Raw genomic sequence first — 64,931 nt, 5'->3', positions numbered from 1 at the left:
TATTTTATTGCAGCTAATAAAATATAATAAAAGATTCTTCAGATTTCATGAGAGAGTCAAAGAGAAAATGTCAGCATATACTGTCAAGTCCAATTTTAGTGTCTATGGATACAATAAAAGTTGTATTTTGTATTAGATGTATTAGACTGAAAAGTCTTCATATTTTCTGAGGAATGTATTCCTTTATTAAAGCCACTTTTTTGGGGTGTGTACTAAAAATAGTACCACAGATTCTAAACTTGTGGCACAGCTTTACTTATTATTTCCATGTTTTTATTTATTAGAGATCATTAATAAACATAGCATTTTTCAAGTCTTTGTTTAGTTTCAATATACATTGTGTTAAGAGCTGTGATCACCACCTCATTAAGCTTCTGTCAGAATTCTGGTTGGATATTTGAAAATTCTTCCTGGCAGAATTGGTACAGTTCAATTACATTTGTTGGTTTCTTAGCACAGACCTGACTTTTAAGCATACTGCACATATTTTTGATAGACTTGAATACCTAATTAAATCTCAACAGAAGTTCAGAATAACCAAACCAGTAACAATGTCTATGCTTAAATCACCGTCCATGTCTTTTTGTTAGTTATTGTAACAGATGTGAAGTACACTTTGTTACCCTGAACAAACATTTCATCATAAATAATTTATACATCTAGTTCTTGACCCATGAAAAATATTATTTGCTATATTACTATAACGTGCAAAAAGTGTACAGTGTGTAAATGGAGCATAATTAATTAGACCTGGAATATTTCACTGTATTTTTCCTAATACTCATTTCAATTTATACATCTAGGTTTATTTCCATACTGATTCACAACCTTGATATTTATGTTGGAAGACTAGTTGTGTAGGCAAGGCATTTAGAGGCTAGAACAGCAATTCAGCATTAATCTCATCTTTTCTTTTCTATGCTGTCTTTGTAATTTATGCAAAGTTTATTTATATAGTGTTTTTTTTTTTTACAACAGCTGTTATCACAAAGCAGCTTTACATATGTCTGCATCCAAGCCCCAAAAAAGCAAGCCAAAAGCAACAGTGGTGAGGGAAAACTACCTAAAGCTTGAGAGGAAGAAACCTCAAGAGGAACGAAGACTCAAAAAAGAGAACCCATCCTCCTCTGGTCAACACCACACAGCATAATGACATCAATGACATGAACAAGGAATAATGATCACAGCAATTGGGGGGATTATATTGACATAATGGTCTCTAATTCTGAAGTGTGGTATGGCCATAGTGTGTCAGTGTGCAGGGCCAAGTCTGGTGGAAAGTCAACTCTGAGAAGGGTTTCCTTTGTCAGGCCCACAGTAACAAATGACCTTGCTGGTCCAGGGGCAGGTGGGCAGGGAGGTTCAGCTTTGGTTGGATTCCATCTGAAAGTGTAGGGATGCTCAGTCTTGGTAGGATTCCATTTAAAGGTGCAGGGGAAGCTCAGGAAGAATAGAAAGATAGGTAGGAAAAGGAAGTAGGTATATTAATAGATATGCAAACAGATGGATATGTAGGCACAATACATATCATTGAATGTTGGCTATAGGATTATGTGAATAGTTATGAACCAGCTCTGATTGAAAGTGAATCAGGATCCAATTATGAGGCAGGGAGCATAATCCAAAGATGGGGTGTCAAGGCAGGCACATCTTGGGGAAAGGATAGAGACAGTGGATAAGATGAGAAAATGGAGAGAAGAGAGTAGACAATACAGAGTGAGAGCAGTAAATAGAGTCCGTTTTACTATAGCCGACTAGCAATGAATGTTGTAACATAATATTTAAAAGATATGTACAGGTAAAAATAGCTTTGATGACAGCATTGTATGAGCACTATATGCTATGCAAAAGATACATGCAGGATTATAGGGTTCAAAAAGTTCTCTAAAATACAGAGGTCAACCCTTTTACAGGATTATACGTACAAATGAGTATTTTATTCAATAGGGAATTTAACTGGTAGCCAGTGCAGGGCAGAGAGAATGACTACATTACATATGTGTGCAAATGAGACACGAAATGAGATCCAATGAGAAACCGCAATCAAAGATGACACCTAGGTTTTTTACATTTGTGGATGGAGTACCTAAACCGCAATCCAGATTAAGAGAGTGATTTGAGATTTTATTTTTCTCGGCCACAGGTCCAAGTAACAAGATGTCTTCTTTGAATTAAGTAGACAAAAGTTGTTTGCCATCCAACATTTAACTTCTTTTACACATTCTTCTATTTCGTTAAGATTAGAATGGTCATTTGTTTGGCTGATATATAAAGATGGGTGTCATCAGCATAGGAATAAAAACTAATGCCATGCTCTCAGATTATGGAATCAAGCAGTATCATATAGATGGAAAGGAGCAGAGGGTCAAGCACTGAGCCATGTATGACATCATACTTAACCTTAGTAAGATCATAGGATTCACCATTCAGAGAGACAAATTGAGAGCTGGTGGTCAAATAAGATTTAAAGCAACAGAGAGCATGTCCTTTAATTCTTACTAGATTTTCAAGACTGTCGATCAGCACCTTGTAATCTAAGGTATCAAATGCAGCACTGCGGTCAAGAAGTACAACTCTAGTCAATGCTGTTTCAGTACTGTGGCAGGGTCTAAATCCTGACTGAAAGGTTTCAAATATGCTATTCTTTTGTAAGTAAGAGCATAACTGTACTGAGACCACTTTTTCAAGGATTTTATTTAAAAAAAAATGTTTTCTACACAAGTTTTAATGATCTAGGAATATAGCTAATAGAGAGAGACTAATATAGTGAGGAGTGATTCTGCTATATTGGGAATAATCAGTTTGAGGAGCTGTATTGATACTGATTCAAGTATACATGTCAATGGTTTTGTTGAGATTATCTGAGTAATTAGTTCATTTGTTTGGCTTGAGTTAAATTACTTTAACTGCACTTCAGAACTAGTGGAATGTTCGTCCACATGCATAATTTTGGCACACTATCTAGGGACATGTGACGTATTGATTGTAAACTTTCTATATGTTCAAGATCATCGGGGCTAGATGAGGAGGAGGCTAGATGGTAGTTCTGGGGGGTTATCAGTGAATACACTAATGACTGAAGTTGTGATGTTATGCTTGCTATGATAGCAGGATGGCAGACTCATTCTTAGGGTTAATTCATACATGAATAAATAGTGGTCTGCAATAGAATCTTTCTATGACAATGATAGGTTGTCAACTTCAATATGAAGAGACAGTATAAAATCTAGAGTGTGATTACATCAGTGTGTAGGCCCTATGACATTCTGAGTGAATCCCATAGCATTTAATAATGAGCTGAATGCCATTTTGAGTGGGTCATGTGTTTTTTCAGAATGGATATTGAAGTCTTCAGTAAGAGCCTTGGCTGTAAGAAGTACTACTCTGGAAACAAAATCAACAAATTCATTAAGGAAATCTAAGTAGGGACCAGGGGGTGATAAATTGTAATTTAAAAGAAAGTATTTACTTTTTTGGAGGCAAGTGCATTTACCACCCTTAGATTAGGTTTTCAAAGAAGCATTCTTTATGGCCTTTATTTTGAGTAATGTTTAAGCTGTATATATTGTATAAAACAATTATGTTGCATATATTGTAGCCACCACACCTCCGCCTCAGCCATGCATACATGGGTTATAATAGTAACTATATCCAGGAGGGGCTGCTTCATAAAAGGCTATAAAGTCGTTCAGTTTGGCACAATATATTAAGGCTATTGTCAGTAATAACATCTTTCACAATGAGTGCTTTAGATGCCAGTGATATTCAATGAAACAAATTTGAGGCAAATTATGTGCTGTTAGTATCTAATTGATTCATATTTTCTGTAATTGGGTTATTAGCACAAACTTTTTGTTTTTTAGAATTTGAGTTGGACAGGGGAAAGACACAGTCTCAATATTAAAGTATTTAGTATCCACAGGAGGGAAAGGTGAAAAATTATGTGAAAAATTATATACTGATATATAAAAGTAAATATATTAGTCAGTAGCAAGCCTAAGCAGTGATCTATAAATGTAAACTGTGTTGGTCTCCAATCTGTAAATTGTGCTGCCTGTCTTGGCTAGGATGCGCTTGTGAAAGAGATTTTAATCTCAGTGAGAATGTATCCTAGCTAAAGGTTAATCACTTTTTAAATGTTTTAGCAAATTACTTATAATTTTTTGGCAGCACAGAAAGTTTTTTGTCAATAGTAAAACTACCTGGCGACACAGGGAACTTAGGTTTATTTCCCTGGAACAGAGTTGTTCAAACAGGTTTTCTCAGGCAAGTAATGCACAATGCGCTGGTATCACTGATTGTCACGAATGACCACCCTCCTGGCGTCCGTTTCCGTGGTTTCCCTGTCGCGTTTACTTCCTAGTTGTTCAGCACCTTGGTTTCGTTTTCTCCGCCCCATCGTCTGTTTTTCCACGCCTGTTATTCCTTTCACCTGTGTCTGATTTTGAGTTAAATCGTTCATACATTTAAATCCTGTCTGGTGCTCTGTCTCTGCTGTTCATTGTATGTCTGACCAACATGCATATTCTTGAATGTACGTGTCTATTTTCCTAGCCTGTGTTAATTCTCGCCTTCGTTTACCTAAGTGTTTCGTTCTAGTCGCTGTTTGTGTTTAGTCCTTCGTTTATCCTGGCCCTTGTCTTGTTTATCATGTATTCTACGACTTTCTGTGTTGGTAATATGACCTACCATGACTTTGGATCTGCCCCTAATGACTCTCGCTCTTCTCCACACTTGCGTCCGCCTCTTTACCGCTCATCGTTACACTGATAAAATAATTATTTTTATTATGTTCTACATCTTTTAAAGTTTATTTGAATTAATAATAAAATGAGGAAAACGATTATTGCACCTTTAAACAATATCGCACTAGACGGAGTTATATTAAATTGGATATCAGTCGTATGCACAAGGCCATAGGCCAAGTGCTTAGGATAATCACAGTTGTGCTGTTATTCAATATAACAGTTCTATAACATCTTTTAGACAACTGTTCCACAAGTGCCTTTTAATAGTTAACAGTAATACATGACAACAGATTGTGTTCATTTAATAATTTATATTTATATTGTTCTACCAACTTTTTTTTTCTGCAACTGGACTGTTGCCAACAATAGTCTGTTGACAATTGCTTTGGTGGTATGTGAGATTCCAATGAATTAACATCTTGTTCCATCATTTCCTGCCCTCAATGGATCGTCTACAGTAACCTTTTAGCAAGCTTTTAAACCTGAAAGACAATAAAGTTTTATTATAAATTATAAATCAAAATTCACATAGTATTCTTGGTATACAGCATCTCACATATGGTCACTAACTGCCATGATTTCCCTTGGTTCGAGTTCCGTATCAGACAATTTCTGTATGGCAGTGGCTTTCAGGCTGTGATTGGTGCAAGACATATAATGATTGTTAATGTAATTAAGTTAGTAGAACACGTATGCCCAGTTAAATTACTTAGTCAGAACTAATTGCTGTATAATATTTTAATTATACAGCAATTAGTTCTGACCAAGTAATTTGATGTTGATTGGCATTTTGTAGAAAGCGAGGAAAATTAGTCTCTGGTCACCAATTCAGCAGAAAAGCTGCTGCTTTGCTGCCTAAGGGTGAGATTTAATTACATTGCTTCCTTTGCTGATTTACTCTGCTGGGGCATTATTTGGCAGTGTAACTTTATTTGCAGACACTAAGCCCTTCATCAGGGCACGGCTCATGCTGGAGATGTAGTGCTATAACTAGTCCTATATTTACTTATTTTGTTGAGGCTCTGTGAGATTTGCTGTATTCTGAACAGGTGCTAGGAGTGTGTGTGAATGTTTTTGTATAATGATCTAGGTCTGTACTTTTTCATTGTTCTCTGTGATGTAGTTTTATTTTAGTTGGATAAGTATGATTCCTTTTGTGATAGTTTCATTTTCATTTCATGGCCAATATAGACTACTGTGAAATAAGTAATACTAAGTAATACTGTTGTAGGTGTGAGTGTGTTTGTATAGATTGCACAAAGTAGCTGGTAAGTAATACTCCACTAGTGGTAACAAATAATTCATTAAACTTAATTAGTGGTATTTAATGAATAACTAGTATTTTACTGTGTATGCTATAACAGTAATAATTACCAGTTACAATTTACAATTTGCAGTTTGCAATTTAGTTATTGCAGTCTTTTATGATGTTATTGATATCATATGCAGTGCACAGAGTGGTCCCCACAGTTCATCAATTGCCCTGATTTAGCTTCTTCCTGCAAGAAGAAGCTCCTCTTCAGTCTCTGTGTTGGTCTTCAGGGAGCGAAAGCACTTCCCTGAACTCAACAGAGAGAAGAGCCTATTGTATCCTTCACAATCCCTCTGGCTTTGGTCTGGCACCGCTTGTGATAGATGGTCTGCAGGTCAGGAAGTTCCGTATGAATGATGCGCTCTGCTGAATGCACCACCACCACCCTACTCTCTCCACCGTGGTTCTCTTGATCCTCACAGGTTGGTAGTGCCACTCCTGCTTTTTGCTGCACCATCAAACTTCTTGATGGTGGCTCTTGGACTCGTTTCCTCCACCAGTTTCCCAATAAACCCTACTATTGCCTCTGTAAACTCGCTGACATCAGTGCTGGGCCGCAACATGTCCCAGTCTTCGTCATCCAGAGCGTCCTGCAGAGCGGCCACCGATTGGTCTGTCCAGCACGCGATCTCCCTCTGAACAGGAGCTTCCCGTTTCAGCCTTTGTTTATATTTTGGTATGAGGAAGATGGCGGCGTGGTCTGACTTACCAAACGGTGGATGAGCTACTGCCTTATAGCTGTCCTTGTATGGGGTGTAGCAGTGGTCGAGTGTCTTATTTCTCCTGGTGGGGAAGGTTACGTGCTGGTAAAGGTTGGGCACTGCACGCTTGAGGTCAGCGCTGTTGAAATCCCCAACCACGATAAGTGCAGCGTCCTGGTGTTGTGCCTGAAACTGTGAAAGCCTCATGAAGTTCACACAGTGCAGTGTCCATGTTGGCCTGAGGTGGAATGTACACGGTGTTGACGATGACTGAAGTGAACTCCTGAGGAAGGTAGGAAGGACGAAACTTGAGGCCGAACAGCTCCAGGTTGGGTGAGCAGGAGCGGGCGAGAGTAACAACATTGGCGTTGTTGCACCAGCTGTTGTTTACCATCACACACACTCCACCGCCTCTCAACTTTCCTGAATCTGCCATCCTGTCCAGGCGGTAAACCGAGAATAACTTGGCCAGCTGGATAGCGTGGCTCGGTACCACTGGGTTCAGCCACGACTCGGTGAAGCAGAGGAGGTTGCAGTCCTGAGTGCCCCTCTGGAACTTTATCCTGGCCCGGAGGTCGTCAAGCTTGTTGTCCAGAGATTGGACATTGGCTAGCAGGATGCTGGGTAAGGGAGCTCGGTGTGCTCGAGCCCTCAGCCTGTTCCTGACGCCGGTTTGCTTCTCTCGAGGCCTTTTTCTCGCGTCGTGTCCTTTGTTCTCCCTCAGGATCTCCGTCGGCCATCTTGGGTCCGGGGTTAGAGATGGCTTGAGGTGAGTGCTATGTAGATTAAGAGAAATAAGAGCATCTCCGCTGTATGAGATGTGCGTTGTGGTGTAGAGAGAAGGGCTGTGGAGATATCAGGGATACCGCTAAGAGAGAAAAGAGCGAAGGAGATAGCGAAAGAAGCGAATAAAGTGCCAGGTGTGGACAGAGCAATCGTGACGGCAGCTGACCTCACCGGTGCCATCTTCATCTTTCTGTTGAAAAAGTTGAAGACCAAGCAGTGAAATTTGGAGCACCCCTATCACCCCTATAGTAAAATGAAAATGCAAATACTAGTTTTACTTAATTTCCTCAAAAAGAGCCCAGATGTAGCCTTTGGGATGTTACCACACAGGACAGAAACTTTCATAGGGGTTCATTTTTTTGCCCGTTGCCGAGTATGAGATAGAGCAAAATAAAATATGGCAGTCGCAAAACAAAAGGACACAAAATTCAATAAAACTAATTCACCATCGTATTCACCAGGTAAACGCAAGCGCACTAAGCAGTACAAAGGAAATAATTTTTTTTTTTAAACCTCACATCTCAGGTACTTTAGAGACTTCCACGCATGGTACGACATGCACACAAAAATACATCTGTTTATATAAGAATTATGTATTGAGTTACACTTTGTATAGTTTGACTACTGTAAGAAGACAAAAGAACACGTTTTCAAGGCACACTAAGGTTTGCTAACTAAAACTGAGTTGCTTAAACAAGCTTAGCATATCGCCTTACATCTTGAATCAACCTGTCAAACGTTGAATTATAAATAGCAAATTCACCAGTATAAAGAACTATTTATGGACCTATGTTAATATTACGTCATCTAAGCAAATAAATAAATATTTGCCACAGGATTAGTGCTGCTTAGCCATCTTTCCATCGCATGCTCTGTATTACCCGGACAACTGAAAACACACTGAATGAACGCGAGACTGGCTTCTTAAAGAGACAGTAACCCAAAATAAAATTTAACAGCCACCAAACACAAACTAAATCGACACAGTGTACACACATTTTTCCACCTGGCTATACAGATATTAATAGAACTGTAGCCTTTATCCCAAGATAGGCTTAGTGCCAGATTAAGAGCTACATAGGTTATAGTGACCCCACTGCCAACAAGTTAAATAAATTAATAATAATAATTTACATTTATGGCATTTGGCAGACACTCTTACCCAGCGCGACTTACAAAAGTGTTTTGCCATTTACTCAATAATAATAATAATAATAATAATAATAATAATAATAATAATAATAATAATAATAAATGCCTTGAAGTGCTGTAAAATGGAGGTGATAACCCCACTAACATGGTAGGTGTGTCTAATAAAGTGACCATTAAATGTACAATACTGTAAATAATATAATTTAAGTTTTACTGTAAATAATCAATTTAAGCTTACTTACTATCATTTAGTCATCTTTGCAATGATGAGTTGCAATCTTCATTCTTTTGCATTTACTGATTTTCATTTTTCTTTTCAAAAGTTGTTCTGTTTGCATCCATTTTATACGTTTTAGCATTGTCTTCTTTGTCTCCTTAACATAAACCTTCTGAATCAATTTATTTTATAAACTCGTCATAGCTGTTCACATAATAGCCGCTATACATCCCAAACACAATTCGAATGACCGAATAGAGAAATTAGATTTTTGGCAGGGACTGGTATAAAAATATTGCAGGTGTGAGCAAAAGGCAGCTTCCTCCAATCAGAAACGGTATTTGCTATGATTGACGAGACACACTTCAAGCAGAGGCATGAACGTAAGCACACAAAGTGGAAAAAAGAACACAGTTTCTAAAAGAAAACGAAAAGACTTAAACCACACAAAGGTAAGTCGCTTTGATGACTGAAAACAGCAGTTTATTTTCTGCTAACCCTAACGCAAATGAACAATTGTGCAGCATAAAGATGTATCTAGTCATATCATAGTCATACAGAGATAATCTAACCTAGCTAGGTTAACTAACGCTACCTGGATAATGTTAATTCATTGTTTGGTTGGTTCAGATAGGCAGAATTTTACGTAGCTCGCTGATTAGTTATTTGTGGTCTTTGGCATTTGGGAAGTAGTTGTAACAGAATCATTTGGACCTGGCTGTTGAGTGTTTTATTTTACCGAGGTTTTTCAAAGGCTTACACAAGCTGTACGTAGGAAAACGCTTGTCTTAATTGGCAAGCTAAACCAGTGGTCACCAACCTTTTTACCGCTAAACACAAGATCGTATTTTTAAATATGAAGAAATTAGACAAGTGAGATCGAATTGATAGACTGGTTGGCGACCAGTGTGCTAAACCAGATTGCTGTAGCTAGCTAATATAATTTCTTGCCATCAGTGTAACTGAATTTTAATTACTTCCTGTGGATAACACATTTAATGATCTTCTAAAATGGGACATTGAGCTATATATTTGTCAGCATAAAAGGTTAACATAAATATCTAGTTACTGGTTCCATGAAATGTATTTACAGTGACTTTAATTAGGGTTTCAACATTGATCAGTAATTGATCAATAATTACTAATTAATTAAAAACTACAGTTTAATGTCAAAGTGAAACATCTCTATAGTGATTTACAGTGACTTACAACACAACTGAATTTATTTCATAACTGTGAACACCTATAAAGCCAGTTTTTAGTAGCACCCACTTTGTCAGCATTTATAGAATTAAATCTGCACTTTTCTTCACTGTTCTTTGTGAAATTGCTAAACCTTTATTATTTACTAGATTTCAATGTACAACACATGCGAAGGCTGGGTGACTTCTAAAAGGACTTCTAAGCAGGGTAATTAGCTTCTCATTTACAATTAATTTTAGAATGAACTCCTTTAGAATTTATTTATCTTGACTACAAAAACTACTCAGTTATAATAGTTTTATCCAAAGCGACTTACAATCAGCTAAATGCTGTAAATGTCTGTGTACTTTCAGTCTAGTTGATTGAGCCAATAGTGGAATAATAATTACAATTACAGTCTACTTTTACATCACCATATTGTATATTGCTTTTTAAAAACACAGTGAATACCAATATACATTCAAATCCAACAAGTATTCAGATTTCTTTTCAAGTGGACTGGGCTCCTGCAAATGTATAAATAGTCATATAAATTCTTAAAATAGATGAAGATAATTTAAGGTAATAAAGTGTATGAAAATCTCTTAATTTTATTATTTTTCTATATTTTCTATAAGAGGTAAGCATTTAAGCATGCACAAATTAATGCTAAAAATATATCACTGAATTGATTGATAACTAAATTGATTTTCTTCCAATTTAGTATGCCAGAGGTTGTTTTAGCAACACAAGGAGGAGCAAAACATGCGTTTTTGGAATCCTAGAGAGCCTTAATAATTCCAGAAGACACATTCTGCGACTGGGAAAAAAGCAAGTCTTTTCTACCAATCATAAATTAACAGCATACTGAGCGGGACTGGAAAACATACAAATGTGAGGTGTGGTGTCTTCATGCAAATAGAAATCAAAAAGCACAAGAAGGAGTTCTTCTGAAGGACATTAGTATGGTGTAATAGCTGTCAGGTATTTGTGATTTTGTGTTGTTCATTTTGTCCTGTTTGGCACATACTCAAACACTTCTTGCACACCCACTCAACTCTATATCTCACCTATAATCACTCATTTTATGATTTATATCTTTTAACTAGAGGTTTTGATAGGTTTACAGACTTAAATGTCTGGCACATGACTGTCATTCAGTTCATTATTTACCTGTTTAAATGACAGTGCTTTGAATGCTTTTTGAACTGTGTAAGTAAATGTTTTGTTGTAATTAAAGTTTGTTGACAATCTGATACATTACTTATGTCAACTAGACATACTTGGTACGTGGTACTATCATCACCCATACATATATTGTTGGTGTTACTAACATTAAGTAGAATTTGGTTGTTTTTTTACTTTATTTGTGACGTGGGCGGCACAGAAGAAGCGAGAGGCAAACTTGCACTGACGTGCTCTTTTTATCCATGATGATAAATACATGCAACGAAGTTATCTGTAGGAATACGCTGAAAGCCGAGTCTTAATATTCCAAACACTTCCAGTGGTTTCTGGGACTGCTAATGTGCAGCGCTGTTCCTCTAGACCTGTGGAAGTATTAATAAGGAGACATAGTGATGAGAAGCAGGTGTCTCCAATCAGTAAACCGGTGATTGAGATCGGGGTACACGAATGGTATGGCCCTCATCTGATGTGGGTGTTTCCCTCTTGGTGTTGGTCCAGCCAACTGTGACAATTTGGAGTGTCCAAGTTCATATCTACATGTTAACCTGAGAAGTCTCTGAACATGTAACAGGTACATGTCATCTAAAGACAATCAAGAAGTTATATATAAGCTCTTGGCTTTGTTAATAAGGGTTTTATGTATTCATTATCCTTATAAGCATTAATCAATAGATGTTTAGCTACTAAACATTGTTGTGTTAAAAAAAATGAGACAGACATTTAGCAGAACATCACCAATATATCATTAATGTGATGGTGCAACTCTTTTTATTCAGTTTATCTGCTTAATGTTAGTAACACCAGCAATAAATATATGGGTAATGATAGTACCAAGCTAATAATATGTCTGCTTGACGTAAGTAATGTATCAGCAATATATCAACTTAATGTTAGTAACACATTAGCAATATCTACTAAATGTAAGTAAAGTAGCAATAATATTTACTTAAGTAATATATCAACATAAATGAGAAATGAGAGATATTTAATAACACTTCAGCAATATATCAATTCAATGATAACCATCTACTAACTTAATGTTAGTAACACATTAACAATATATCATCTTAAAGTAACACATTAACAGTGTACCTACTTAATCTAATGTATCAGCAAAATATCGGCTTAGTATAAATGTATTAACACTATCTGCTTAATGTAAGTAATATATTGATAATCTTTCTACTTAAAGTAATTTATCTAAATATATGTATGTTAATCATAAATACATTTTGTCCATCCATAAACTATAAATCATGACTATAAATCATGTTTTAGATGATTCAGTACTGCCACTTCACTGATATGTTGTTGATATTCTACTGACAGTCTGTTGAGTTTATTAATCTACAAACGACCACTCAAAGTGTTACTGAAAAATTTCATATATAGCCTTTGGCCATATAGGCCATTAGGTCCTATATTGGTTCCTTGCAATACAAATACAACACTATACTGGCATGCCTAAGTACCTTTGCTTTACACTTCCCTGGATATAGATTCATGCAAATATTCAGGCTGGGCAGACCTTAAGAGAAAGCTTGAATCCCTGGCAACTGCCATTTCTATTGGTCAACTATTGCTACCAGCTTTTGCATCTGTTTTAACCTGCTCTAATGCAAGCAGCTACAATATGTTGCTTCCCAAAACAAAAAATGTATTTAACAACCTCAATAAAGTATTAGCCACTTAGTGTCTTGGTAAGAGATGCATATAGTCAACTTTTAACACAAATCATCTGCATGTTGTCTGCACTTTGCATTACTAGGAAATTTTATGTTACTGTTAGGCACAAGTATTTGTAGGCATGGTATTATCTTTAATTGCTGTGTGTCAGGCTTAGGAGGCAGAGACAGGGTTACCTGCACTTTGAATGCAGGTAATTTAATGAACAAAGGGTAGTCCAAACTACCCAGTGTCGATAAATAAGGAAGGGTGAGTAACAGTGCAATCAATAATCCAGGCAAACAAACCAATGGGAGAAAAAGCAAAAAGACATAATCAGAATCGGCTCAAAAGTGGTTGACAGGCAAAATTACACTATGGAAGGGAAAGTTCCCTCCTTATTAGTGTCTTTTGTCTTCCTATTTTGTTTGGTTGGACATTGAATTTCTCTGCTTAACTCTACTTGGCTTCTTTTCTCCCTGTGTTCTCCTGTTTGTTTAGTTGTGTGCCTTGTTTCCATGTTTTTAGATTTTGTACAGGCTTGGACTAGTACACAATGCTGAGAATGGAATTGCCCTAAATAAAATTTGCTCACTATTGCATTGCATGCTGCCTCAACACCGTACACTCTGACTCTGACAAAGTCATACATGTATGGCACTTTTTATTTCTGGTGACTGAATGTATCTTTAAGTGTGTTGCACTTCTGGTTTTGCGTGTCATGGTATATGCAGTCTACAAGATGTGAGTTTGCAGCTGAAGGCGTGACTGCAAGAGGCAATTTCCCTAAACCTGCCAGTGCTACATGCTAATCACTGGCACAGGTATGGTATATAGAGTATGATGTTCATTAAAAAAAAAAAAAAATAAAAAAAAAAAATAAAAAAAAAAAACTAACCTACATCTTTTAGATTTATTGGCAATGTTCCGGTTTCTCTGACAGAAGAGTCGCCACCACCAGAGGATCAGCTGACGCTGCACTCAGAAACAGCCCACCCATCCTAGACCTACTGTAGTAACCGAGTGTCTGCATCTTCTCTGAAGTGGCTATGCAGACTAAAAATATCATAATTAATCATGGACTGGTACTAGCTGGGCCATGCAATGGAGGATGGGTTCCCTCTTAATCTTGGTCCTCCCAAGGTTTCTTTCGAAGTCCTAGAGTTTTTCTTTGCCACTCTTGTCCTTGGCTTGCTCATTAGGGATCTAGACCCATACATTTGTAAAGCTGCTGTCACGCTCACAGACTGGAGCTTCACCCGTTTCCCTGGCTTCCTGATCACGTCCGTGTTTTCCAGCTTTCGCCTGTTTCCATGGTTTCCCTGTCTTGTGTGTTGTTATGCTTCCAGTCCTTAGTTTCATTTTCTCCACTCCTTATTTGGTTTTCCAGGCCCATCATTGCATTCACCTGCTCCTCGTTTCTAGTCTTGTTAAGTTCATGTATTTAAACCTTGTTCCTGCGTCTCATGTTTCTTGGTCTATGTTTACGTCTACGACATTTTCTGATTCTGCCTCGCTTGCTTCTGATTATGTTGTACTTGTTCTCTCCGTCCCAAGTTTTCACTCACTCTGTTTACCCTCACCTTTTTCCTGTTGTTTAGTTAACTCTCTTGTTTAGTTCCTACACGCTTTCTATCTGTATTCCAGTTTACGTTGCCCTCTCTGTTCATGTTCATCTAGTTTATTCTGTTCTCCTGTCCGCTGTACGTTATCTCGGTGCTTTCGTCTACACTGCTTTCCTGATCCATTATTGCCAGTATTTGTGTAATTCCATTCCTCATCGTTTCACTCTCTTTTTGGTTTCTTTCGCCTTGTTCAGTCGTGTAAGTGTTTTGTTTTCCTTTTAAATCTGTTTCCTGTATTTTAGTCTTTAGTCTCTATGTACACCCCTTCCTTGTTTTTCTACCCTGTTTGTCTTAGTTTCATGCTTCCTTGTTTTCCTGTATGTCTTCCCTTACTATTTAGTTCCCTTCTTTATCTAATACTTAGTCTGATTAGTCTATTATCCTTTTGTTTGTTCCTGGGTTTTGTTCAGTACTGTGTTCTCCTGGTGTTTCCATTATTAAACTCATCATTCATTTATACTGTCCTGTCTATTGTTTTCATTATGGCTTCCCCTGCTTTGAATTCTGCCCGCTCTCACGTCCGAGGCAGTGGTACTTCACACGTGTGTTCGCCCTTGACCTACCCCGCAGTACAGCTTTGTGTTGTAAAAAAGCACTGTATAAATAAATCTGACTTTGACTTTGCCCTAAACTGTGAAAAAATAACAAATGAAGTGACTTAAATGGCTCCAGAGTTATTCTTTTTGGCTGAAATTAATATCTAGTTCTTTATTTGTTTGTAGTACTTTATCACCTGGGGTTAAATCACCAGGGTTTTATCACCAGGGTTTCTCAGTTTAGCCAGTTAAGTTAAGATCAAACTTGAGGTTTTCCAATAGGAATGTCATTCAACTCTTCTACTATTGGAGGGTCTTGACTTTGGGCTTCAGAAATCCTGCTTGTTGAACCGGTAAGCCACACTGGTTCTGGACAAGGGTTTTTTAAAAATGTATTCCATTAAAAGTACACACAATGGTCATTTCATCAAGGTCAAAAGGTGTTTGCCTGGTGCAGAGAAAATAGCAGCGACCTCAATAATATTGACACTTTAAATAAATGTACTAGGACATTGTTCTTTGTCTTGTTTGCTTTTTGTTTCATCTCGTCACCTTAAGTTTCTATTGGATTTCAATTTTTCTTATTAGTATTCCTGCCTTCTATATTAAAATATATTTTCTGTCTGGTAGTGCTCTCAGATCTTTTGCAAGGACTAGGCCATGAAGTGTCACTGTTTCAGTTTGTGTGCATGTTGAGGTCAGAAAACACATTATTATAGCATCATGTTCATTTGGAAGGTGAGGTAATAAAATGATATTGTAAGAAGAAAAATAGGGAGGTTCCAGAATAAACTGGTTTCATGCAGGAAAAGCCTCTGTAGGCTTCAGCATAAATCCTCAGGAGCCCTCTCTGACAGGCCTCTAGGGCCTCAGTAGAAGGGCGAGCCTTGGTTCAAGGACGGGACAGCCGGCCAAGTACTGGAAGAACCAATATGGGCAGCCGATGATATAGAATATGATAGCCTTTAAAAAAAAAATAGAAGTAGTTCAGGATGAACCTAATGGTACCAAGAACTGGTTGGTGTAAGTATTGAATATAAATTTGCATACATTGAATAATGTATGGTTTGGAGAAGAATAGTGGAACCGGGACAAGTTTTTATGAAAAAATAAAAATGCTTATAACAAAAATGTATAAAAGGTGTGCCCACCTGAGACATTCTCCGGACAATGCCTCGTTTGTAACATCGAGCTCAGAATAAAGACGGGACCAGCTCTTCTCTTCAATGAATCACAAAGTCTGGATCTTTATTTCTGTTTAGTATGTATTGAGTAAACAATCTTGAACTAAGCAAGATCTCAGAATGACAAAGGAAACTGGTCAATGTCAATGTCGCTCACTGCAAGTGAACAGGCACTGCCAAGAACCAAATATACCTGGCTGATCTGCTCCTGCTGTTTCTGAACTACTTGCTTAATTGTTGCCAGCGTCATCAACTTGTGCTATGCTGTACCATATTTAACTGGAAAATATTTTATGTTTACTTTGAGATAAATCTAAGAGGTAAGAAATGAAGTTAATTTCTTCAAGAAGTAACTGGAGATTTATAGAAAAGAATGCCTTTGTCCACCCTTTTAGGTAAATTTAGATTGACTCAACTCATTATTAGATACAAAATACCTCATTAAGTGTCAGTGAGATTATTTAATTCACATACCTTGCTTTTTTTCAATTGTTCTTTTAGAGAATATCTCATCATTCAACGCTGGACTTGCACATTATTTTCCAGCCTAGGTGGAAGGAAATGTTGCTCTACAAACAAGTCCAACTAAGCAATTAGTCAATCAGGCACATAAAACTCATTATCAAATAAATTTGACAAAGGTGAAATGCTGGTATGACATGTTTAAATACTGCTTTGCTATCTTCTCTGAGCTAGAAATATCCACAAAAACAGTGGTCATGCCACATCCTGTCTGACACTCCAACCCAAGAGGACAATAAATCAGTCTGGTGGCACCAGGACTGCCTTTCTGTTTGCATGACCCCTTACAGGAAGAAAGAGGAAAGAGGATATTGATGCCTTTGCCTGCTCTCACAGATAACTGCTCCATCCTCACTGTTTTGGACATCCGGGATGCCTTCCCTCTGGGGACACCCTCTAATTTGTCTTGTATGTAAAACTACTAGGGAAAATGCAAAGAAATTTGAGGAGTGAGGCACTTCTTACACATCTACAAGCAATGCACAAACATCAAAAGTAGTAATATGGACACATTAAAGTGTCTGTCTTTTACTGCATTTACAATGGAGACTACTATTGAAAATGCTTGTTTTATAAATTTAACGAAATTCATCATCATAAATCATGTAGGCCTTATTAGTATGATAGTTTAAGTAAAGACTTGAATCTTTGAAATAAATTTCAGATTTTATTAGAATTTGCTGACAGCATGCATTTGAGATGGCATGGACTCCATAAGTTTGTGCCAAATCTGATGATCCATGTTATCCCATCATGATTTCAGAATATTCCAAGGAGCTTTTTGTGATGTTAATAAATGCTTCGTTTTCGATGTCTTGAAGTGCCCTATAAATGCTCAAAGGTGTTTTGATCAGGCTACTGTAGATTAAAGCCTATGAGAGTCAGCACTCCTTTAACTTCTTTGGTTTTCAAGTAGTTGTAACAAAAGTAATATTTGCATAAGGTGTGCATAAGTTTCAGTTCCGTCTGTCAGTGGATAAAGCTTTATATATTAGTCTTCCAATAGTATGGTACATTTTGGATACAAATGATCCAGTTTGGCAGTGTTTTGGATTGCCATGCCTTCTGTTTCTAAGTGCTATGGCTCAAAAACCTCCATCTTAATCAGCATTCAAATTACTACTTTTTTAATGACAGTATGTTTCAGCTGAATACTAATTATGAATACTACCACATATGATGCAAAGAATGCCAGCAGGACAGAGCATTTGACCGTTTTGTATTTTATTTTTACACATTAGTTACATACATAGATTGCCTTATAGTGCATTGTGCACAGAATATGTTACAAAATTTGAGTCCAACATTGTCTTCACTGAAACAAAAATTTTGCTTATCTGCTCTAAGAAAAATGTAGACTAAAATTTAGACTTGATCTTTTTTATACTTTTGTCAGAGTAGATTGTCAAGTTTTGAGTAATCAAGATTAAAATATAAGTAAATCATGAGTGACAGCTTTCTAAAATTCAAAATCCTTAATGTTTTAGGATGTTTTTTTTTTACATAGCTGATATGGTGTTTATTAAGATGACTTGAATTTTAACACCGACATTCATTTCTCACTGGAGGTTATAATTAAATACTGGAGATTTACCACTGATTATAAATGGCAAAGTAGAGCACTGCAATGTGTTTTGGGCCCATGAAGGCCCAATGTTACTGAAGTCCCCAGCAACATCCTGTCATAGAGACTGTCTGGGGAAATGAAGAAGACGGATAGGCTTGGGTTGTTGGCCAGACTCGCTTAGGCATGTACTGAAGAACGGGAAAGATTTCCCACTAGGCCCATTTGAGAAGGAGTAGAGCAGGTGCATGTTGTCTGCATTGTAGAAGGAAATCCGTTGCTCCTCACAGTCAAGGAAGATCCCGATGCTTAGAGGTTGTGAGGTTACAGGCAATGGTCTCCAAGGCTGTGTCCCTGCTGAGTACTCTCTCCCATTACGCAGACGCAGGGTCCAGTAACCATTCTCGGGGCACAGCTTGACTCTGGTGTGTCGGTCAACCACTTCCAGGGCGATGCCCAAGTCCCACTTGGGCTTGGTTCCGACACCCACCTCCCAGTAATGCCTACCCGATTGAAAGCCCTGGGCTGCAAAGACATTAACACACTTTACAAAGCGTTTTGTGCTAAATTTATAGGGCAGTATAGCATCATTCTCAACCACTTGTGTCCTGTCCAGAGACAGCTGGAGGCTCGGGTGAACTGTGTCCTCATCAAAAGTCAGTGGCAATGGACCTGTGGATGGTAACCATAGCCCGAAATGATAGGCCAATAACAAAATATCATTATGATCCTAAAGTTTATACAGAAGGTATGAGAGTCATAATGGGTTTCATTTTGTATAATCAACACTCTGTAGTAGTAATTATAAGCAAAACATTTTAATATTGAAGTAAAGTTTCAAGAGAGGAATTACCTGGTTTTAAAATGTTAAACATTTTTCGCCAAACAGTATATTGAAGAGGAGACATATATTTGCTGGTAAAACCATCAATATCCTGCGGTGTGATGGCTTGCACTGGTGGTCTGAATATTACAGAAAAAAACACAAGTTTAAGGTTTAAGTAGTGATGATAAGCATGTGGACATAATGCAAAAATCATACCGAAAACCTTGTACAAAATAGTATCAAATGCTCAGGGATATGAAAATATTTAAATAGCTTTGTGAACAGTAAAATGTTCACTCTAGTAGACATGATCTCCTCAATTACCACTTACTTGGAATTCAGTTCTGGCAGCTAGGGGAGGAGAAAGAGAAGAGAAAACATCAAGATTAAGGACCATAAAACGACCATAAGGTCCATAAAATGACATTCAAGACCATTCAGCACCATCCAGAGGTGCTACTCCATCTGTTAATAAGAACACTATGCACAATATAGACATCAATACTCCTGCAATTGTATGAAATAGGTTAGGTGCTAAAGGTTTTTGGATATTGCTAACATTCCATTCCAGTTTTTTACCCTAATATTAACCCATAATATTCTGTAAACATAGATTTTTAAAATCTACATTTTAAGGATATTTGCTCTGATGGTGGCAGCTTGAAAGGAGGTTGTATCTAGGTGAGCACCAGTTTGTTGACTTCTGCATTTTACCCTACAACTCTTATGTTTTCAACAGGTGGAAGAGGTACACGAGGCAGAGCCGTCCCATCTCAACTCTACTTTTCACCCCACTAAAATAGCCGCTCACTGATGCAGTTAGGACAAAAATACAAACTTATAGATTTTAAGAATTGCAGATAGGCAGCATAACTGATCTTTATGCCAGTGATATCCTGGTTTTGTTGATCAGGCATGAAGTTTCTACACACACTCTCATCTACATTATTGACAAGTTTCGTGTTTTTCAGGTTACAGAATTAATTTTAACAACTCATGCACTTAAGTATCTGAAAACACAAACTTTCAAACTGTCTCCCTTCTCTCTCAAGTGTTCTCCAGCAGGTTTTGTACATTTTAGACATTTTGTCACCCTGTTTTATCTTATTTAGGTGGATCTATAGACGGAATATCCTCCCTAATTCTTGGTTAGGGCACATTACTCTTTTGAAAAGTAAGTTTCTCTCTAGGTTACTATCTAGTTCAGATGATTCCAGTTATCTTCCCACATAGAATTTTCAAAATCTGAATAGCTGGTTTACTTCTTTCATATGGGCCAAGAAGAAACCATGTTTAAAAACAGCTACATTATACTTCTCATTCTCAGAGGGTGGTCTCAACCTCCATGACATTAGAAAATCTCAACTTAGTGTTCACCTACATATTATAACTGATTGGATGCACAGTAAGCCCATATCTATTTGGTTCCATGTCTCTATTTTTCCTAACATTTTATTAATTAGGAACCGTAAATCTCTTAAACCTGCTTGAAGTAACCCAGTTTGCACTGTCAAATCATGGCAGATTATCAGGATTAGAAATCAGATCTCAATTCACTTCTGTCTTCACAATGATTTTTTACAAGAAATAATAGTTGATTTAGGGTCTGGGTTTTCTAATCTATATAGCTTGCTAGATGAATCCACCTTGATGTTTTTCAGTCAACTAATGAAATAGTACAATATTCAGAAATTGGATTTTTTTCCCTCATTAAAAGATTCTTTTGTGAAGGACAGTATAAACCTTGTAGATCACAATATCTCTTATTCTGAAAGGCATCTTTTTATCTACAGGTGAGCAATTCTGTACGATCCTTCTATGGAGTGCTCAGCTAGTGTGGCTCTATAAGTACCTTTCATCTAAAGGGAATATGTGAAAGTGATCTTAATGTAGAGATAACAACCAGTGGAATGATGTTTGGAAGAATGTAGAAAGCTTGAGTGTAACTGAAGGACAACGGTTCAACTCAAGATGTCACAGAATCCATATACCCCATAGGAGGTAAAAGTTTGTCAATATACAGCATTTCTGACAAATTATAGCGGGTGAAGTTCAGAGGTGGGTAGAATAGCCAAAAACTGTACTCAAATAAAAATACTGTTACTTTAAAATAATAATTACTCAAGTAGAGGTAAAAGTAATAATTTAATTATTACTTAAGTAATAGTAAGAAAGTACATGTTAAAAAACTACTCAAGTAGGGAGTTATTTCATCAGAACTCATTTAATAACTCTGGACAACAAAATATATAGATCTTTTTATCCCACAAACTAAGAAATGTGAGCCTCATAGTTCATTTATTAAATTCAAATCTGTTTTAAAGATGTCTCTGGTTTTTAAATGACTTTTACAATAAGTATATATTACTTATTCATAAATAAAGGTGTTGTTACATTTAAACATCCCTCATCAGTGTCCAGTAATAGTTTGTCAACATATAGGGGCTCCCCTTTTGTTACCAATTTTCCATAGGTCTGCATACATAATGATATGTCAATATAATCGGTTGTAAACTATTTGTTCTGTCATGGCACGGCCCCCCTCTCCTAGACTCCTATCCGTGTGTGTGTGTGTCCATTGTCACCCCCCCCCCCCCCACCCATGTGTTACTTGATTGTATCACACCTGTTCTTAGTTACATTCATTGTTAGCACAAGTATTTAAACCTGTTTTCTGTTGTCAGCGTTTGACCCTGTGTTTATCGCATGCGATGCATTATGTGAGTTTTCTTGATTTGCTGGTACCCATGTCGTTGTGGTATAGTGCGTTTTGTGCGGTTCTTCATGTTTTGGTTTCGGGCTTTTTTGTGTTGTCAATAAACCTTTTTCTTTGTTATGGAGACTTGCCTTAGCATTCCATTCCCTCGTCACATCTCATTATAGAAACACCGACCGGGATGCAAGAAGCCTACTGTTCTGTAAGAGGTCTGCGAGCAGGGGCGGAGTACTCGATGTTGCTCCCTGAGGATACGAGCAAGCATGTGAGCGCAAGAGACGTGCAGCTCACACATATCCCATCATGATGGACGCATGATGGACACTAGTATAGGGGATGCAAGGCTGACCTGCCTCAGTAAGGACTTGGATAAGCTCCTCCAAGAAGAGGAGGCAGGTGAAGCCCCTCATAATGTCCCAGAGATTCTTGCTAGCACCTCCCTCAACAGCCCTAAGAGGGAAAGAATCGACTCCCCCAACCCTTTAAAAAAGAACAAGAACAGAGACGGTACTCCCGCCGATCCGTCCTGCATAGCACAGCTAGTAAGCCGAGAAGATCTGTTGTGTCTCTGCCCAGAAGTGGAGCCTGTACTCCATATCAGCTCACTCAATCCTTGCTTAGAGGAGGAGAAGCACACTGAGGGGTTAACGTAAGATCCAGGGGATTCAGGGTTGGAAACTATGGTTTTCGACCAGACCTCCATGGACCAAGATGATGAGAGCTATACTGAGAGGCAGAAGTTTTACTGCAACTCTCGCTCGGATGTGGGATCCGAGCGCACGATTGCCTCTCATATCAAAGCATGGAAGAGCTTCCCCTGGAGGCTCTCTCAGATGTGGACTCGGAGCATTCCGTGGACTCCTGCATGGAGGTGGAAGCCTCACCTGTGCCTCTGCCTATGAAGGGTGCACACCCCTCCAAAGCCAGTGCACTTCCTCATAAGGTCTCTAGGAAGGTGCAGGTGTCATGCCAAGACAACGAGGGTCTCTACGGCACCCAAGCCCATAAGGGGCGGGTCATCTGGCAAGCCACAGTGGGAAGCACTCCCTGGCACCTTCACCAAGAAGGTAAAGATAAAATTCTTATTCTTGGAATAATATCACTCTACAATGTTAGTCTACAATGAAAAAGATCTTGTCAGTTTTTAGGCATGGACTGCCCATGCCCCTTAATCTGATTATTCAGCATTCTATGTTCTATCTGCACAACTAACTGCCCTCTTTAATCTCGATTTGTACTTATAGTACAATATAAGAGATTTCCTTTTGTATAAGTAAATACATCTGGTTAAAGTTGGCTAATCTCCAACTATTCTGAATAAGTTCTGCGTCTTATGGCCCCTTGTCACACATACACATTGTTTCCCCCTTCCCGCACCACTTCCCTTTTCCTTGCACACACCTCAACCCCACAAACATCTTGGCTCTGCTGCTAATAAACTAGAACTTCTCCGATTACAGCTACATCTGGTCTCTTGATTTGCTGCTGCTCTCTGAGCTTGTAGAGAGAACAGACTGAAAAGAAAGGAGAGCTGTTGCACTTAGACTGCACAATGAATTGTAGAACCATTACTGTCATACTCAAATTTGTTTCATTAGATTATGACATGTTTGTTACTTCGCAAAGACAATGTATTTCAAACATGGGAGCCCTTTATGCCATATATACACTTTTCATACAGACTAAAAATAGCTGCTCTGTGACAACGTATGTTGTAAAAAGTGCTAAATAAGTAAATTTAACTTGACAGATATATTGGATTAGATATAATGTATCTGTTGTCATCCAAATTATTGTGTAGCATAACCCTTGTGTAATATGTGGTATGTAATCATGCTGACTCCTTAAGACACTTGCTTATTTGAATACATGAGTTTGTAATATGGGAATATATGAGGTTTTATTTGTTTTATTTTGGTTAGTTGTGGCTCTTGTGAAATTAATAAACATAAAAAATAAAGGTCTCCACAGAAAAAGGGAAATGGAAGAAAATGGTCACTATGGTTCAGGGTAGTGGGGTAGTCATTTCTGCATTAGCTGCAGATATTGGCTCAGCAGCATCAATTATGGGAATTGGCTAGTCATCTTCTGGCGCATGATGTGGCCCATGGTGCTTGTGACAGTGTACTCACACTCTTCTCGAGCTCCCGCGATTCTATGTGTAGGGCCTCCAGGTGCCGCTTTATGCGCTGCTCAAGCTCCTCCTGGTCTCTGTGCAGTTGCTTTAGCAAGGCCACCTCCTCCATCTGTAAGAAGTGGTGCAGTGCCTGGAAGTCGCTGCGCATTTGGTTCCGGAGTTCAGCTCCCAATTTCTATAAACAAGAAACTAGGTTAAGCAGAGTAACCAAAGCTGATGGGACTTCACTCATTTTAAATGAGGCATACTCTTATCTTGTCCATCTGTTCTTCTTCTCTGTGGATCATAGTGATGATTTCTTCTTTCTGTGAGTACTCAAAGTCCATGCAGTCTTTTGGCTGCTTCTAGAAAAATGACATTTAACCATAGAAATACAGACCTATAATTACTCTAATTACCACTGCAGTTATTCTGTTTGAGATCACCTCAGTTTATCACCCTATTTTTACACAGAAAAGAATACCAAATCATGGAAAAAAATGAACTAAATAGAGACTCAAAAAAATACATATAGGACAATTAAGAGTGTAACAATATATCTAGACATGATGAATGTTATGTCCATTGTGGAAACGGACAATATCAGGTGCGTTACATTTATGCCATCTAAGGTAATAATATTTTTAACACCAAAGGTCATAATGAGTATAACACACACCAGCACATCATACATCACAAACCGAGATGGGAATTGGCAACAACCCTGGTTGTGACTTCAGAATTACTGCTAAATCATGGTAGAACAGCAAAATTGTATCTCTCGTCTATAAATATACTATAAACAGTATAGTTGTTTCTGAACAACTATAAACAGTTTACATCCATTTATAGTTTCTTCCTCTGTAACACCTAAATTTGTATTTCTTACGGCAAAAGGTTATGGCATTCTGAGATTCTGGTGAGGAACATTGTTCCATGCATTTATAGCCTTTACATTGGCTCCATCACTTCTACCTTGTATGTAGAATTTTGTGAATCACATGCATGTGTGGCCAAACATTGTCAAAGAATTCCTTCCTCATTGGCTTCTTACTAAGACATTTACTGTCTAACAGGTTCAGCTGATATTGTGCTAATTTCATATGCAAATGAAGAGAAAATGCAGCATCACACATATGATATTGTATATATCATACATATATGGGACAATATGTTGGTTTTATGAATTTGTTGTAGTGGCTTTGTATGGCATCAGCAGAAGTACTATAAGTCTCAGTATGCAGAAGAATAGATTTAGGTAATCTGCGTTTGTTCTTTTTCAGGGGGTGGGATGGAAGATAAGTACATTAGTCTAAATCATTCTAATCAGCAAAGTTTCTTATTTATTATAACAGTGTAGTAACATTGTGTGAGTCAGACCTGGATAATTTGGTCCTACAAAATTCCCAGTGCTCACCTTGGTCTATATATTGTATGATGAAAGCCCTACTGCAAGCAAGAAGACATTTACTACAAAGTATATTTGTTAGACCACCATAACAGAGTCAAGTGAGGCTTGGGAGCAGATGCGAGTCGTATTTGAGTCCAGGGTATAAACACAGAACAACAATAAAGGGATGACCAAAAAGAACAAGATTGGGGAACTACCGATACACAGCAACTACTAAATACAGGAGTAAGACAAGACAAAAGGAAAAGTTAACATGTCAAAAAGGTAACAACTAGGAGAAGTGCAGTCACATCAAAACATGCATATAATGCTCATAACCCAACAAGAGCAAGACCAGGGGTATATATACAGAAGAAGATGAATAAGAAACACCTGGGGAGCAATGACTGGGATCATAATTGGGAGATTCTATGGACAAGGCTCGGTGCAGCCAAAGTGCATGAAAACAAACACAAACACAAACATGAGACAACACATACAAGATAAGGTCGGAAGACAAGAAAGATCTGTTAGGGGAACAGGAGGAAAGTCAAAAAGAGAATGAGGCACTAGAGAGGACAGAACATCAGGCAACAAGATAAATAACCAGCTCGAGAGGAATCCAGACAGGAGCAGCAAGGGCAGGATGCAGAGCAACTGGGTGGGCAGGGGACTGAGCAGGACGCTGGACTACAGGAGCTGGACAAGGGACTGGTCCTGCATGGATACAGAAATGGGGACAGGGACAGAAACACAGGTATGGAGACAGACATGAAGGTAGACACAGGGACAGAGATGGTGACAGTGAAAGAAACAAACATAGATGGACAAGAACATTGGCGCCCTCATGACACAGAACACTGGAGCAGCATCCTGTTGGAGATACGGTGCAGGAGCACCTCCTCGAGAGCACAGTGTAGCTGTACCATCTTGGTGCCCCCTTGAAAGGAAGTCCTGATAGACTCCACACCTCCTAGGAGCAGGTTGCAGTGGAGCAGGGACTGGGGCAGGTCACAATAGAGGGCACAGGTATGGTCCGTATACAGGTGAAAGTAGTGTAAACATGGTATAAACACAGACAAAACAACAAAGGGAGCAGATGACCAAAACAGAAAAAAACAAGAAGGTGCTATATACAAGACACAAATAAGGTACCTGACAAGGAGAGTGGAGACAGAAAGGGCTCAGAAACCAAAACAAAAGCACATGTTTAACAGAACAAAAAGAAAACAACAAAACCACTTCGCACAAGAAACATGAAGAATCAAAACAAAAAAAAAGACAGCATGTGTCACCATGGGAACTGCAACTACTTGTGGTATTTGCCTTTGTCCTTAAACCTTTATGCTGGCCACTTTATTTTAGCAATCCTGTATTGTTTTGGTAGACTTTTATTAGTAGAAAGTAAATATTTTAATGGTACACTGTCATTATATTCTTGTAAATCAAAATTATACAAATCTGGGGGGAAGAATCTGAAATATGTTTGATCCAAAAAACCTCAAAAGTAAAACAGAATAGATGGGATCAGGTGCCACTGGAGATGGATACTAACAGGATACCAAAAATCTAACAGACTTGCTTAATAGCACTAGAAGATGAGGACTGCGTCACAGGTGTACCGCTTTAAATCACTAAATTTAAATCACTAGCTGTTGGAAAGATGGATATGTGCGTGTATGATGTGTCCCTGTGCATGTTCCAGGTTCACTGCTATTCGAGACTCCATCCTAGTCCTTCCTGGGTTTTCATGCCAGCCAGTCCACCTATTTATTGGCCCCTCCCATGAGAGAGCTGAAGAGAGACGTATAGATTTCAATCTATATTTCAGCTTTAATACTCGTGTATAACCTTGTTTTTTCCTCTGAGACATTGATCTTACTTTCTCTGTCTGATTTTGGCTGCTCTTGGAAATTATTTATATTATATATATATATATATATATATATATATATATATATATATATATATATATATATATATATATATATATATATATATATAAAAACACACATATATACATATATATATACACATATACACACGCACACATACATACATACTAGCACATACATACAGCCTGGCCAAAAAAAAGGTCACACACACACACACACACACACACACACACACACACACACACACACACACACACACATTTCGTTGGACCGCCTTTAGCTTTGATTACGGCACTTATTTGCTGGGGCATCGTTTCCACAGAGTTGCATTAATTTTCCCCCCTCCCCAAGATCTTGTATTGACGATGGGAGATTTGGGCACATTCTTTGGGCACATAACGTTGCTGAACTTAGACCTGACTACAGCAACCCTAGATCATAGCACTGTCCCCACAGGCTTGTACGGTAGGCACTAGGCATGATGGGTGCATCACTTCAGCCGCCTCTCTTCTTACCCTGATGCGCCCATCACTCTGAAACAGGGTAAATCTGGACTCATCAGACCACATGACCTTCTTCCATTGCTCCAGAGTCCAATCTTTATGCTCCCTAGCATATTGAAGCCGTTTTTGCCGGTTAGCCTCACTGAGTGGTTTCCTTAAGGCTGCACAGCTATTTAGTCCCAATCCCTTGAGTTCCCTTCGCATTATGCGTGTGGAAATGCTCTTCCTTTCACTTTTAAACATATCCCTGAGTTCTACTGTTGTTTTTCTATTATTTGATTTCACCACACGTTTAAGTGATCGCCGATCACCACTGTCCTTCCACTTTTTAATGTGTTGGACAGTTCTTAACCTGATTTTAGTAGTTTCAGCAATCTCCTTGGATGTTTTCTCTGCTTGATGCATACCAATAATTTGACCCTTCTGAAACAGATTAATATCTTGTCCACAACCACAGGATGTGTCTTTCGACATGGTTGTTTAACAAATAAGAAGCTACTCACTGCATCAGTTAGGGTTAAATAACTTGTTGCCAGCTGAAACAATCACCCATGTAGTAATTATCAAATGGGAGGTTCTTACCTATTTGCTTAATTAAATCCAGGTGGTGACCTTTTTTTTTGGCCAGGCTGTGTGTGTGTGTGTGTGTGTGTGTGTGTGTGTGTGAGAGAAAGAGGGATTTTTTTTTATTTCACAACATAAATCTGGTATCAGTCTACAACAATATAGTTCCCTGGTTACCAAGACTGGTAAGATATGAAGCAATTGGTCATGGAGAAACAGTACATAGCATGTTATTGCAGCCTATATATATGCTGGGTGCTATAATTGCACAAGTCTGTAAAGCTTAATTTGAATCGACAGAGCATTAGTGTGTAACTGCTGTTTAAGAATATAAGATAAATTAGCATGCACTTTTAATTCCTAAACTTAAGAGACAGTTTGGTTTATTAGTTCTTATTTCTGCCTGTCTTGCAAACACAAAGCTGCATGCTTTTTAAACGTTTAAAAGCTGATGCAGGGCCATATGCAGGCCAATCAGGGTTAAAACTGAAAACATCACCAGTGTTATGTCAAACATGTGACTAATGTTTTTTGTTGATCTGATTCACTTTTGCTAACTTCTGTCAATTTCAGTAAGAAAACACAAGACATGTGATTGTAGATAACTGCACACTGAGCCTCCTGATGGCAGATCTGGTCCCAAATCAGCAGTCAACAGCACACTGTCATGACATGTAGTTAACCACAAGGGCAGTGAGTAAATGCAGAGTAGTTAATTGTACGTTGTAGAGCCTTCAAATATACTATCTGACACAAACTTTGCAGGCAACATCAGACTATCAGGGTCTATCATGTCTGTAAATGTCTGTGCTGATGTGACCTAATAATCCTGGCTTCTGTCCATTTAGGTATGAAAACACAAGGTATGTAATTATGTGCAATTATCATGCCCCGCGTAGCCTCCCAGTGACCCATTTGTCTCAACCCTTTAGTTTTCCTTAGAATGTTATATTGAATTTTGTCAAAATCAGACAAAGTATGATGGAGTTTCAGTGACAGAAATGTCATACTAGAATGCATCAATGTATCAAAAATTCAACATATTTTGATAATTATCTGAATTATTAGAAAACTTGATTTTATGTGATTGAATAAAAATCCTAGGACTACTTAATGAATGCAAAATAACTATACATTTCAGAAAATCACTTCTAATTGGAAAGCAGTTATGACTCCTGCAAAGAATCATTTGGATCCACTTTTATGTTCCTAACTGAAAATAAGTAGGAGATATACTTAATTAGTGCCCCCTAACTACTGAATGTTTTAAAACGTTACAGAATCACAGAGAAGTACCCACATCATTTAAGTTTCATTGTAATTGGTCCACTTTAAGCTTGTCAAATGCCTTCTGAAATCTGTAATTTACCTTGTAAACTATAGCTCAATGATGCAGCATGCAAAGTTTCAGTTTGATCTGATGTTGGGATTCTGAGAAGTCAATAGGGAAACCAAAATTAATAGAGCATGCTATAGTCATTTTGACTACAAGATGAAGGTCCCTTTACATGGGTGAGTCATTTCCCACCTGTTGCACCATGCTGCAAAGTTTGGCCGCATGTTTCCTTTTAGTCAAGAAAAATAATGAGAAGATGAGAAAAACCTGAGCAATTACAACAGGGTTACATTAACATCTCTATGCACCAGAAGATTTTTATAGAGCATTGACAACAGTGATCTGCAAGATTCAGTTCTGTAAAGAATAAACTTTTTCACAAAACAGTAATTTTTCATAGATGTTCTTGAGTACTTCTGTCTGCACATAGTTATTCTTTAACTGTTTTTAAAACAATTTAGTACTTGTGATGTTCCTTACACCTGTTATTGATGATACCATGTTCTGTCTTCTCTCACATCTGTTTTCTACATTCACCTTTCAGTACTTTTGAATTCTAGTGGACGGTGAATTACCAATTATTCACCTGCAAATTTAATGAGGTTTGTCCAAATTATGCTCATTGAATTTGCTGACATGCTTTAGGGATGATGTATCAAAAGCTTTACTTTCAAATCTTGAAGTCTTTAATATGAGTTTTTTTAACATAGATGTGCCAGAGGATTTCATTAACAGAAGATGAGAAAAGTGACAATTCACTTTTTAGCAAGAAGGAAGGAGTCAAATGTTAGCCCTCTGTTCAAGCTCTGAAGTAATCCAAGGGCCTCCAATACTATCAAAAATGTTACGATGATATTTACGACTCAAAGCATTCATGAGTCCTGCAGTATGAGAAGGTTAGTGATGTAATTGAGCAAGTGACACTGGCAGTATCCAATGAGAGAGCACCAAGAATAAAATAAAATGCCAAAGTGATGCAGTGATTATTCCATCTTCAGAGATGGAAGAGGTGCTAGTCAAACACAGGCAAATGCACAAGTGTCTCTGTCTCTCTGTCTACGTTTTGTTTATTTTTAAACATTCAGTCTAGGCATAGCTTTGTTTTTACCATGTGACAATGGTATTCCGTAGATTCACTCAAGATTGTGATTTTGAAGATAGCCTATGCTACGATGTAATTCGCTGTGTGCAATACTCCTTTTTTATCTGATTGCCTAGTGTATTCTCTTTTATGAAGGACAAGACATTAGGACATGAAGGACAATGTTAAATGTGAGATGCTCTCCATTTTTAAAATCAGTTAGTATTTTATGTCGTGTAGTGTATGCCCAGCCTCAGATAGCTTTCTTATATATCGTCAGCAATCCCTCCTCTGGCCACCAGAGGCCCTCCTCCCTGGAGATTCAGCCAAGTCACAATTACAGGACATGATGTAGTTGATAAAATCCATATGGAAATGGTGGCACTGAGTACACATTAACTGTGCTATGGAGCCTTAGTCACTGGGAAGTCCAATATGGACTTTATAAGTTGCATGGGAGTAGTGCAGTGGATAACAATGCTGTTGGTGTAGTCCGTAAAGCCCATAAGGAACTGATGGTACTGAGAATGCATTAAATGGGCTCAGTGGAGCTAGGTGCGGCCTTAGTCACAGTGAGGCTAATGAGGGCTTACATTTAAAAGGTCTGTGGCTAGTTTAAAAGTGAGGGTGGGGTGGTGGCTGACCTCAATTTTGGAGGTTGACTGCCAGACCTCAAAGTTAGAGGTGTTGAGGGCTTAATTCAGCGAACACCAGTGAAGGGAGATGCCTACCTGAGGACCCCTGTGAAGAGCTTGCAATATTATTTTTAGTAAGATGTGAGTGGGCTGGGCCCTATGTGAAACTCTTATGGTTTAGCACAGGACATTTGACATATTATCCTGTGTCTAATTACAAATGCCTTCCTCAAACACTGACAGATTTGTTTTAAGGCAAGTTATTGTTCACTATACTGAGGGAAAAATATTCTAATAATTCTCTCTCATAAAGAGAAGCAGTTACAAAATCCAAAGTAGATCTTAACCTTGTATTTAACTCATCAATCACCTTCTATGAAAACAAGACCTAGTGCCAATGTTTGTACACATGAAATTAAAAGCAGATATGACAATAATCAGATATAGCTTTGGTCAAGTCAAAGCAGTAACATCAAAAGTCACAATTAGATTTAGCATGTGACTGAACTTGCATATGATTGGGTCCTAAAACATTCTGAGTACTATCAGTTGAGTTCAGAATGGACAGTGATGCTACTCTTAAAGGGTCACTTCCATTCTCCATGTGGATATATATATATATTCTAACAAGTGTGAACAAATGTTTTCTGTAATAGTAAAATCAGTATCAGAGTCAAAAGGAAAATATATCTGCTATATATTTATTGCTAGTTAGTCCTGCTACAGAAAGAAGTGTTCTTACCTCTAAATTCCTCAAATACCCAGATGAGGTGGCTCCCACTTTTTCAACCAGTCCAGCTACCAGATAGTTGACCTGAAATTGTTTATTGGGGAACTCCTGACGACACTGAGGGCAAGATACAGGTCCCCGCATGCTTCTCCAGTATGTACTAATACATTGTTTACAAAAGTGGTGCATGCAGCCAAGCATCACTGGGTCTTTGAAAAGGTCGTAGCAAATGGCACAAGTCAAGTCGTCTCTCAGACTCATCTTGTTCGTGTTGTCGGCCGCCATGTCGAAACACTGGATTTTGCCTTTCACTTCCAGTTTGGTCAGGCACTAATCCTATGTCGTAAAAGAAATAATACGTCAGCACAAACAAAACAAGCTATTCGTTTTATAGCCACTCTAGCTAACAATTTTTCTTATATACAGGTTAGTTAACGTTCTAGTTTAGCTAGCTACATATTTTATTAAAACAAACATTAGAAGCAACCAAACTTAAAAATGCATTATTTATTTGTTGGATATTGCAGCCGGTAAAAATCGTTACAGAAACGTTTGAAAAAATAAACAGTAGCTAAATACACAGCTGGACACATAAATGTACCACGATGTTGATAAACACTAAACCATAATCCAATGTACATTTGAAATGTAAATGTTAGCCAGGATAGCTAAGTTAAGCATTGCTAGGACGATAAACTATGCTTTTGACTAACTTGAAAGTAGAAAGAGAATATAAGAAAATGTCGTTACCATAATCTAGCCGTTACCTTAATCTAGTTTTTAGTCCAAAATTCCTTTTTAAACAAGTGCGTCGTCTTCTACTTTGAAATCCGCAGTTGCATGAAACCACCAGTCACACTATTGGCACTTCACAAAAGCTCGGTCGCGCTGTCTACACTGATGACTCAAGTGTGCGCATACATCTTGTATTATGGTAACCCGTTAGTGAAACGATGCAGGGGAAAGTTCATCGCACTTTTCATGCAGACATTGAAAATCTAAAAGAAATGTCCTACAGCTTGATTAAACATATCTTACTGAGGTCTATTGCACCAAAAGAAAATGCGTTAAAACATATGTAGGATAACATTAAATTTGTTGGAAATTCAAACCTTCCCAGTTAAAATGTATTTCTTTTCAGTTAAATCTACTATATTTATAAAGATCACTTTCATAGCTACTCATGATATTTCCTTGTTTTTTATTGTCAGAAGGTGGAGAAATTATATAGCAATATTGCACAAATTTCTAATCCGTTCACTACAGTGTATTTTAGAATTAAAAAAAGAAAAACAACAAATCAAATTATCAATTCACTCCACTATATTCTTGGAGAACACTTTCCAACATATTCACAATATAACACTGATGTGTTTTACTCTAGGAATTTGGAGTATTGTGATGTCCAACTCATTTAAAATGTCTGTTCTGTTCTGTATATATCACATTTTGAATCACTATACAATAAACAAATCAAATTGTTATCAAATTACTCTAAATTCTTTACTTTCTCTTGTACCTATTATATGACTTTCAAGTGTTGTTACTGTAGAAATTTGGATTAATGGGATGGTAAAATCCAGTTATATGCCTAGACGTTTCCATATGTGCAACATTTGAAGTTCTATAAAATAAAAAATTCAGATTGTTATGAAATAACTCCAAAGTATTATTGAAAAACACTTCCTCATATACTCATGTTACAACTTTCAGCCATTTTACTCTAGGAATTTGGAGTAATGTAAGGCCAAACTCCTGTTAAATGTCTAGCTGGTTCTGTACATGCCACTTTTAAGCTCTATAAAATAAACGTAAATGTTAGCATTTAGCAGATACTCTTATCCAGAGCGACTTACACAAGTGCTTGGTCATTTACTCATAGATTGTATCCTAGCCAGTACAGTAGGTTAGAGTTCAAGATACCACTGAACTAGAATACTGTTGCAATACAGGGATCAATGCTGATACCTAAACACGTGAAACAATTATAAGCAGTAGATAGCACGACCCAGTACAGTCCCCTGGCGGGGCTGTGGTTTCCAATAGAATACGCTGTGCACAAATTGGCTGCCGCTTCTCATTGGTGTGTGTAAGTGATTGTAAAAAAAAAGATATCTGTCTGTGAAGCATCCTTGAGTTCGAGAAAGGCATTATGTAAATAATAATAATAATAATAATAATAATAATAATAATAATAATAAACTCTATATCAGACGATAAGTGCAATAACAATATAAAATTATATGTGCTGGAATTTCAGTTACCCAGCAGGTGCAGGATCAATGATCAATCTAAATATTCCACAAATATATAAGACTTCAGTCTGCATTTGAAGACTACAAGGGACTCTGCTGTCTGGATAGCCAGTGGAAGTTTGTTCCACCATCTGAGAGCCAGGACAGAGAATAGCCTCAATGCTTATCTTCCATGAGACTTGAAGCTGTACTTGAGGTTCAAAGTACTGATTGCGCTTTGACCACTGACATCATGTATAGAGGGGCTGGTCCATATTTTGCTTTGTAGGTGAGATTCAAGGTTTTAAATCTAATTCAGGCAGCTACTGGAAGCAAATGAAGGGAACACAGCAGTAGAGTGATGTGTGAACTTTGGAAGATTAGTCATGCTGCTGCATTCTGAAGAGGTTGTAGAGGTCTGATGGCTTTTAGAGGAAGACCAGCAACTAGCAAGGTGCAATAGTCAAGCTTCGAGATTACTAGAGCCTGCACAAGTGCCTGGGCAGCTTCCTGTGAGAGAGAGCGGGCCAAATCCTTTGTATCTTACAAAGAAGAAATCTGCAAGACCAGGTCAGATCTGAGTTGAGAACAACAGCTGGTTGTCCAAAGTTATGTCCAGGCTACAAGCAGCTTCAGATGGTGATACCAGGGAGTTCTCAAAGGTAACTGTGAGATGGTGGCTAAAGCCATTAGCACTACTTCCATTAATTCTGAGATGAAAAATGTATCTGTCTTAATTTGTCTTCTCCAAGTTACTGCTTGACGCTGTTTAGGTGTATTTGATAAATAGAAGAATAGAAACAAATGTTGGTGAATAGGGCTTGTAATGAATAGAGCGACTTTTAAGGTGGTGGTGTAACGCTATCCATCACATGACAATGATAAGATGGCTCGCGGTGTCAAGCATACTGCAAACTAGCGTACTGAAACAGCCAACTGCTTTAACGATTGAGCAGTGCGTACTGAAACGAATGCCATTTCGGACGCAGCCAATGGATGTCATCCGGGGACGTTTAATAACACTCTATAATAAATACTACGTATTCGGGCACAGTTTCCGTACTGCTTTCGCATATGTAATATGGAAGTACGCAATTTCGGACGCGCGACCTTTGATGATGACAAAGCTTGCGAAATTTTATATTCTTCTAAGAATTGTTACATATTTGTAGGAATCCCGCGAGAGCTGCCAGCTCACGAGGGGTGCGCAAGATAAAACTTTCCGGGACGGCTCGAAAACGTATTTCCCGTCCTGATCATACTTCCATTTGTTTCTGGTGGAGATTTTCAGGTTTGATTTGTAGTCATCCAATCAACGGCTGATGGAACCTGTGCATCCTTAGGTACACGTGTATGTTTGTGACTCCTAGTTGTTCTTTTGAGCATTTGAACACACCAACACAAATCATTAGTGATAAGATGCAAAGGACGTTAATGTAAAATCACTAACCATGCTAATGCAGAAACGGAAATGAATGTATTAAGTTATGACCGTTCAGTTAAGATATAAATTAACATTACCTATAGCTATATACATTTTTAAATTTAATAGATTACATATTTAGACTTTAGTGTAATAAAAACACAAAAACCTGAATGTGAAATGTAAGACTTCAGAGGCAACAACTACATTTTACATATTTTATCTCAATTTTACCAATTCAATTCTGTGTAATATTACTCCATACAAGTTTATTAAGTAATTGTATTGCTGTATTTAGAATAAATGAAAAAAAAAGCAATTAATGTCTAGTCCAACTTTCTAGAGGTCCTAATCTTGTCCTGAGGTGTGCATGCGTTTGAGATTCATCCCGCAAGAGAACGTTCATTAAGGGCAACGGAGAATTATTTGGCTAGTTGGCTAGGGTGGTAGTGTGGAGGGCTACAGGAACGGACAACAGGGTGGTAGGAGTAGCCATGGCAGCTGAGACGAGACGAGGCTCAGTAACATCGCAACATCAAGGAAAGGTGTACTTCAGCAGAAAGAGAGACTACATTAGGCATATTCAGGTATGAGGGTGTGTAAATTAGGGAACTATAATATGCAGTGATGGACTCCAGCAGATATAGCTATGGCAGTACAGTTAAAAGGAAAAAGCCAGAAGGAAACATAAGCATGAGGTCACCCTGGAACATCAGCACTCTCCTGCTCTCAGTCAACAAACTTGAGTGACAAAAGGGAGTTGAAGTGACAGCATCATACCATTCCACTTTACTATAACTCTTAATGCTCATGGACCCCCAGATCTACACCTTTACCAAAGATAGGAAGTAGTTAATAAAATTAGTATTAAATCAGTATTAAATACTGAGACTGTGTCTGAATCTCAAAGATTTACAGGAAGGTTATTTTATAGTGTGGGAGCTTTTTTGGAAAAGGCTCTGTCCCCTTTTCTTATTCTTGGTACTAATAAAGAGCCTGCACCTTTTGATCTAAGTAAACATGGATTGTAATGCACTAAGAGTTCTCTAAGGTAATGTGGGGCAAGACCATTCAGTGCTTTCTAGATTATTAGAAGTACTTTATTATCAACATGAAATTTTACTGTGAGCCAGTATAAAGTAGCTAAGATAGTGGTGATGTGATCAATTTTTCTAGTTCTAGTAAGAACTCTGCCTGCTGCATTTTAAACTAGCTGGAGCTTGTTTAGGCACTTAGTAGTACAGCCTGATAGTAAGGCATTACAGTACAATCTTGAAGTGATAAATGCATGGACTAGCTTTGCTGCGTCATATAAGAAGAGCATGTTCTTAATCTTTGAAATGTTCCTAAGGTGAAGAAAGGCGGTCCTAGAAATATTATTTACATAAGCTTCGAACGAGAGACTGGGATCCATAATAACTCCAAGATCTTTAACTATTAATTAAGATGTGATTATGAGACCACTGAGGTCCATGCGATATGAGCGAGTGGTTTTATTTTAAATCAGGCGAATGAACAAACTGCCAAAGGGTTCTTGGGAAGTAAGAGCAGAATGAAAAAGCAGGTTTGGGCGTCACACCGGGTTTGAACGCTCGAGTGCGGTACTGTGGCTGGCCACCAAGACGAGGCGCATCTCATCGCCAACACGCCTCTTTTTCTCCAAATGTAGCTAGCTACGACTCCCAACGAAATGTAGAGCGTCAGAAACAGCAAATAAACGTAAATCGCGTTTCCAAATTGGTAAGTATTTAATCATTTTTTGTCGCAGCCAACATCTTGTATGTGCAGTTTAAATTAAAGTCATGGTATAAAATGTGATATTCTCATTCAGACATAGTTTGGCACGCCAGTCAGCTAACTAGCTAGCCAGCTAGCAATGCACTTTACCCAGCAGTAAGTGTTTGCTTGCAAAACGTATGACATTGTTTAACCATCTTTTGTTGGGCAGTGTTTTTGTCTTGACATCGCCATCAACCAGGTCTTGTCAAAGTATCGATTAATGCACATTTCAGTCAATAAATAAATTATAATGTGTTTATCATGATAATGTGATTATGCGTTTCCTTCATCGTTTTCTCGTAATGTCGCTGGCTAGTTAGCTAGCCTAGCTAATCTAGCACAGATAATACATTTTGATTTTTGCTGCTCAGTTCATGCCCTTGCTGCTTAAGACGCTAGACTTGGCCTGTTAGAATTCTGCAGTTTCTTTTACATTTTTCAATATCTTATTTACGTACCCATACCACGGTTAACATAAATATTTGAATTATGTACGATCACGTGAACTTTGACTGTTTCTTGTGGTGTGTAGCGACTATTGCGTTAACTGATTGACAGCAATTATCTTATGCTTACAGCGTTTTGCCAGAAATTATTGAGAACAATGGTGAAATATTTCACCTGTTCAGGATTTCTTAAAGGAACATGGGACCAAGTATTTCTAGCATTCTGGCAAAGATATCCCAACCCTTACAGGTAAAATCGAAACTGGAACAAACAGGGTATTTTAATACATTTCAGTGAGTTGAATTCAGAAAAGTTGAGTATTGCTCCTTGACACATCTATATGACATCTACATATCCCCAGTAATCATGTTTTGACGGAAGATATCGTCTTTCGGGAGGTAACTCCCGACAGCTGCCTAGTATCCAGACGACTCTTGACCAAAACCAGCCGTGCACCTCGCTGGGCAGAAAAGTTCTTGCCTGCCCACAGGGCATGCAAAGCCTACATCGTTGAAGATTCCATTGTGGATCCTCAGAGTAGAACCATGGTCACTCTCACCTGGAACATTAGCCATGCTTACCTCATGGTGAGGTGCTTAATCCTTCTCACTGTCTCAATTTCTCTAAGGAGCTTTTTCTTTCTATTTTAATCTCTAAGTTAGTCAGCCCATGTCATTGATGTACCTGTATAAGGGTGACAAAAGGGTCTTGGCCTGTATTAACATATTTTAAGTAGATAAGAAAGAGGGATTAAAGCTCTCATCAAGCAAGAATTAGTTGTGTCTACTAATATGTAGCAAGAATTGTGGGACATCATTATAATTTGAAAGCTTCTGGTTTTCTTGTGTCGCTGCTCACTTATGCTTAACTAACTTTAACAGTGTGTTATGTAACTCTCTTTAAAATTATTGAAGGAAAAACACTCAGTAGACATTTCCAGGAATGCCTCTGACAAGATTTCATAATACCTGGCTCACATTGCTTCTTGTGACTGTGCAGTCTGTGGAGGAGCGATGTGTGTATGGAGTCAATCCTGACAACAGCAACTGGACAGAGATCAAGAGAGAAGCCTGGATCTCATCTAATCTTTATGGCCTCTCCAAAGCTGTTCAGGTAAGTGTGCCAAAGAGTACCAGGTGGTGCTCTTGCACAAGACGTGGGTGAGGGGGTGGTTTTTAAATGACAGTGCTGGCAGTGTCAACAGTTTTGTAGTTTTACACCTAAAGGCTAGCATAACATGTAAACGTGCTGGCAGTTATCAAAAATACTAAAATCATATATTTGCATAATTTAGAAATGTTGGCATACAATGAAGTTTCTTCCTGCTTGGGCTTTGAATTTTGGGAGGACAATAAAGCAATATTCGATTGTTGTCCTTATGATTTTCATTTTTATGTCAATATGTATTTTATTAATAGAATGACCAGACATCAACAATTTCTGAAACCTTTTTTCGTTCAGAACTTGCATCTTGCATTTTATAGTATTTTATGATGTATGTGATGCTTCCTGTAGAAACCTTTATCATGCATTTACACTGTTCCAGCATGGCTGCACCTCATGAAATCTCCCATATATTTTCAATATATTTTCAACAGATGCAGCCATGCCAGGGCATTGTTAAAGGCAATAATTTTAGAAAAAACAAATGGTTAAGTTCCAGCATTACTTGGCAACAGTGATTTATTTTTTTCCCTCTCTCCCTACATGGCCCATGTTCAGGAATTTGGTCTTGCCCGATTTAAGACTAGTGTCACGAAGACTATAAAAGGGTTTGAATATGTCTTGGCCAGAATGCAAGGTAAGATTCTAATGTGGTAGAGGGTATTGGTTTGAAATTAAATATGTAAATTGGTAATGTTCTTCCATCTATACTAATACTAGGATTTCTCTTATGTTTTACTTGTTTGTGAAGGTATGTTTATTGCCTTGACAGCCATGGTTTTAAAGTAATATAACAAAACCATGCTATTTTTGCACTACCACTTGTACTCTTGCTTGTACTCAACTACATAAGTGGAAAATTGTGTAAATAACAATCTATCAAATGTTTAACTTTGAAACATCTGTCATTTCTAGATTGTATATACACAAACCCATGTCTACAGTTAACAATTTTTTTCCTTTTTGTCCTCCTAAATTCTCCAATCCTAATATAACTGGTCCCATGTCATCCTAAGTCACATTTTATTGTTGCACAGGTGAAACACCCACAAAAACACTGGCAGAGGCAGCCACTGAGAAGGCCAGAGAAAAGGCACTTGCTGCTAAAGAGAAAGCTAAAGACCTGGCATCCCAAGCACAGAAGCAGCAATACATGTGATGCCTTGTGTAAATAAATAAATAAATAAATAAACACCCATAGCATTGCTTTCCTTAATGGATATTAAAGGGCTTATTTTCACAAACTCCAATCAGTTCAGTTTTGTTAAATTGTGAAACACCTTCTGGATTGCATTCCGTTCTTCACCACAGTTGGTCTATGTGCTGTCTTTAAAGAATACATGACTGATGCAACACAATCCTTTTATCCTCGTGTTCACTGAGATGTTACTATGATTAATCCATTTTGGGAGGGCTATTGTAACTTATTTTTCCATATGCTAGTTGAGTGTTGTTGGTCAGTTTAACACTGATTTTCTAAAAGTGTCCATTCTTGTTCAGATGTGCTCTTCCAATTGTACAAACCATGGCTTTACTTCTGCTATTTACAGTTATGCCATTGCCTCAAATTGAAGTGAGTTGAGGGGCCCCTGATCCTCCTGGTCACTGCCTATATGATATTAAAGGACATCTTGAGCATTCCAACATTTGGCACTTGAAACAAAGAATTTGGATAGAGAGCAATGTCTTCATATATGCATGAAACACACTTCATAGGTAAATTAGTGTTTACTAGTACAAAACTAAGCTAAATTTTATTCAATCGAATTTGCTTAGTGTCTGCTACCTAGAAATCTTTATTCAGGTTAAGCTTATAGGATTAGATCAATAAATGAAATTTATAGCTTTGCTTTTTTAAACATGCTTTGCAAATTAAATTAAATATAAAGCATGTGTTCATTAAAATAGGCTGCATAAAAGCCTGTTATTGTTTACATAAGAGTTTGTGTCTAAATTCTGAGCAGGATATTCTAGCATGTTTCTCATTTTAGTATATTAAAAGTGGAAATGCCCTGTTACATTGTATACCTAAAAGGGAAAAGCACAAGGAAAACCAGGTTGAAAAACAAATTGCAAACATTAAACTTGGAATTTGAATTAAGTTAAATACTTAAAATATTTATTTGTACAAAAGGTTTACATTGATTAAAAACACTACACGAGAACTGAAATACAAAGTTTGTAAGGCATTTGGTGTTTATCATACAATGTACTCTGCTATGTACATTTACACAACTACAATTTATTAATTACTGCTAAAATTAGTTGTATAAAATGACATTTGCTTCATTCAACATTCAGACATAACAGGTTGATTGGTTTATGATAAGAGGCTTAAGATCCATAATACTTTAATGTAACCATTAAGTACCGCATAGTACTAGTAGTCAAATCTAAAACACATTTCCATTAATTTGTCTTAAATCTTTTAAATAGTCTTAGCAGAACTGAATGGCACAGATCTTTAATATATTACCAAATATTGATTAAGCATTAGGCAAATTAGATCATAATCCATATTTTAACATTACTGGTAACCATTTTTATACTCATTTTTTCAACTATTAAGCATATATAATATGCTAAATACATTTTGAAGAAGCCTCCAGACTACTGTATGCATTTGTGTGTTTTAGTAGGATTTAAAAACAAAATGCAGTCATGATCTGCCATTCAGTTTGTAAATATAGGGATACTCTGAATCAGAAACAGTAAGTGCCAATACAGCATTTTGTGCAAAGTTACATAAAATAAAAGACTAGGCTGATGGGGCGAGGCGACAACAACACTGATTTGTGCATTGCAAACAGATGTTAAATTGGCAAGCAAACAGTATGTCCAAGTGGTCATACCTTCATTAATGAAGACTGTCTATTCCAAGCATCACAACATGCCTGAAGGGGAGGGATCCATCAAAAATTCTAGTCCTGCTTGCAAAAAGCTTAAAGTTAGATTTTTTTTTTCCAAAAAACAAAAAACAAAACAACTAAATAAATAAATAAATAAATAATCCCACACCAGCGGAATAGGTCTGTGGGAAGCAACCAGACATTTATTGTCTCAGGCTTATCCTGTTTTAATCTACCTTCCAATACAGTTTATGGAATGCATGACAACTTTTTATAGTCGTCATAACCAGGTGTGATCCGTAATGGAGTAACTATGATCATCAGTTTGTGTTGTGGCCAGACTATCAGAATCCAAAATCCACACCATGCTCTCAACATCAATCTCCACATCCTCTACAATAAGAAAACATATACAACTTCAATATAGTTAACAGTTAGAGAGTCAATAATAGTTAATAATAGTTTTAAAAGAGTTAAAAGTAAACGTTTTGCAGACAATTACAAACAATGTATATACACACTTTGTAGTGACTAATCAAAAATAGAAATAAAACAACAAAAATATTGATCAGACTCACCTTTGTCAGAGTCAGACCTGTCAGAAGACACGGCTGAGCCCGAGCTATCATTGCGTGTCCGCTCTGTGGTACCCTGCAGCTGTTGTAAGCGCACACGTAGCTCCTGCTGCTCCCACCGTAGCCGGTTCTTCATCAACTCAGCATGTTCAGCCTGTTTCTGCAATTTCTACAAACACAGCTCATGTAGACTGTTTTTTATAAAACAGTGATCGGTTGGAAATCTCTTCAGAACTTGGGGGGGGGGGGGGTTCTTAAATGCATGCCCTTATCCATGTTGCAGGCTATAATATTTAGCAGTACTCAGATATAGGTCAAGCAGGACATTAATCATTCAGCAGAACAATATTTTAATTATAGCCTACCAAGACCATTTGTGCTTTAAATGACTAACAAGTAGAAATTCCCACTGAAACACTTTATAGTCCTTCTTCCCTCTGTAGACTTAATCACTTCTAATATTAAGAGTGCTATTGCCCCAACTGACATAACCCTGGTTTTAAGATAACTCAAATATAACATCTTAAGTGCTTATTAACATACATCACACCACGCTAATGGACGTTAATTATTTTTGCTAAGAATAGGTGCATGTTCCTCACCTAGCTGACATGAGCAGGCATAAAAAGGAAAATCAACAGCCACTGTCATGGATTTGTGACTATGACTTTGGATTATATTCTGGTTTAACCTAGCAAACACCTTTAGCATCTTCTACCTGGCCATTACACTAAATGTAGCAATGCAAACCTTTTCACAAAAGTTCGTTTTAAGTACTAGACACGTCTTCTGAGACAATTTGAGTATTGCCTATTTTTTAAGATAATGTGCTAGAGAAGAAACATGGTCTTGAAGACTTGAAAACAAAGTGGTTGGTTAGTTTAGTAGGCAAATACATCATGCTATTCATAAGTCATTGGACAGGTTTCCAAATGCTATATTTGCTTACCTCTGTAACATGATTTAACTTAAGTGGCTCTAGATAATATAAATGTAAACTTGTATAGAAGATAAAACCTCCTTTAAATATCTGATGTTTTCCAAACAGCATTTCTTCCTTTTATCTGACTGTCAGCAAAACTGATACTACAATACTTGTAATGTTTATATATTTATCTTTATGAATCTTAATTTTTAGTCTGCTCACCTTTATGTGTAATTGCGCCCTTCTAAGCAGGTTCAGAGTGGTGTTCCTTGTTGAATCAATGGATAATGGGACCTGCTGTTTTAGCTGTTCCAAGCAGTGTCGCAACTGGGCTCGTCTCCAATTGAAAATCAGAAACATGTATTGTTCTCTCAAAATAAATTGTTCATCTCCATCAATTGAATGCAGTATGCTCAAAATCATCCAGTGAAATCAAAGATGCAAGTTATACCTGTGCTTTTCCAATTCATTGTGAACTGACCTTAAAAAAAAATACAAAAACACTGTTATTATAAGCATTGAGACTGCCTAAACAGACTAAAATTGTTTTAGTCTGATAAGCATAGTTATTAGAACTAGCTAGAATTATAGCTAGAGAATAACTACAGCAAATCGTCAATCAGCCTGATACACACTCTACATATATCACACATTAGCCTAATTACTTACATCTTGTAAAATGTACGATTAAGTTTGTGATCGGTAGACAGCTGCTCCTCTTTGAAATGGCCTCGGCCCGAAGTGTGTGGTATGAGCCTTAAACTCTCACATGAGGTCTCAAACGCCCCCGCGACAGTGATGGCTAACCATAGGTCGCTAAACGGACTTGAGCATAGTCACCTGCTAGTCTCGGGTGAATTTCTTTTAGTTTTCTGTTTGCTTCGTTTGTTTGTAGCTTTACGGTAGCATGGTACTAATGACGCATACCCATGCTCTGCTTCTGGAGGGAAAACCACAAATCCGAACAGTGCAAATCACTAACACGTTCAGTTCATTTCTGGTTACTAATAAGAAAAGACAACAAAGTCAGTTGTTGTTATAGACGCCTAACAAATTAAATCAACAATAACCAACTTGACGTCTTATTTTCGTTTAACCTTTTCCTTTTTGGCGCCACTTTTATATACCAATAATCATTCCTACAGTATCTTGACATAATAGCTACTTTAGCTAGCTAGCTAACAATTTAAGCGTGAAAAAAATAGCTAATTAGTTCACAGTTGAAATAAAGGCTTGCTCATAGTGAAGAACAGCGTGTTTACATTTTCAAACCTGCAAACCTTCGCGCCTTTGTGTACAACGGGGGCTGAAATATAGGTCACGGAGTCAACCACAATTTTACCAGCAAGCTCAATTTCCACAACTTTTGTACAACCCAGTAAGTTAGCTAAAAATAAACTAGCTGGGTTAACTTGTCAGAATAAAATAATTTTTTCAAGCAGTAAGTTGGCTAGCTACAAATTCTGACCAGCAAATTGACTGTCTTTAGCGAAGGTTATTTAGCCAGTTCTGACTTTAATATAAATAACAATAACTTTAACAATACCTCTTTCTCTTCTTTCCAAATATTCTGCAGCTTGCAGAAGAACTTGAATACTACATGCATGTTCCTTCATCATGGATTTAGCTAGCGAGTTTTAAAAGCCTCAACACTAACAAAACTGCAATTACTACAACAGAGAAACAGCTCGTCGCCACGTAATAGGCGTCAATTTGATCACGCCCCAACGGTTCGACACGCCCTTATTTGGCTTTTTAGAGCGCGAATAGAGCGCTTCAACAAAAATGAAATATGAATAATTAATTCTCTTTAAGATATGTCGTTCGCTTTCAGATGCATTAGGTCAATAGAAATAAGAAAATGTATGTGGTAGTGCCGTGTACGTTCCAACAATTGTTTTTTTTTTGCATCAAAAACAACAACAAAAAAAAAATAAAAATCGTGAAATGAAATGAACATTACACATTATCTGGTAATCAAATGTTTTAAATACGAAACGAGTGCATACCTAAAACAGCTAGACTCAACCGTAGGACTATGGTGGCAAAGATGTTATCAGTGGCGTAAATTTCATTTCAACTTCGGGGTGTAACGCACCACCCAACCCTACTTGGGGCAATTCCACCCCCTACCAAAAAAAACCACACACACACACACAAAATAACCTACGCCTAAGGATGTTATTAAACACATGATGGATAGTGGAGCTCTATATGCAGCCATTTCCGAAGCTGATATTTTTCCTGGAGCAACTACAACTCGGGTTTGGGTAAAAGGTGGATTGTATCGGATAATCACTGCGTAATTCAGGAGGTGAATAACTCATTTGTCTATGATATGTTCTCATTTGTCCCACGATAGACCGCCCAACATGCAGACGCAAAATGCTGATTGGCTGTGGGTGTTAGTTTTAAGACAAAGCGTATCGAATTGGTGAACTATTATTCGAAGACGTACATCACCCCTTGAATGTATATTTATTAAATCGCAAATTACAAATTACAAAAGTTGGTAATTTGGGGGTCTCGGTGCATTTGGGGGTCTCGCCTCCATTTTCGATCAGTTTGTAAAGGTTTGTTTATTACTGAGAGGTGTTGTACCGCTGTCAACATCGTAATCCAATGGCCGAAAGAACTGTGAAGATAGTAACAACAGTAGCTTTAGTAAAATCGCTCTCTGGTCGATATTGCATGACACACTTCACAATAAAAGACTTGTCCTTGCTCAGATTCAAAGATATAGGGCTCTGTTGGTGACATCCAATCTTAAAAAAAAAATAGGGCATTGTCACGAGTTATTAAGGTGTTGGATCAAAATCCTAATGTGTAGAAACGAGTTAGTAAGGCGTGGGAAGAAGATAAATGAAGGCAATTGACTTAATTAATCATGTCATGAGACATGGCCTAACTTTAAGCAAGAGACACTTAATTCTGAAAGCAAATAGCCTCAGGCGCAGACAATACGCAGATTTGGCAGAAGTGACATATTTAATCATCCAATATAAATGGAAGCGCACGTGAGGCTAAATGTCAAGTTATCCAAGAGCACTGCCATTCAGGAACTCACAATAGTGACCCAGTCTTATTTCAGTACTGCAAATAGAAATGGATATTTGGGTAAAGTTGTGGTCTAGTGTAGTCCAATTATATTATCACTAATTTTAAAAACTGCTCGTTTCAGTTTCCTTTTTATTATGAGTTACCTCACTGCTGTGCTTATTGTTGTTTATGTTATGGAGAATAAAGACTCTCCGCAACTACACTCGCGTCTAAAATAATGTATTAGCCTTTATTGTATACAAAAGTATTCCCCTAATAAACACAGCCATGTTACAGAATGTTTTGCCCCTAGGTCGGACTGAATGGGCGTATTCCGATGGATATGTGACGTCAATGCATACCTTATGTAGACGCAACTGTGCTCCAAGCGCTCCACCTAATACAGTAGCGTTCAAAATAGACCTAGCGTTAGTGTGATGACTGAAGTATGATGAAGAGGTGCAACCATAAAATCTGATAGGACTGGAGATGTCAACTGAAGATTTACTGTGTATTAAGATACATGTTCAGCTCATTTTTGGTTACTAATATAAGAAAAGACAACAAAGTCAGTTGTTTTTTTAACAGTTAAAACCATTTCCAAACCTCGCAAACCCTCCTGATGCGTGAACGCACAAAACATCACTGATGATCCGATTACGCTAGAATTGTAGTTACCAGAGAAAAGCAGGCGGTTATGTTTTTGTAAAGGATATTACACATAAATAAATATAATGTAATAAAACAATAACATTACCTTATTTTATTAAGAATAAAACACCACCATAGGTGCTGGAGCCACATAAGTAAGTTTCAGAACTCAGGCGCTCCAAATATGAGAATATGAGAATGAAGGATCTAGCCAAAATTAAGGAATAGTTTTGGGCAATGACAAATGTGCATGGCAGGAGCAAATATTACTATGGTAGTGTGACAGACAGGACTATTGGCATTCCAAGTAGCAGCAGTGCAGATTCTATAATAGAATAGGAATAAATAATAATTAAGCACGTGTGCAGTTACTGTAATTATAGTAATCTGTATACAGTTCCATAAAAAGTGACGAGTGAGAATTGCCCTTAATGTCAAATTTGAAAAAGCAAATAGCAGCACTGACAGTAATGTATAGCACATAAGTGTACAGATCAAACTCATTAAAGCAGGTCCATTGGTAACATTAAAAAAGGTGTGTCCAATCCTGTTCTACCACTCCTGTTCTACCACTCTGGAGAGTTTAGAATAACACATTTACTCAAATATTTAGCTTTTGTTATATAGCTCAAACATGCTAGATTAAGGGTGGAGTTGAAGTTGAGGGATGGTAGCCCTACAGTTAAGTAAATTAGTAATCCTCATGCAAAACACGAGATCTGCATTATTCAAGAAGAGGGTTATAAAATAACGTGACACTATAATGCAAGATGTTTCTGTCGTAATGGGATTACAAAGGCAGCCAAATACCTATTGTAACAATAATATTAATAAAAAAAGGCCATGGATAACATATGAAAGCAGGTTCAAATATAACTTTTTTTTATGTGTATAGCAATGTTATTGAAATTGGTGTGTTTATAGTATAGCTGCGCACAGTATATAAATTCTTCTTAAATCGGTTTAGTAACCGGTCAAAGGCTCTTAATTTGGGATGCTAAGGCGGAAGGGGAAGTATTTCCTTGACGTGATTTTGTTATGTATACCAGCTGATCAACAACACGAGCAAGCAGCAATGCCGTGACGGTGGAAATAATACAAAACATAGATCATCTCTATCTAGTCTCGTTTTGTTTCCATCTGGTATTGTTCTTCTTTATTTATGTAATTCCTTTTGGAAAGAACTTGGCATAGAGCGAAAGACAGGTGAAAATTTCGGCTGCCTTCGTCGTGTTTCACACTTTGCAGCGCTGCCATAAAACTGGCCTGCTATGCTAATGCTAGCTAGCTAGTTAGCTAAGTAGTGTCGTAACAGCCTAGATGTTTGTAACGTCTACCAAATATTATGTCTGGTAGTGGAAATGGTGAATAGGTTGACGTGAGAGATAGGCTTACTGGGCCTCAGTTCAAGGAATTTGTCTACACCGCACGTTAGTGGTTGCTTGGCATCAGAATAGCCGAAGAGTCTCTTGCTCGTTGTCAGGTCATTTAAGTTTAGCAGAAGCTATTGGACTCCAATGACGGCGGAATCCTTCATAAAGACAGGATATAGTTATCAATGAATCTTTAAGGATCCACTTGAGTAAAATGTGGTTAAAACTTTTTTTTTTGCTCCTTTACCTTTTTGTTTTATTCGTTTTGGCTCGATTTTTTGAAGCAATTGTGTGGTATGAGACTGGAATGTTCGCAACACAACTTGTGGATCCGGTAACACTGAGTTTTAAAAAGTTGAAGACAATTCTTGAGTGTCGTGGTTTGGGATACTCGGGCCTCGCTGACAAACGTGATGTCAGCGAACTTGTCGAGAATTCGGGTAGGTTTTAAAAAACAAAAACAACCAACCAAACAAACAAACAAAACTATATTTGCAGTAATTTAAAATTTCAAGACTATTAAAAACCTGCATGCAAGTTGTATGTTTCATTGCAGTTTAGAGTTATCTGTAAAATTATTAGTTTTCTTTATGCAGGAGATCTGATGCAAGGGGAACTCTATTCTGCTTTAAAAAATGAAAAAGAGAAAATGGGATCTGATTCCAGCACTACTTTCAGTGGGGAGATGCACTTTTATGAGTTAGTGGAAGACACTAAGGATGGGATCTGGTTGATCCAGGTAGATATCCTGCTTTGTCTTAAGAAATTAGTTTAAAATGAGCTATTCTTTGCTTTACTGTGTATGTTCATTACATATGGTTTTCAGGGTTATTTTAATACAGTAAATTTTTCCTAGGCAACTTTGCAATTGTGGATATCAGATTTGACTTCTGGACACAATCACTAATGAGCAATTTACCAGTATATTTGCATTCTATTTTTAACTTGAAGATTAATAAATTATTATTTGTGTAGGTAATAGCCCAAGACAGAAATCCACTGTTGAGCACATCCGACTGGGGCAAGATGGTGCAGAAAGTTTCTGAGTTTGGCATTCGCACTGGCACGTTCAATTGTTCAAATGACTCAGGGTAAGCAGTTGCACTCTAAGAGCATATAGCAGACAAACTTTGCAACTGGTTGTTCATGCTTAAAGGAGCAATAAGTCATTTTTCCAATTATTCTTTTTCACTCTCTGAAACAGCCATAATATTGACACCTCATATCTTGGATGTTTCAGATTCTGTAAACTAAATTTATTTTAAACATGGTTGCCTCCATATGGGGGACCTGCTCCATAATCTGGTACATTGAGGACTACAAAGAAATTTGATTTTTCATCTCATGTGAGCTGCACTTTTAGAAAAAAAAAACAAAAAAAACAAGCACTGTTATAAAAACTTTAATACTTTTTGTGCTTAAAATGACTTTACTCCTTTAAATTGGTTCACAAACGTTTTGTAATATATTTATCTTCCCATTGATGTTTTTGTGAATATTTTGTTTCTACAACCAATCAGGTATTGCCATAAACGTGGCTGGATGAGATCCACTCTCATTATGTCGGTGCCCCAGACTTATGCTTCTAAAGGAAAGGTCATGCTGAAAGAGTATAATGGCAAACACATTGAGACTGAACACATCTTCAAATGGATGACTGCACATGTCGCCTCCCGTATAAGAACCATCTGTGTCTCACAACACTTGATGAATGACTGGTATAAGGGTGAAAAGCAGCCTGTAAAGATGTTCTTGTTTGCCAAATTGCTCCAGCCCCCTGCCTTTTTTTCTGCCCTCAGCATCAAATTTACAGGGCGCATAGAGTTCATCTTTGTTGATGTTCGGAACTGGGACAATGCCACCTGCTTGGAGGAGATTGGAGTGCAACAGATGCCCTCATATATCCTCAAAACACCAGAAGGCATCTACAGATATGGTAACAGCACTGGGGAATACATTTCCTTGCATGCCATGGACATGTTCCTTCGATCTATCCAGCCAGAAGTAAATGACTTGTTTGTTCTAAGCTTGGTAATGGTCAACTTAATGGCCTGGATGGACCTTTTTATAACACAAGGAGCCACCATTAAACGCTTTGTGGTTTTGATCAGCACACTGGGGACCTATAATTCCTTACTGATAATTTCTTGGCTTCCTATCCTTGGATTCCTTCAGCTGCCATATTTGGATAACTTTTATAAATATAGTCTTAAACTGCTGCGCTTTGCTGATACCACCACCATTGCCTCTTGGGTCAGGGCTGATTGGACCTTCTATTCTTCACATCCAGCTCTTTTCTTGAGCACATACCTAGCCCATGGCCTACTTATAGACTACTTTGAGAAGAAAAGGAGATGTAGCAACGAAGACCAAAATGCAAACAACCTGGAGTGGCTATCTAGTCTTTGGGATTGGTATACTAGCTATTTGGTACATCCTATTGCTTCTCTTCAAAACTTTCCCAATGAGTCAGACTGGGATGATGATTCTAATTTTCTTCTAGACAGGTTGGCATTCCCAGACCTTTGGCTACGCCCACTTGTTCCCATCGACTACATTAAAAACCTGCCCACCTGGAAATTTAAATGCACACAGTCAAAGTATACTGTCTTAAAGTGCCAGAATGATCCACCAAACAAGTTGCTGCACATATTAAATGATGACTCAGGTAGTCTCCAACAAGAATTTCACTACAGGTCAGAGAGTACACATAACATGGGGTGTTTGTCTAGAAATAAGTCAAAAGAATCCTGGTCTTGTGGAGAGGAACAGGACAATGATTGGCCCTGCAGTATGCTTCATTGCACAGAATGCGTTGTATGTTTGGAGAGCTTTGAAACTAAATGTCTTGTCATGGGACTGCCATGTGGTCATGTTTTTCATCAGCAGTGCATTGTGGTTTGGCTAACAAGTGGGAGACACTGCTGCCCAGTGTGTCGGTGGCCGTCTTATAAAAAGAGGCCTGCCAGACAACATTATGTAGATTATCCACCTGAACCAGAATTGCCTATGTGATTTGTTGAAGGCCTGCTTATGGCACTAAACTTATAAAATACTTGATGTGTCCACTGTTAGTTTGTAGACCCATAGATACTTGTTTTGTTCCAGTTCTTATTTTTAGTGATTTGAACATGCATACTCATTACAGTGAATGGGTCTTTTTTGAACATATAAATGCTAAGCATGGACAAAATATTACTATTAGCTAAAATATAAATCTGACCTTTTGTAGTCCGTAACCAAGTAATCTCTACCTGGAAGACTTGTGAGCTTAATTTTTCTGAAGATGATTAAATCTGCACTCTTCTGAAAAATATTTAAATTGGAATAAGATAACTCGTACTTTTAAAATGTATTCTAAAATTGATTTAATACCTGTGACATGGCAATGTCGAGCCATTCTTATTCATTTGACTATCATACAGGCAAGGCAATGGCATTATAGTTTTTAAGAAGTCTTACAAATTTACATGAAGTAAATCTGGTGTGGAATTTTACCATCAGAGCTCCATATACATATGTTGTCAATTTATAAATATGTTAAATTACAGTATTAAATTGAGTTCCTTAAGCCAGGCATACATTACCCAATTAATATTTTACCCAACTTGGACTATTGGTAATTAAATCCTTAAATGTTGCTCTTGTGTGCAGAGTTCTTTTTTCAGTTCAGTAGCTAGTAAACAGAGAGGTTATGGACCAAAACAAGTAAGCATGTACTCTTGGATCAAACAAAGTAAGCAGTGTGCTTAAAAAAAAAAGAATGATTCAGTGTTTGCATGATTTGGTTATTTGAATACTCCATTAATATCAAGGTTACAACTTGAGTACAGCTACAAGTAGGAGTCCATTCCAATGTAAACAAGGGAAGAGATATGAACCTTCAAAATTTTGTCCTTTGCAGATATTGTATATGGGTAATCTCACTAACCATTCCTGCTTAACCGATCCTTACAAGTGTGTAGACTCTGTATGTTTTGTAAGACAACACAAAAGAAAAAAGTACTGTCAGGAAGCCCTTAAATAGCCTTGCAATAAAAAAAAAAAAGGTAATAAAACGTGTGAGATTTGTGACAGAGTTGGCTTGTGTTTGCAGTAAAGTGAAACTGCAAAGAAACTGCCAACAGTGGTTGAACTAAGAGTAATGGCACATTAGTCAACCCACCTTGACTGAAATGGAACTCTAGAAATGTCCTAGAACAATGACATGACTTAAGAATGTAAATATGTGCAGTAGAGTTCTTCATTAAAAAAAAAAACAAATCTATTTAGTGTGTCATTTTGATTCCAATGACTTTAAGTTGTATGGTATTTGAAATGTGGCGTAATTTTGTTTTTGTAATATATAAACACAGCCACTTTGGCCAGTCATTTGAGATTGACCACTATTAATCATTGGTTCAAGAGCAGTCATCTGGCTGCAAGATTTGGGAATGAAAGTGGGAAATTTTAGGATTGATATAGATATATAGATATAGATAATATAGATAGAGATATAGATATAGATAATATAGATAGAGATATAGATAGATATAAATCATTTTTTTATATCTTTTTTTTTAATTTATGACACTTGTTTAGACAGTTTGAATTGTATTCTATAAGTGAGCATCTCCTACTTACTTACTCCAGCTGTTGGTATGAATTTGAAACTTTGTTAAGAGCTTTTCTCTGTTATGATGGTCAGTTCATTAAAATATTTATTTTCATTTTGTTTTTTCGCTCACATCAGTTTCGGGCAGTGTCCATGGAATGTTTAAAACCTGATTTTTTGGGTTAAAGATGTCACCCTTGTTCACGTTGTTTGTAATAAAAGAGCAAGATGATTAAGTGGGATTGCAATGGGGGTGGGGGGAGAAAAACCAAATTAGATCAGTACTGAAATATCAGCAGGTAGGTTAATAGACGAGCAGCATTAAGGAAGAGAAAACGGTCAATTATTTTAAAAGGTGAAATGGAAAATCTTGCAGTCTTGAAATCTTGAAGTTTAACAGTGAATATTGTTCAATCTAAGGGTATGTCTCGAACAGCTCCCTAGTTCGGTAGCTACTGGACATGCGGTTCTTTCTTTTCTTTATTTTAAGTTTGATATTGCTTCCAAACTTGCAACTTTGTAGTTTTAAAGTATGTTTAACTACAGCCTTAAAATGATTATTTTATAGTAATTTTAACGTTGAGCAGTCTATAGCTAATGCAAATGGCTCTGATAGTACTAGAATCTTATAGCTCAATTAGAAATATATGGCTGGTTCACATTGCTTTTTTAAAAAATTAGTTGCGTTAGACACCTGTAAGGCTCATGTATACTGCAGTAGACTCAAAGGCTGATAGCAGAGATTAGCACATCCCAGGCTGGTGAGAAGTGAATAATCAGTTCACATGGCTTTGGTATTGTTTTTTTTAGATGTTCTAAAGCCTTATGTAAACGGTAAACTACTAGTCTTAAGGCTGCTAGGAAAGAATAGCACAACACCATTTGGTATTCTAGCGTCTTTGACTATATTTAGCCATCGGGGTGGGGGTGTTCTGTCCAATTACATGGATCCAGGAAGTGTCTTCTGATTGGGTAAAGGCAATGATGGGGGTGTGATATGACCTTCCATTGGCTCCTGGGAATTACAGTTCCTTTCGTAGTCCATAGACATATCGAGTTAGCAGGTAACATCAGGAGACGTGAGTGAAGGAAGCGCTATTGGTGGGTGTCTTGACACAATTTCTACTGTGGCAAGACATTTTTGGCGAAGAGCTGAAAATTAGTCAATTAGCTGATGACATTGTGACATTTCTTAAAAATTATGGAGATTAGAAAGGCACTTAAGGCTGTGGATGGTTTTTTTTTGTTTGTTTTTTTTTCCTTTTTTTTTTTTCCTCCACCTAGAGTCTAGTCTGAAAATAAACCATAACAAATGTGAACTCTCAGGCATATAAATACTAGTACAATATACCAGTAAAATATATTGTTACATATTTTGTAAGAAATTGCTCCATTATTTAAATAAGAATATTATATCTAATCTTTAGGAATATGTTACTTTAAATATACTGGATTGCTTCACTACAAACATTTTTAAGATCAACTGGTTGAAAAACTAAAACTAGCTCTTCACTATGGAATATTTTCCCAAATTTATTTATTTATTTAACAACTTGGATGTATAAAATTTAATTTGATATTTAATTTAAACAAATGACCTCTTATGCTGTCTAGGTTCCATAAACAAGTGCTACAAAAATATATATTACTCACCAGAATAGATCTCTTTTTAAGCACTAGTTTCTAGCTACCTTTCTACTAGTAATCAGAATGTTGCCGATTCAAGCCCAACCATCACCAAGCTTCCACTCTTGGGCCCTTGAGCAAGACCCTTAACCCTCAGTTGCTGAATTGTACTTGGTCACAATTGTAAGTCGTTTTGGACAAAAGCATCTGCTACATTTATGGCATGTAAGTGATGATCTTTATGTCAAATCCAACTTTCAGATAAAGAATAATTTTAGTATCAGTATCTGAAGAAGAGTTTCTCTTTGTTTGTGTAATATATGTGGATGTAAATGTTTCCTGACTTAATATGAGAAGATGGCATGTTCTGAAATAAATGTTCTATTTATGAAGAATTTTTAAATATACATAAAGTGTATTCTGCTAAAGTTACTTTGGAGAAGCAGATAGACTATAGCTGTTCATTTTCTAATACAGAAAGGGCACCTTTTCAGCACCTCTTTAAAATGTTCCATTTTATCTTTGATCTGGCAGGAGATGGTTCAATTTCTAAATACAAAGCTTAAAATAAATTTGTTTTTAGATATGTCAACTGTCTTACAACATTTTCATAAAAATGTATATCCCTAAAAATTAGATATATAATTGATTTATTCTTTATACTGTGTAAATATTATATTCATGAAACAAAAATATGTAACTTGAATTCCTGTTTCAAAGTTTTCATAGCAGCTTTTAATTCTATTGATTGTTTGAGGTTTTCCCTGAAAAATCAAGTTACAAAGACGAATGGCTTCTTTTGCTTCTAGTGCTCATTAGTATCTTTGCCCAAGATGTTTCCTATTGCTCTACAATCATTAATGAAATTAATTAATATTATTGTAATATTTTCGAGGACAGGTCATATAAATGTAACACTTTACATTTTCAATCCTCAAACTGCTCCAAACTTCAAAGCTACTAATATTTTTAACATTTAAATGCATGCTCATAGTTTTAAATATTGTAATTGAATAAAAATTACCTAGGTACAAAAGTGAGTGGGCGATACCCCCTTGTGGCACCAGGCGTGAAAAAGGTGAACTTCCCCTTTTAAGTGAATTTTACTGATTATGGCAGCCCTGTTGGTTGCGGATAATATCTAGCGTCCAGATTGTCAGATTGCCGAATGACATTACGTTATTTCAAAATATAAAATAGCAATCCACATTTATCGCATGTAACTGAGTCATCCTAATGTTCCTTGTGTGAAAAACGTATCCAGTGCTTGAATTTTTTATACTGAGCCACTAAATGCAGAACTAGTGAGAACCAAAACGTGGCCAGAGAAAAAACGCGGGGTCAGTGACGTGTTTTCCTTAGTTCCGTGTGTCTAGAACGCACGCGCAGGATTTCCACGACTGCCTGAAAAAAAGGATAGGTGCTACAGTGCATGGGCTAAACTGTTACGAAGGCTGGTAACTTTTATAATGTTTAACTGAAGTGGGAGGTAAACATTGGGCCTGAAACTAAGATATCAAAGGAAGAACAGTAACAATGTTACGTGTCTGTTGCAAAGGTGCGAATGCTACAGTGCGGGTAAGTTTATTCGGTATGTATTAAATCGCTGCTTATCCAGTTAGCTAAGATAGCTAATTAACTTGCTAGCTAGCTAAGTTTGTTCCGTGACTTTTCATTTGCTGGCTAACTGGAAAGCTAAGCTGGCTAATTTGATAGCTTGCTAGCAAGCAATTTAGACAAGAACGGGCCTGCAGTGTCTTGCGCGTAGTTCTAAATGCCCTTGGACATACGTGTGCTCTGTGCGACCCAGTACAATTATATAAGCTTTTAATAAATAGTTATGCTATTTGTGTTGCTGTTGTGTGCTATTTGGCATGTCTAAAGATGTATTTGTGAAACTTTACGTACGTAAACATTTTCGTACACTATAAACGCCATACTAAGTCTGGAGAGATCCCATGTTGAATGACGGGTGACCTAACATTAAGGGAAAGACACATCTCCACTGCAGCCAATAAGACAAACAGGGAGACTGGAAATGCGTGTTCATGTTTTCCGTCATCCACTCATGTGAATAAGTTACTAAAGAACTGTTGTGGGGAGTTAGCTGCTCTAAATTTATTGTATTGTCGGTCTCTTTTCGAGTATCTAAACTCACGCCGAAGAAGGCATCTGTAATAGAAAATGTTCTTTTGTATTTTTTTTTATCAAGAGGACATGACCTTGCCAGAAAAAATTAAGTTGTCCATGCACGTTTTCATGTCCATTTTTGAAATGTAAAATAATTTTAAACTCTCCAACCTTAATGAGTGATAGACTGGTTGCATTTGACTCCCAGTGTAATCCTACTTAAAGCATGTTTCTCACTCATCACTAATTGATAGATTGAATTTATATATATATATAATATATATATATATATATATATATATATATATATATATATATATACACACACACACACACACACACACACACACACACACACTTGGACATGCAAAGACTTTGTGGATGTTATTTTGCCAAAACTTAACAAACTTGTGTTTTCATCCAGGCAAGTGTAACTCTGTTAAAACATAAGAATAGTAATAATAATTATGGTACATGAAGTAGCATATGTAACTGAGCCATCTTAATATTGCTTGCATCAAGGACATATCCAGTGTCTGAATTCCTATTTTTTGTAGTGTTTCACAAATTATTGAAGTGTTTTGAGAGAATTTTATTTAATGGACATGAGTCTCAAACTAGTTCTGTACTAATTGCATGTATTTATTTTATATAGAAAAGAAAATCAATGTTTTGCTGCTTAAATTGGACACACTGTCAATTCATCCTGATTTAATGTATTTAAATGTTATCACAGTCTGGATTTTAAATAAACATTTTTCAAAAACAGTCAATAAAAAAAAAAAATCAGTTTATTATAAAATAAGGTATCCATTATATATCCATATGGACACTCCCTGGAGGTGACCGGTGCTGTGACGGAGACTGTCGTCACTGGCCCAGGTTACATGGGTGCTGGGCCAGGGAGCTGGCTCTTTGGTCTAGTGGTCAGAGCTCATGTTTACCTCCTGTCAGCCTTGTGTTCAAGTCCTGGGGTAAGGGTGGCTACCTTCAGCCTTTGTCGTACATATCAATAATATCAATAAACATGATTAGAAACGGCTCCAGTACAATTCAACAATCTCACTTATTTACCAAACTAGCTACTTTGCCAGCTAACCTTCTGTTAAGTAGCAGTGGGATGACTGCATGACTTCCCGAGTCATGCACAAGCACTGTGGACTCTTTGGACTCTGGCAAGGTTTGATGTCTGTTTTTAAGTAAACATATTGGTCTATTGTCTTCACTAGAACCAACTCAACAGTTGCTGGATTCTGGGAGCTTATTCACAGCCTTTTTGTGGTTTGCTAATGATTTCAAGAAAATATGCAAAAATGCTTTGAAAAGTCACTTTTGGCTTCTTCATCTCACCCTTCTGTGATAGAAGTAATACAGTATCACCTCACTTTAGTATTGTTTTGGTATGCTGTCATATTTTTGTTGTTAGTGAGCCTAATATTCAGCAACCGTATCTGGTTTTTGGCTTGATGTATGTTTTTGCAAATATTTTTTGCAATCACAATGGGGTGTTGGAATCTCATGGATATAGTCGTGGATGAAAACAACGTTTGGATGCAGAGAATTTGTATCAATGATTTTTAGGAATCGTGTTACTTGAGTATCTCAAGGAATTGTTTCAGCCCTAACCCAAAAGGAACAAGGTTTTAAGGATGAACGCATGGTAGGGAGACAATTAAGAACTGTACTAGGTGATCTTATCCTGTTTACAATTTTAAATCTCTCATTCTCACAGATTTTATTGCTAAATTAATGGCCAGAGTTAGTAAAAGAAACATTGGGACTGATGGGACACTGTGGCTTCAATTTAGACACTTTGTTCTGCCTAATCCTGCTAATGTTTGCTTTAGGGATCATCTGTGATCATCATTAGTTATGTTAATTGTTAATAATATGAGATGCTGTCATTTCAGAGATAAGTGTCTCACTTTTACATCCACAGAAATGCTTGTCTGAAAGAGTTGCAGTCCATTCACTGAAGCATTGCCATCAGTACACCTCAGCTAGAAACTCAGGGTAAGAATGCCTAAATGCTATCCCAAAAAGCATACTCAATTCCATAATCAGAATATTATGCTTATACACCCAGTTTAACTGGGTGTATAAATTTATGTAGCCTTTGTTTAAATGAATGAGTTTGTTTCCTGTCTCATGTTAATCTTGGCATGTTTTGTAAGAAAGCGCTGGTGTCATCTTGTTTGGTAGTGTATATTGTATTTTAAATTCATTTTACATTTTACATTTTTATTAATTTTCTGATGAAAATTGATATTTTTAATTGCAGATCTGCTGCAGGTAAAATTATGGCTGCCAGCCTTCTGACAGTGAGTGGAGGACTGGGTTGTACAATCATCTATGCCAAATGGGATCCCAAATTCAGGGCAAATATTGAGAAGAGCATTCCCTACTCTGAACAGCTGTTTTACATGATACTTGGGCCCCCTACACCACCGTTTGTCCCTTTGCAAAAGAAACCGGTAACAGTTTGTCTAATCTGTATCATGTGTCTCATACATTACATCTGTCTTTGAAGTAGAGGTTGCTATAGATTGTTCTCAAATAACGTGTGCATATCTGTATGCCTGCCTGCTTGTGTTTTTGTGTTGGGCAAAGATTGAAACACTGCAGATATCCTCATTGACTGAAGCCATAAAGGACTCCAAGCAAGCCAAAACTGAAGGCAAGGCAAAAGAAAAGCAGGTGGAGTCAGCACCTGTGGAGACCACACCTGCTGTAGAGGAGACGCCAATTCAGCCACTGCAGACTGTAGAGGGTGAGCATATGTGAGGGGGTATACAGTATTATGTGAGAGACAGATCTGTGTATAGAGCCAGGCCTTCTAAATCCCACTGCTCTTTTTCACTTGGCTTTGTTTTGATTCATTTACTTTGATTCTTAATTGTATGGTTTCAAGTGAAAATGGCAGATGTTTAAATTGTAACATTCATTGCACACTGGCTTTGATCAACATTGGTGCTTAGTATTTGATCTTGTACTGTCATAAGTGCCTCAGTCCTGTCCATCAGCCATGCCTTTTTCTAGCCATTGATAGGATTGCAAAGGGGAGAAAAGAGTTAGTGAGTTAGTCATTTTGATGTGTATAAACAGCAGCATTCCTGTTACCACCAACTGGTAACATGAAAAAGGGAAATGTCTGTTCTCACACCTCGTTGGGCTTGACCATTTCAAACTGTCTGGGTGGCACTGTGACAGAGTCCATTTTCCATTGAAACAACCTGGATGGCACTGAGAGTGCATGTCTGTTTTTCGTTGCATTGCTAGCTAGGAGCTGGCCTGGTTAGAGTCCAGGGCCTTTCTAGGTAGGCCTTTCAGAAGTAGTAGATTTGGGTATCATTGGTCATGTCTGGTCCTTGCTGTTGATGATGATTGTGGAATGGTTTATAGCCGGCCATACAATGAAACTTCAGTCATAATCAGCAAAGCAAGGAGATCTGGCTTGATGTCAGCCATGATGAGTAAATTCTGGTGAACGTGAACTAAAATATAAGAAATTAAGCAGAACCAACAAAGCAAAGAAAATATAAAAAATAAAATATGGCAACATGGAATTTGAGTCTGATCTTACCGCTTAGCAGGAGGTTCTTGAGAGAGAATTCCTGTAGGACATTAGTAAGAGCCACCATGAACAAAAGAAAATCATACATTTACTACAAATTTCTGTCTCATGAGCTTCAAATGAAGTTTGTAAACATAGTATCTCAACCTAGGTTGGGTGAAGCCACTGGATATTTAATTATTTTCCTAATTTCTAGAAGTTACAAACTACAGACATATATATATATATATATATATATATATATATATATATATATATATATATATATATATATATATATATATATATATATATATATATATATATATATCATTGCTTCATATAAGATTTCTAGTAAACACCAATTAGGAGTGGATAACAATGTTTACAATAAACATGAGGTGTAAGCAACATACTAGTTAATTGATCAGGATGAATAATTTATATGAAGGAACAAGTAATGCAAAGAATAATGAAACAATGGACACCTGTCAAATAATAGAAGCAAACATCACAACTTGAAGATTATATTACAATAACCATACGTTACTGGCTGATTACCATTGTGCCATTGTTCACATTATACTCAACCCAGCCATCCTGATGCAACTCTCACTGTTGTTGCAGAAACCTTGGCTGAGGCAGCCAATTTAATTTTGGCCATCAGCGAGGTGCAGTCAATGCCTACCCCAGGCAGCTGCCACAACCCAGTCATAACTCAGCCTGTTGTTCAGTCCCAGGCCCCTCCTCTTCCAGTTCTTGTTGAGACAACGGCAGGTCAGAACTGCACCGGGGTGACTGCTGGCTGGAGCACAGTGGCTTCCAGGACCAGCAAACTGGCTCAGCCAATTTGGCACATGGCTACAGGCCTAAGGGATCTGTTGATCAGCCACACCACCCCAACAATTACCCCCCTCTACATGTGTTTGCAATTTGTTTCATCCTGCATTGAATCTTTTGAATTTCTTGTGTCCTGGCTGTTGACTTATTACTAACACACTATTTTTTACATGCCATGCACTTATTTTAAAATAGTTTAAACGAACTAACCTATCACAAAGTCACAATGACTAATTCGAACCGTTGTTTTATGGCCTGAAATGTTCTGGTCTGCTTAGTTGCATTGTACTTTGGTGGGTGTGTTTCAAGCCTAAGTGGGGGTGATGAACAATGTTCAGAGCAAAACAGTGAACGTGTTTATAATGGTGACAGTTACTATGAATGTTCTGTGTGTGCAGCTGAACAATGTCACGAGTGTGCCCCTAACGAGCCTGCCATGAAAGAGCGGCCTGTGGAGGAAGTTGCTGCTCGCTTAGTGCTGCAGGACCAGGCTGAACAGGATACGCTGGCTGGTAAGGGTCTGAAAGGCCTTTGTTGAAACATCACATACACCTGTATAACAGTTATTTATTTTTTTTAATTAATTAATTAATTTTTTAAATTGAGGTACTTTAGCATACCATGTGATTACCAAACGAACTGTTCAACTAAGTAGTTTTCTTTGAGAACTCCCTGGTACCACCATCTGAAGCTTCTTGTAGCATGGGCTTAACTTTGGACAACCAGTTGTCTCTCAACTCATGTTTCAAATCTAACCCAGTCTTGCAGATTTCTCCTTTGTAACATACGAAGGATTCGGCTCATTCTCTTGCAGGAAGCTAACCAGGTGCTTGTCTCTTGTGATCTCAAAGCTAGACTACTACAACTCCCTACTTCATGGCCTTCCTTTAAGAGCCATCAGATCTCTACAACTTGTCCAGAATGCAGCAGCATGACTGGTGTTCAGTCTTCCAAAGATCACGTGTCACTCCACTGCTGTGCTCCCTTCATTGACTTCCAGTAGCTGCACACATCTGATTTAAAACCTTGATGCTTGCCTACAAAGCCAAAAATGGACCAGCCCCTCCATACATGAGGTCAATGGTCCGTACCTCGAATACTTCGAACCTCAAGTATGACTCTGCTCAAAATACCATGCTTCAAGTCTCATGGAAGACGAGCATCGAGACTATTCTCTGTCCTGGATCCTGTGGAATGAACTTCCACTTGCTGTCTGGACAGCAGAATTCCTTGCAGTCTTCAAATGCAGACTGAAGACTCATCTATTCATGGAATATTTTGATGACCACTGACCCTGCTCCTATATTGGCTAACTGAAACTAGTACTTGTAGGATATTGTTTATTACAATGATGTCGACTAACAAACTCTAGTACTTTATTTGTTTATTGTACTTATCATTGTCGAAGATATAGCTTATGTACACTACATTGGTTAAAGTACTTGATTAGTAATCAGAAGGTTGCCAGTTCAAGCCCCACCACTGCTAAGTTGCCACTGTTGGGACTCTGAGCAAGACCCTGAACCTTCAGTTGCTCAAGTTGTATTCAGACTTGATTGCAAGTCACTTTGGATAAAAGCATCAGCTAAATGCCGTAAATGTAAATAATCAGGTGTTCCAATAACTTTGCTACAGGTGTATAAAACCAGCACCTAAAACCAAGCATGCAGATTGCTTCTACAAACCCATTTGTGAAAGAATGGGTTGCTCTCAGTGAGTTTCAGCGTGGTACTGTGATTGGATGCCACCAATACTAAATATTCCACTATCAACTGTCAGTGGTATTATAACACAGTGGAAGCGATTGGGAACGGGAAGTGGAAGCAACTCAGCCACGAAGTGGTTGGCTATGTAAAATGACAGAGCGGGATCATTGGATGCTGAGGTGCATGGTGTCGTCAACTTTCTGTAGAGTCAATCACTACATTGTATTAAGTAGTCTGAAAAGAAGCTGATGGAAGCACTCATGAAAGAATATACAACTCAGGAAGGACCCTCATGTTGAACTTGATGAATGTCTTGTCTGATGGACTATATATAGTTTTATATGCAGAAATAAATGTAACAATAAATATACTGTGATGTGTGCTATTTTATTATTTATGCATTACTATTATTTATGGGTTTCCACAGTAGCCCTGAATAGTCATGTCAGTCATTTGCAAGGTGACATCACAACTGAATACCATGTGACTACTGTTTGACTTCAAGTAGAGACTTCGCTACATGTGCTTTGAGAGGTGGAGAGAGATGATTTGATGGCTGGCTGATGTGTTTTCTCCCAGAGTTGTCAGCCAGACTTGAGGAGACTCTGGGGATCTCGGCCAAGCTTTCTTTGCAGGCCATCGGTGCCCAGGAGGCAGCGCTCTCTGCCATAGGTACCCACACCCAGAGACTCCGAAAGGCATTGGACTCAGAGGTAAACCCTCTTTGTTGCTATGATTGAAATGGAACCCTACTCTTTCCTTTGCTCCCAATTGCTTTCTTTTCTACTTCACCATTATAAACATTTCCTGCTGAAGTGCTGCTGAATTTGTCACATTTGTCACATGTAATAAGATCTGATGTAGTTGTTTGGAAAATATTAACTAAAAGGGTTCTGTTCAGTAGCATGTTTCAGACTGGATGCTTTTGATGGTGGAAATATAGCATACCATGTGTTTTTTATGTAATTGGTACCAGTTGGTACCATACTGTGTATTTAAAAACTTTAGTTTGAGGTGCTTCAGTTTAAGTGTCTTAGTTTGAGGTGCATTGACATGCAGTGCTTAGTGAAGTATTTGGTTTTTTAAATTCTGTAATACAAGCATGTTTGTGTAATTAGGATCCTCTAGATAGTATGTCTCCTCAGTGGAAGGAACTAGAGGAGGCATTAAGTGAAAGGACCTGTGCTGTGGACCAGGCTGGACAAGCTCTTCATCAAGCCAAGTAAGACTAGTCAGTTCAAGTACGGTAGATCTTTGTCATCATGGGCATATACAGTGTGCAGTACACAGTGAGATATGTTTCTCCTGAACCCAGGTGAAAGATACAACCATACATGTATGACATACAAGCGCTGAACAGTATATAAATGCAAGCACATTTGATTTTACTTGACTGACATGCAGAATGACCACTCTCAAACCTATTTTGTTATGATGTAATGGAGGTGGCATTTGTAATCATTTATACTTCAACTTTGCCAAAATACTCATTCCCAGAACTCCACACTTTTTTATAGAAAAAAATTATTAAAGATTAATTAAGGTTAATTGATATTAAATCAGTCTCACTCTTAATACATATCCAAGGGTCTGATACCACTGGTTAAGTAAGTTGGGCATTAAATATAGTAAATGAGGGATAAACACACATGAATCAGGTAAATGGAATGCGATAAGCATAACACAAAATTAATACAATGAGAATAGCAAACAAGGTAAAATAACCATAACTTAGAACCTAGGGAAAAAGCAGTGGAATTTGGAAATGATAAACTGGCACTCTTGAACAGCTAATCATTGACGGGTTTCCCCTAACCTAATTCTGTGAACATGTTATCATCATAGATGA

At 37.5% G+C, this 64,931-nt stretch overlaps 6 protein-coding genes and 1 long non-coding RNA gene across 26 annotated transcripts in view; 4 read left to right on the top strand and 3 right to left on the bottom strand.

The window, feature by feature from the left end:
• Window positions 1-4,443: 4,443 nt before the first annotated feature.
• On the bottom strand, window positions 4,444-8,430 carry LOC145651770 (uncharacterized). Of its 11 annotated transcripts, none has more exons than XR_014117736.1 (3): window positions 8,264-8,430; window positions 7,719-7,790; window positions 4,444-5,230 (listed from the first exon to the last, which is right to left on the bottom strand). XR_014117736.1 is itself a non-coding variant. In XM_081699516.1 (3 exons), the coding sequence occupies exons 2-3, from the start codon at window positions 7,731-7,733 to the stop codon at window positions 6,895-6,897; spliced, it is 732 nt and encodes a 243-aa protein (XP_081555642.1). In that variant the 5' UTR covers window positions 7,734-7,790; window positions 8,264-8,430; the 3' UTR covers window positions 4,444-6,894. The 11 variants fall into 11 exon arrangements, 9 of the variants coding, with proteins under 9 accessions (XP_081555642.1, XP_081555647.1, XP_081555643.1 ...); XM_081699516.1 differs by having other exon boundaries at window positions 4,444-7,606; window positions 7,714-7,790; XM_081699521.1 differs by having other exon boundaries at window positions 4,444-7,537.
• An 857-nt stretch (window positions 8,431-9,287) lies between these two features.
• Window positions 9,288-15,003, top strand: LOC118242266 (uncharacterized). Its single transcript, XR_004776717.2, has 5 exons — window positions 9,288-9,368; window positions 10,269-10,326; window positions 10,823-11,082; window positions 13,686-13,775; window positions 13,863-15,003. It is a non-coding gene; the product is annotated as an uncharacterized LOC118242266 (long non-coding RNA).
• Window positions 15,004-18,025: 3,022 nt separating this feature from the next.
• Window positions 18,026-33,080, bottom strand: trim105 (tripartite motif containing 105). Of its 4 annotated transcripts, none has more exons than XM_027008617.3 (7): window positions 32,942-33,080; window positions 32,187-32,510; window positions 24,310-24,405; window positions 24,057-24,236; window positions 19,540-19,559; window positions 19,236-19,345; window positions 18,026-19,054 (listed from the first exon to the last, which is right to left on the bottom strand). In XM_027008617.3, the coding sequence occupies exons 2-7, from the start codon at window positions 32,457-32,459 to the stop codon at window positions 18,501-18,503; spliced, it is 1,233 nt and encodes a 410-aa protein (XP_026864418.1). In that variant the 5' UTR covers window positions 32,460-32,510; window positions 32,942-33,080; the 3' UTR covers window positions 18,026-18,500. The 4 variants fall into 4 exon arrangements, with proteins under 4 accessions (XP_026864418.1, XP_026864420.1, XP_081555127.1 ...); XM_027008619.3 differs by having other exon boundaries at window positions 18,026-18,907; XM_081699001.1 differs by having other exon boundaries at window positions 32,925-33,075.
• Window positions 33,081-37,410: 4,330 nt separating this feature from the next.
• prelid1a (PRELI domain containing 1a) lies at window positions 37,411-40,421 on the top strand. Its single transcript, XM_027008620.3, has 6 exons — window positions 37,411-37,571; window positions 38,189-38,306; window positions 38,419-38,644; window positions 39,057-39,170; window positions 39,780-39,858; window positions 40,259-40,421. The coding sequence occupies exons 2-6, from the start codon at window positions 38,215-38,217 to the stop codon at window positions 40,378-40,380; spliced, it is 633 nt and encodes a 210-aa protein (XP_026864421.2). The 5' UTR covers window positions 37,411-37,571; window positions 38,189-38,214; the 3' UTR covers window positions 40,381-40,421.
• Window positions 40,422-40,943: 522 nt separating this feature from the next.
• On the bottom strand, window positions 40,944-45,287 carry mxd3 (MAX dimerization protein 3). Of its 3 annotated transcripts, XM_027008622.3 has the most exons (6): window positions 45,117-45,287; window positions 44,411-44,510; window positions 44,022-44,051; window positions 43,793-43,907; window positions 42,649-42,814; window positions 40,944-42,463 (listed from the first exon to the last, which is right to left on the bottom strand). In XM_027008622.3, exons 1-6 carry the CDS (start codon window positions 45,187-45,189, stop codon window positions 42,351-42,353), a joined length of 597 nt encoding a protein of 198 aa, XP_026864423.1. In that variant the 5' UTR covers window positions 45,190-45,287; the 3' UTR covers window positions 40,944-42,350. The 3 variants fall into 3 exon arrangements, with proteins under 3 accessions (XP_026864423.1, XP_081555341.1, XP_081555340.1); XM_081699215.1 differs by lacking the exon at window positions 44,411-44,510 and having other exon boundaries at window positions 43,793-44,051; window positions 45,117-45,211; XM_081699214.1 differs by lacking the exons at window positions 44,411-44,510; window positions 45,117-45,287 and adding an exon at window positions 44,240-44,400 and having other exon boundaries at window positions 43,793-44,051.
• A 3,006-nt stretch (window positions 45,288-48,293) lies between these two features.
• On the top strand, window positions 48,294-59,329 carry rnf103 (ring finger protein 103). 2 transcript variants are annotated; one of them, XM_081698452.1, is made up of 6 exons: window positions 48,294-49,073; window positions 49,230-49,372; window positions 49,609-49,724; window positions 50,154-50,569; window positions 58,923-58,996; window positions 59,265-59,327. In XM_081698452.1, exons 1-5 carry the CDS (start codon window positions 48,848-48,850, stop codon window positions 58,934-58,936), a joined length of 915 nt encoding a protein of 304 aa, XP_081554578.1. In that variant the 5' UTR covers window positions 48,294-48,847; the 3' UTR covers window positions 58,937-58,996; window positions 59,265-59,327. The 2 variants fall into 2 exon arrangements, with proteins under 2 accessions (XP_081554578.1, XP_081554579.1); XM_081698453.1 differs by lacking the exon at window positions 50,154-50,569 and having other exon boundaries at window positions 48,295-49,073; window positions 59,265-59,329.
• The window catches only part of immt (inner membrane protein, mitochondrial (mitofilin)), a 23,774-nt gene continuing 9,353 nt past the window's right edge, over window positions 50,511-64,931 (top strand). The window contains exons 1-7 of one of the 4 annotated variants that reach the window (XM_081698449.1): window positions 50,511-50,569; window positions 58,923-58,996; window positions 59,265-59,457; window positions 59,594-59,753; window positions 61,775-61,888; window positions 63,662-63,795; window positions 64,201-64,304. In XM_081698449.1, coding sequence (XP_081554575.1) covers window positions 50,567-50,569; window positions 58,923-58,996; window positions 59,265-59,457; window positions 59,594-59,753; window positions 61,775-61,888; window positions 63,662-63,795; window positions 64,201-64,304 — 782 coding nt within the window. In that variant the 5' untranslated portion in view covers window positions 50,511-50,566. Of the gene's footprint in view, window positions 50,570-56,236; window positions 56,432-58,922; window positions 58,997-59,264; window positions 59,458-59,593; window positions 59,754-61,774; window positions 61,889-63,661; window positions 63,796-64,200; window positions 64,305-64,931 lie in introns of those variants that run through there. The other 3 variants (XM_081698448.1, XM_035532035.2, XM_081698450.1) reach the window with 3 other exon arrangements.

Source organism: Electrophorus electricus, chromosome 16, assembly GCF_041902795.1.
Source record: "Electrophorus electricus isolate QZ-2024a chromosome 16, ASM4190279v1, whole genome shotgun sequence".
Taxonomy (NCBI): Eukaryota; Metazoa; Chordata; class Actinopteri; order Gymnotiformes; family Gymnotidae; genus Electrophorus; species Electrophorus electricus.
This window is presented reverse-complemented; position numbering and strand designations above follow the sequence as displayed.

Bases quoted from the DNA above. Each gene is read 5' to 3' on its own strand.
- LOC145651770 (XM_081699516.1), bottom strand. From the start codon at position 7,733: ATGAAGATGGCACCGGTGAG. The intron at 7,607-7,713 runs GTCAGCTGCCGT...ATATCTCCACAG, and splicing joins ATGAAGATGGCACCGGTGAG to CCCTTCTCTCTACACCACAA.
- trim105 (XM_027008617.3), bottom strand. From the start codon at position 32,459: ATGGCGGCCGACAACACGAACAAGATGAGTCTGAGAGACGACTTGACT. The intron at 19,346-19,539 runs GTAAGTGGTAAT...TGTAATATTCAG, and splicing joins CTGCCAGAACTGAATTCCAA to ACCACCAGTGCAAGCCATCA. The intron at 19,055-19,235 runs GTAATTCCTCTC...TACCATCCACAG, and splicing joins GTTTAACATTTTAAAACCAG to GTCCATTGCCACTGACTTTT.
- prelid1a (XM_027008620.3), top strand. From the start codon at position 38,215: ATGGTGAAATATTTCACCTGTTCAGGATTTCTTAAAGGAACATGGGAC. The intron at 38,645-39,056 runs GTGAGGTGCTTA...GTGACTGTGCAG, and splicing joins TTAGCCATGCTTACCTCATG to TCTGTGGAGGAGCGATGTGT. The intron at 39,859-40,258 runs GTAAGATTCTAA...ATTGTTGCACAG, and splicing joins TGTCTTGGCCAGAATGCAAG to GTGAAACACCCACAAAAACA.
- mxd3 (XM_027008622.3), bottom strand. From the start codon at position 45,189: ATGATGAAGGAACATGCATGTAGTATTCAAGTTCTTCTGCAAGCTGCA. The intron at 44,052-44,410 runs GTGACTATGCTC...TTTTTTTTTAAG, and splicing joins AATTCACCCGAGACTAGCAG to GTCAGTTCACAATGAATTGG. The intron at 42,815-43,792 runs GTGAGCAGACTA...CTGTGTTTGTAG, and splicing joins GGGCGCAATTACACATAAAG to AAATTGCAGAAACAGGCTGA.
- rnf103 (XM_081698452.1), top strand. From the start codon at position 48,848: ATGTGGTTAAAACTTTTTTTTTTGCTCCTTTACCTTTTTGTTTTATTC. The intron at 49,074-49,229 runs GTAGGTTTTAAA...TTCTTTATGCAG, and splicing joins CGAACTTGTCGAGAATTCGG to GAGATCTGATGCAAGGGGAA. The intron at 49,373-49,608 runs GTAGATATCCTG...TTATTTGTGTAG, and splicing joins ATGGGATCTGGTTGATCCAG to GTAATAGCCCAAGACAGAAA.